Genomic DNA, 72,089 nt, shown 5'->3' on the forward strand with positions numbered 1-72,089 from the left:
AGTAATTTCTTCATTATAGATGCAATCTTCTTATTAGATGCCTTTCTACCTAGTAGGCTGACTAGGTTATCTCCTCATACATTCAAAATCTGTATGATGCTTGATCTATATTAGATTTCAACAATAAATCAATATAACTAATAGCTATGTCATCACTCAATTCATAATCTAGGGGCTCAAGAAATTTTTCCTTAGGTTCTACTATTTAAATATAGGTTAGGTTAGTGTCCACCATAAAACATATATCATTCTTAAATCTCTCAGCAATTACAAGGGTAATTTTGTGCCTCTATTTCATCTCATTCTAAAATTTTTTCATAATCAAATTTCTATTGTCTAATATTTTCTCTACAGGATTTCTTCTACACACATCTATTATCTTGTCCACAGTGCATCTTTCACTGCTCATAATATTAGTAATTGATAAAAATAGAAATCTCTTATGTACACGAAAGAAAATGTGATTAATTATAGATTGGAATTTGAATATACCATTCTTAGTTCTCTTAATTTTCTCCAAATTCTCAAGAAGTTGTATTCTTATAATCTCACTTAAATTCACTTATTCTTTCTCAACACATATCTTATAACCTGCATAAATGAAGACTACTAACAACTCAACACTTTTAAAACTTGCACAAATAGAATAATCAATGATTTTTCTCAAGAATCTCACATCATGTTTTTTGATGGTGTTGATCACCATTTCTTTACCACTATACACTGTCTTAGTATAACTTTCAACCTTTTTCTTAACTAGCTTCTCACCAATAGGTACACTGCCTTGTTTGCTAAGACTAGTGACCTCATGAATAAGGTCGATAGAGATGTCAACTACATTATCTCCCATCCAAATCTTTTTGTTATGAATTTTTCTTAATATGATCTATGTTCATTCTTTAGTATCAAGTTCATGGTAAAAATGATTTATGACTAAGTCTTTCAGATGCTCATATCCAAGATTAATAGACATATCATGATTGAAAACAATTTCCATATCTCTATTCATAAACTCACTTCCAATGGTTTCAAACTAACTACATAGGTAGCTTCCTACATCTTCCAAGAAAACTACATTTTCCAAAGTAATTGATAAGGTTGAATTAGGGTTTTTCTCTATGGGTTTCATAGGAACAACCTTTAATTTGGGTCTCTCAATATTCTCAACATTTTGAACAATTGACATATCCATGATTACACCAAAAATAAATTTAGCAAAGAATTTATGTTAGGAAAATGATAAAATACCTTTTTTAGAGTAAGATTTTGATCAAAATCAATTTTCCAAACTACTTCTAGGTGTTCTTAGCTTCTAAGATGATCGCAATGTAGAAATAGTCAAGTTTGTACTTTATTTATTCACCTAAAATTTGAATTGATTGCATACTTCGCCAAATCAAAAAGCTATTTATTTTTCTCTAAAATTGAATATCTTCTCAAGATCAATTGTTTGATCTTCTAATACTATTCGAGGTTCACCATATCTTTACTTCATCATGAAAATGCTCCACAAAACTTCACTCCATGAATTTTGTTTTAGAAACATAGATTTCATCTTCTGTCGTAGGGTAAACTTTCTTTGTTATAATAGTAGCTCTTATTTCCTTCCTAACTTGTTTCAATAAGCTCCAAATTGCAAGTGAGCTTAACTACAATCCAAACATATTACAATACATCTTCTCTCAACCTCACTACTCACAGCTTGATCTCTAAATGGAGTTTCTAATTTTGGTGTTGTGAACAAGCTTAATTCAACTTGGTTGAATCAAACTAGATTGTTGACTTCAATTTTCCTATCTCAGCATCATTTGACTTTTCCTCCAAAATATATAATCCCTTTACAAATGCCTCATTAAGTTATTCTTGAAGTTCACTAACTACATTTATTTATTTTTCATTGTCTTTCTTAGTTTTGTAGTTACTTTCATGATTCCTTTTGTTGTTTCTAAAGTTCCTTCCATTATTGCTTTTGTTTCTAAAGTTTCTTCAATGTTTCTAAATTTTTTGCATAACTAACTAATTGGGGTTATACTTTTAGGATTCTACTAATCAATAGGTGCTTGACAATTCTAGGCTATGTGTCCAAAGTTGTTACACTTATAACACACGATCTACTTTCTTTCTTCATAAGGTATAATTTCTCTTGATGTCCTTTCATTAGATCTTCTTCTATCTATAGGGTTAGTGATTCTAGACATTCTACTATTTCTTCTATCATTATCATACTTAGGTTTCCTACAATCAATTGCATTATGACCAATACCATGACAATTATAGTAGTAAAATTTTGTAACATTATTAAATGATTTATTTGTACAATCTCTTTTCATATGACCTATTTAATTACATGATAAAATTTACCTCTAAATTCATACCTAGTTACCTTAGGAGATTCCACTTTCTTAGGTTTATCCAATTTCTCAGTTTCCTTCTCTTGTCCAACTTCTTTGGATTTTTTAGAAGATTGACTAGATTCAACCTTATCATCAGATTTATCTTTATCTTTTGGATCTAATTTACTTTTAGGTTTATTTGTAGACATGTTAAATAAATAACCAAGACTAGTCTTATCATAAATAGGTCTTTATATTGGCATTGATTCATTAAAAATAATTTTTACTACTATAAAATTTTTTGAGTTGTTGCTTACATTGAGTTAGTTCACCTTTCACAATACTATTGTACTTATGAATTTTTTCATGATCTTCTTTCAATGTTTCAAATTTAGATGTCTTCTTTGCTAGACTCACTCTAAGATCTAAATTTTTACTAAGATCTAAATTTTTAGTCTTCAAATCAGATTCAACTTTTCTAGGATTATTCTTCAAACTCAACTTTAGATTGGTAATCTTAAATTCATGCTTCAAGATCATGTACTCTGTTTTCAATTTTGAATATCCATCGTCACCAGTTTCAAATTTAGTAGATTTGTGTTTGGATTTGAGATGTTCAATCTTGTCCTTCAATTTTCTAATGTATATTTTTTAGTCTTCGTATCTATCTTTCAACTTATCTCTTTCTTTAATAAGGAGATCAATTTGTTCAAGTTCCTCTTTAGGGTTCTTAATCAAGTTGTTAAGCCTCTTTTGAGTAACTACGCTCTAGTAACAATTGTTAGAAATATGGAATATTGAGAGGGGGTGAATCAGTATTCTACAAGCTTTTGTCACCAACTAGATATTATTAATTATTTTGAACCATGCATAAGAAAGTAAACAAGTACTGTTGAACAAAAATAATAACCATGCATAAAGAGAACTCATAACACCATATTTTGCTAACTAGGGAAACCCTGGCCAAGAGAAAACTCTGATGGGGATGATACCCACTAGATGATATACTAATATATGCGTTCCTTGTTAGAGGATGGACCCTATCAGGAGTCAATGAGAAAATTCAACATAAAGAGTCCCTATTGGGAGACTTTGCATCCTTGTCAGGAGTTGTGGTACAATGGATGCAAGATGAGCTCACTATCCAAACATGTACTCCTAATTAGAAGAAGATCTCACTACCCAAACAAGTAACTGAGCTTAAAGTTCCTCAAGTATTGATGTATAGATGCTATAACTTCTTCTGGACTGATCTCTAACCTCAACTCGATCTTGGATCACAAAATCAAGTTCTCAAAATCTTTGCATATATCGCTTTACAAAAAGTTTGCATATCATATTTTATATCACAAAAGCATACCACAAAAAACATACTAAATCTCGTAAGATGTCCTTCACATAAATACCATGCCTTTTCAAAAAAAATTTCTAATTTGGCTAAGACCATAATTTACTTTTCCAACTTAGAGTAAACATCTAGGATGTCAGCCCTAATTGATCAAGTAGTTAATTTGTAAACAAAATGATTCCTTTACCTTTAATTTTGTTGTTCTATTTCACTGGTAAATTGTGAATATATCTTTTATGTACTATCCATACTAATGTCTAAGGTTATACACATCATCATCAGCATGTATCTTATCTCCATCTAACTTTGCTAGTCATAATATAATGTCTAAAACATTTAACATATAAAATAATGTATTGTTGTAAACCAATTTCATACTTAGACAATTTTTTTAGTACCAAAAGCTAATAATATTTATTTCTAAGCTTTACTACAAGTATGTACATGATCTTTTTTCATTCATGACAAAAATTACTCTTGGAAATATTCATGACTATGCTAGGTTACTAAGAGGGGAGGGGTGAATCAGTAACCAAAAAAACTTTATCAATTACAGATCTTAATTGTAGTAATCCAATTACCATTTAGTTTATCATATCTAATATAATTGCATGCATGACAAACTAGAAACATAAAACATTCATAAAACTTGAACACAATGATTTGGTATCCTAGAAACCTTCCAAATAGAAAGTAAAACTAGGGTGGGGATGATACCCACAAAACTTCAATAGTGCAACATAAAGTTGGCCTATTAGGGCTTACATTGATCACTTTTGATTATCTACCCTATTAGGAGAAATTAGGACTATTAGGTCCACCTTGTTAGAGGTTTTACGAACACACAATGAAGTATGCCCTCTTTTTAAGAGATTTAAGAAAGACTGTTAAGTCTACCTTGTGAAAGGATTTTAACTGGTTCACTGGTTAGGATGAAATAGTAGATCTCTAACTTACAACTAGATTTCTGATAGAGATTTCTTGATTGTACTAATCACCTTTCTATGATGAATATGTCTCTACTACTCAGCTTTTGATATCGCCTTCACAATTCACTCTTTATCTACTGCTTAGCTTCAACTATTCACATTCATAGTTTTACACACTCCTTATCTTCCATATGGATGTGATACAATACATTACATATATATACCAATCCAAATTACATAGTTACAAAGTTGTCCATCATACAGGTTAACACATATATCACAAAGTAGGTCCAAATGAAGACACTGGAGTTCTGAAGGCTGACTTGGTGAAGTTTTGATACTCGGAGCCCACTATCATTACTTGGCATCATCATGCACTTAGTATATGTAGAAGCTTAGTCCATACTAATCACTTCAAAGTAGTTTTAAACTCATTCTGCACTGGTGACTCGGTAGATACTATGTAACTTGGCATAAACTGAGTCACTCGGTAAACACATAAGCTTGGTTTACACTAGCTTTGCATTACATGGACCATGAACTCAATAGAAACTGCAATGCTCAAGTTGAACTACTAGACTAAATCTTCTCGGTTTGAACTTTTGGGCTTCACACTAACTGAATACACTTGGTAACCACTAAAATGCTCGATAGCTACTGGAATTATTCCATAAAACTTGGTAGCAACTATAAAGCTCAGTGACTACTAAATTACATGGAAAACACTGTAGACTATTCAATGAGTTCGATAGCCATACAAAATTTTAATAAGTGTGTTTCACTAATAACAAACTTGATTGATATGACAACGATCTCCCCCTTTGGTATTAATGACCAAAACACTTATTAACCAAAATCTTATGTACATCACCATGTGATACTAGCTCAATAGTATATACTATTTTGAGATTTTTCAAAATTTATCTTTGTAAGGTATACTATACATAATCTATTATATACATTCTCCTTATAGCACGTTTCTTCCCCATACTATGTGTCTCTCCATATATAGCATACCATCTGTCTCAACAATAATCTCCCCCTTTTTGACAATAATGCTAAAGATTTATCCAGAACTTATCTACATGGAGACACCAAAATGAGATAAAAAAGTTAGAATGTACCTTAAGAATAAGTGCCAATGTTTTATCCCAATTTTCTTGCAAAATCTTGCATGTATGTAGAGCAATTTGTGCTTCTGCAGAGAGTTCTATCATGTGATCTGCAATAGAGAAGTTGTTGTCATGGATCAAGGTTTTTGAGTAAACAATATGTTTCTACATTGTATTTTTGATAGGAAGGATCATATTCTAAATATCAATCTGTGTTGACTAGATCCTTTCTTCTTCTCTTAAGAACACTACTTGCATGTCTGACAAAAATTTGATCTTCATGTGATGTGCAGAGTTTGAACTCTGGTCAAGTTGCAACTGTTGAGCATTGGCTTTCAAATCCTCATCAATTTTTGACAATTTTCCCTTTATTTCCTTTGTGAATTCAAAAACATCACATAACTTCCCAAAAAGTGATGTCACATTGGTGCAGGAGGTTTCAAGATTAATCAAAATTGATGAAAGCTCAGCTTGATGAATAGTAATTTGTTGAGCAATGTGCTCCAACAGTTTACTATCAAATTTCTTTTCAGCTTTCTCAATTAGCTTGTCTTGTCCACTAGTGTCCTCATTGAACTTTTGGACTGCTTTTGGTAATTGAAACGAAATAGGTTGAGAAGTATCAACCTCAATTCCTATAGCCTCAGACAAAATATTTTTAGCATCATCTATAATCTTATACTCTCTATCTCTTTCTTCTCTTAATTTTTGCTGCTTTGCCTTTTTCTGAAGAATTTCACCAAACTCATGCATTTGATCTATAAAAAGATTATGAATATCCAATTTGGGAATTTCTATTTCCTCATCTAAGTCTATGTCATCCTCTATGTCCTTTCCTTTATTCAAAAATTTTGTACTTGGTTGAGCCTTAGGTTCAACTGTCCTTGTACTTAATGTTTTTGTGTTTAGAATGGGAACAATAGTTGATATACTAGGACTTGTAGTGAAAATTGATATAGTACTAACCAATGGAATACTAAAAAGAATTCTTGTTGAATCCAAAACTGAAGAAGTCATAACTAAAGTATCCAAAACTGAAGTACTTACTACTAAAGAACTCAAAATTGTAGAAGATACTGTATTCATGACTGATCACATCAACTCAGTACCTAAAGAAGAGAGAGGTTGCAACTCGATAGATGAAGTGGAAGTCACTTCTATTAATGTTACATTGAGCTAAGTGGGGGCAAAGAGTGATTGGACATTTGAAGTGTCTGTGGTTGTCACAATCAAACTTGTTGAAGCTGTCTTTGAGCTTTATATAGCTATTGGTTTTCTTAGAGAGTGAGGAAGTGAGGCAATGACTGCTGCAACTATCTTAACTAGGTTAGTCTCCTCATCATCTTGCTTTTCTTCCTTGGTAGCTTCCTCCTCTTTATCTTCTTCATCTTCCTCATTGTCAAAATGTGTAGTCTCAATATAAGTTTCTTCTTCATCATTATCATTGTCATCATCATCATCTTTTATTTCCACTAGTTGTTCACTTGGCTTGTGAAGATGATAGAAAATTCTCCAAGTTTTTGTGGCATTCTTTACAACATATTCAATGTCTTTCATCAAAACCAAACAAGTATTGAATTTGAGAGTCATTTTTCTTTCATTATCCTTCAATGACTTGTTCACCTCAGCATCTGTCATGCTTGGTACCAATTGTCTCAATGTTTGTGCATATATATCCTTGATAGTTTGCTTGGTATTTTCCCAGCTTATCCTAATTTTATCTAATAAGACACTAGGAATCTGTGATTGATACAGGAGCATCTTGCATGGGAAAATTGAGGAAATAAATAAATAAATAAATAAAAAAAAAGGAGAAAAAGGAAAAAAGGAGGAATTTCTATTTTTGAGGTGCATAGGTGGCATAAAATAGAAAAGTAAAGAATAAAAAATAAATAAAAAATGGTTTTCATTCCATTTATTGAGGCGTGTGGGTAGAACTCTAGAAAGTTATGGATATTGTAGAAAGTTATGGATATTGTAGAAGGTTATGGATGTTGTAGAAGGTTGTGGATATTGTGTAGGTGGAATTCTAGAAGGTTGTGGATAAGTCATGCATTGGGTGGTAAGTGCCTATTTAAGCAAGGCATATGAGCATTTCTAATCAAGCTTGAGAAGGGGAAGCTTGAGAAGTAGAAGCTTTGGAAGGAAAAGCTTCAAGGTGTGAAAGTTGGAAGGTGTGAAGGCTTTAAGGTGTGAAAGAGGAGGAAGTGAAGAGTGAGTTTTCCTGAGTTTGTGGATAGAGCCAAATGTGAGGCAGTTTATAGTAAGATTATGATAGATTTGTGAGTGTGTAGATAGGGCACCGAATGTGAGGTAGTTTACATTTGGATCTTGGATAAAGTTGGAGAAGAGCTAGTGATTGCGGTTTAGAAACAAGGAGGTTACTTGGTGGCTTGCGAGCACAAGTTGAGATCTCAGAGGTTTCTACTAGAGTGTGGATCTAGACTGGCTTGGATTGGATCTTGAGGGATCTTGTAGAAATATTATTGTAATTAATATTAGATTTTCAAGTATAATAAAATTATTTGAAGCATTTTGTCATCTCTTGTCTTCATATTGTGGCATTTTTGGTTATGAGTTGGTAGGGTGGTGTGGCCCTTCATCAAGTGGTATTAGAGTGTACCTTCATCAAGTGGTATCAGAGCAGGAGTTCCTGAGTGTACAAGTAGATCACCAAATTGTGAGGCAGTTTGTACTAGGACCTTGGTTGGGTGAAGTTTATTAGAGTGGGAGTTCTTGAGCGTGTAAAAAAATTACCAAAGCTAAGGTAGTTTGCACTAGGACCTTGGGAGGACATGCAAATTGATCGATGGATGTAGAGATGGAAGACTGAACTTGTTGAGGCATGATCGTAGAGAGCTTGTGGATTGCCAATCCATTGTCCTAGACTTGTGATATGGTTCTTGATTATTTGTGCATGGTGGCAGGTTGTGATCTAACTTACAAACAATTTAAGGTTGTCACAAGGAGCATGGGAAGGATTTTTGGCAAAGGGTTTATGAAGATCTTGGAAGATGGCTCCAAGAGGATTGGACCCTAAGATGATTGTGAAAATCCATGATATAGTGGAGAGGAATTTTTCTAAGATGTTTTCTCAGTTGGATGTAGATTTGCTGATCAAGCTAAGAAGGTCAAGGTGGAAGAGGTTGGTTTTCCTAATCAGTTTGTGGAGCCTGATGAAGAACCTATAGAGCAAATAGAGGTTGTTGCTGAGGATATTCCTAACCTTGTTGATGTTGGGATGGAGATTGGTTTTCATGATCAATTGGCTGAGTCTGACATGGAGATTGTGGAGCACTTGGTCGTGGATGATCTAGTTGTTGTTGGAGGTGAGTTATGTATTGTAGGGCATCTTGTTGTGAGCAATGAGATTGTTGGTTTGGCATGTATTGATGGAGATCTACATGTTGGTGCTGATATGGAGTTTGTTGTTGCTAATGTAGAGTTTGTTGCTACTAGTGTGGATTCACTAGTTGCTGGTGTGGATGAGGGTTTGTTAATAAAGTGTTATGTTCAATTTTTTTGTCGGAGTGAGCATGTTGATTGGATGGTTGAGATTCTAGTGTTTGACATATGGATGCAGATGTAGAAGATTTGCATGTTGGTTTTATTGTCCCTGTTGAGGTGGAAGCCTTTGGTGAAGATGACGATGGTTGTAGATCTTTCTTTTTTGGCATCAAAGTGTGGGACACACTTTTCTATCTACTGGGGGAGTCTGATGTAGGAGCATCTTGCATGAGAAATTTATTTTTAAAATTAAAAAAAAAAAAAAAAAAAAATTGGAGATAGAAAATGACAAAAATTAGAGGAAAAAAATAAATAAATAAAAAGGGAAAAAAGGAGAAAAAGGAAAAAAGGAGGAATTTCTATTTTTGAGGTGCATAGGTGGCATAAAATAGAAAAGTAAAGAATTAAAATAAAATAAAAATGGTTTTCATTCCATTTATCAAGGTGTGTGGGTAGAATTTTAGAAATTTATGGATATTGTAGAAAGTTGTGGATATTGTAGAAGGTTATGGATGTTGTAGAAGGTTGTGGATAAGTCATGCATTGGGTGGTAAGTGCCTATTTAAGCAAGGCATATGAGCATTTCTAATCAAGCTTGAGAAGGGGAAGCTCGAGAAGTAGAAGCTTTGGAAGGAAAAGCTTCAAGGTGTGAAAGTTGGAAGGTGTGAAGGCTTTAAGGTGTGAAAGAGAAGGAGGAAGTGAAGAGTGAGTTTTCTTGAGTCTGTGGATAGAGCGCTGAATGTGAGGCAATTTACAGTAGGATTGCAGTAGAGTTGTGAGTGTATAGACAGAGCACCAAATGTGAGACAGTTTACACTTGGATCTTGGATAAAGTTGGAGAAGAACTAGTGACTGCGGGTTAGAAACAAGGAGGTTGCTTGGTGGCTTGAGAGCACAAGTTGAGATCTTATAGGTTTCTACTAGAGTGTGGATTTGGACTAGCTTGGATTGGATCTTGAGGGATCCTGTAGAAATGTTATTGTAACTTGTCTTCATATTGTGGTATTTTTGGTTATGAGTTGGTAGGGTGGTGTGGCCCTTCATCAAGAAGTATCAGAGTGTACCTTCATTAGTGATGCTAGATGATCAGGTGAGTACTTCCATTGGCCCATTTTATCCATGACCAGGTCTTCAATCTATTTCTACTCAGCCTATGTTCTGGTCTCATATTTGAGAGCTTTGAAGTTGGTTACACCAGCTCCTTCTCTCAATTCCTTCAATTTGTCCTCGAATGTGGGTGGAGGTTGGCTAAATATGATATCACCACCTTCTTTATCTACCTTCTTCTTTGTCCTTCTAGTGAAAACTACAGTGGATGACTTGGGTGGCTTGGTGATGATCACATTGCCTTTCTTGTTTACAAGTTCTTCTTCCTTTTCAGATTCCTCTTCATCCTTTACTTCTTCTACATCTTCTCCTTTGCCTTCAGTTAACATGAGAGGTGTGCTAGATTTTAGTTTAGCTATCCTCCTCTTTCCTTTGCTAACTACCTAAGGGAGCTTTATTTCAAGTTCTATCCTTGCCTTGGCTTCATCATAGGTTCCAAAGTATGGTTCCTTTGGATTAATAGGTTCATTAAGTAGAGATTCAATAATATCCTTTTCTTCATCAATATTCACCTCATAAGGAAGAGATTTTACCCACATAATTTTGGGCTTCACTGCCTAGATGTAAACTCTGTCACTATCTACCACAAAGCATGCATCATCTTTGTAATCCTCAACTAACTTCTTAGGTATCCAAAACCTATTATTCATTTTCTCTTTGAACACATTGAAGTAGTTGTCCATAATGCTAACATAGTTCTCTCCCATTTTTGCAATGTATTCATTTATCTGGTATAATACAAGCACATCTTTTCTCCATACTACCATGCCTTTAGAAGGAAAGAATTTCTAAACATAAAAGAAAAAACAAGTCAAAAGTGAACCAAATGTACAGGGGTTGTTCTTGGATGTCCTAATACTTTCCATATTTTTGTTGAATTGCTTCAACAATAGATCTGCCAAGTCATAAGATATATTGTTTTTCACCAATTTATAAGCTAAGTCCACAACTTCACATGATACACTATTAAGATGCCTCGAACTATATATCTTATGTGCTATAACATGAATCCAAAATTTTAGCTATGCATCTATCACACTACTAATTCTCATGCCTCTACCATCCCACTCTGCTAGGGTTTACTTTTCCAATTCAGCTCGACCTAGGGTTTTGGTTGTTTTGGCTTTGGTGAGCATGGGGAGGCTAGTGATGTGATGAATCATTTTCTTTGTAATCACAACAAGTTTCTCAAGCCATAGTTGACCATTATGCACTCAACTTAGAATGTATCTAATCCATTTAATTTGAAAACCTTGGGGCATGTGGGGAATATGTGTTAAACCTTTGTCTTCCAAATGCTTATGCTTACGTTTAAGAATTCCATTAACACACAATTCACCACGGGCATCATCCATTTCTAGGGTACCAATTTCTTTAATAGAACACTTGAAATGAGTATGAATATCATTAATAAGGAGTACCTTGGGAGGGATGTGTGATTGAGCTCCACTTGAGTCAAGGGTTTCTACAATCGCAGGCAAAATTTTGAAATTTGGCACTTTCCACTCAACTCCTCGAACCAACATCTCAGACCCTTTCTTCACTTTATTGCTGCTTGATGCCATTTTACTCGATAAACTATGGGAACCTTGATAACTTTTTGCAAATTTTCTTAAAGTCACTCAATCGCACTGTAAATCACTTCTTTGTAATAGCACTTAGATTTCACGGTGAGAAATGAATTTGATTTCATGCTTTTTGTTAAAACTTCACCATTAATGCTTTTTACAAAAGTAGCTGAGTTGAAATTGTGCTTGATAGGCTGTCATCCACTATTCTATTAATTACTTGGTGAAGGCTTCATGACTTAGTAACCATGTGTGTCTTGTTACTCCCGACCTTGCTTGGTAGAGTCCATGACCCAACCTTACTAGGTAGAGAAGATAACTCAACGATAACTGATGCCAATCTTCCTTAGTGATCCTTTTGTATCTTGAATACTGATTTGGATCTTTGTCAACTTTCAATTGGAACTGTTTGAATGTGATCTTGATAATGCAATTCTATTTGTCCTTTGGAAACTTAGTTGAAAATGGTGGAGTCACCCACTTCTTCAGTGATGTGACCATCATTACTTGAACTAGCATCCTTGATAGATTTAGGAATCCATTGTTGAAATGTCCCTTTTCTGATTTTATATGATTTCTCAAGCCTCTAATCAGATCTTTAAGATCAAACAACCAATATTTCAAAGATCCACCAATTTCTCAATAAACCCCAAATCGAGTATGCCGGAAATAGTGCCAAATACTTCACAGCTTCACATATTATTAATAAATCTGAAAGTGGACATTTTTTATAGAAATTTCAGCAGCATAAAATCCTACAAAATTACATTTCTAGATCTGTATAACATTTACACAACAGCTCCCAAACAGAGGATAAAAACAATGCTTATCGGGCTCCCGAAAACAACACAGAATAGCCCGAAAACACCACAAAAACACTAATAATCTATCACATAAGTATAATCATGAAAAAATAAATATATTCATCTCTATTTTAACATCTAACAGTCTGAAATAAAATAGCAACCCAAACTGATATGAAATAATCAACTGGAAACACCAAACTCTTACAAAAAATACACCCGAAAACTCACAAATCTGCACTGTTCAGCACAAAGGAAAACTCTGCATGAGCATGCACATGGAATGGATTCAAACTCCCATCCTTAGCCTTCTTAGAAACTTACAAACTCCCATTCTTGGGTCTCCTTCTCCATAGGTTTGGCAGCCTCTGAAGAACAACAAAGAAGTGAGCAAAAATCAAGTTCTGGAATCTGCCCAAAATGCCTCCAAACTCCTCAAAAGAGGGCATAACCCTAACTCACATCCAAGAGGGGTTAATAAAACATATTTTAATAATAATCTTCATTTATTATTCCATTAGCTTCCAAATATTATCCCCTTTTTCCAAAACTTCACCTTTTTGGGCCTGCCTGCCTTAGCAAAGATTATTATTTTTAATTATTTGAAAAGGGGACATGACAAGTCCTCCCCTTCCAAATATTGCTTATCCTCAAGAAATGGCTAAAAAATAAACCAATCAATCCACCTAGATCCCAAATGTAGTCATGAACTATACTATTTTCAATTAACACAAGCTCCTGCAATATCCTCTACAATATAACCATGAGGAATTTATAATCAAATGGGGTTGCAAGCTTTGGGTTTAACTGTGGAGGAAACTTCATAGTTAAGCGTGCTCAGGCTGGAGTAGTACTAGGATGGGTGACCTCCCAAGAAGTCCTGGTGCTTCACCCCTATGAGCATCACCTAGATCCAATGAGTGCTAAGTGTTCCATTTATTCTCATGAGAGATGGATTCATGTTGAATCACTACTCATGAAACATGGGTCATCGAGTTTGACTCAAAATCACACAGTTAAATCTTGATATTCACTTCACAATTTGACTAGCTATGGAAATCATGTCCTACTTATCAATCTATAATCAAACTAATAATTACAGCTCAACCAAACTCCAAAGTCACAACTTTCACAGTCAGAAACCCATGAGACACAAACTCTTAGAACATAAAAACCCAAGTAAAGTAGACAAATCAAACTACCAACATAGTAAATACCATCAACACATCCCACTAGCCTATACAAAATGTATAATCCAACTCTACAACAATGGTGAATGCTCCCAAATGAAATTGTACCAAGTGTGGAGAATCCACACACTGTACAACTCCTGCACTCAACACAACTCTACAAATAATTGGCCACTGTCTAATAACCATAACTCCCATGCACACCTGATGGTGAAAAGCCATCACAAGATAAATAAAAAGAAATGGAACCCAAACCAAATTTTCCATGAACAAGTGATACAACCCATTGTGACTGATCACGAGCTAAGTGAGGAGATGTCATAGCCAAAGGAGTAGAATCAATAACAACACCTGCTGAAGCATCACTCCAAAACTCCTGCTCTAAGTCATGTATTATCAAGCTATCAACTATAGAACCTATTGCCATGTCATGCCCATCACAACTCTCATCTCGAGGTGTCAAACTATCCTAGAACTGATGATAAGCACTAGGAACCAAAGTACATCTCTGTATCATCATCTCACCAACATGGTCATCAAAGGTAAATTGATGAGAATACCTCACAATGTAATATCAATAGAATGCGCCAATCTCAGTCAGTGGCTCAGACTACAATCTAGATGCAACTAACTGCAATCGATCACTAATCAAGTTGGAATTGACTACTACCTTTGAAGATATCACCAAGGGAGTAGTATTACTAGCAAGAACCATGCCAACTGTCAGCTCACCAACATCACACATGGTCTTTGATACAACATCTCTAGTCTCTGTGCCATTAGTACTAGAGGTCACCACCATGTCAGGCATACCACAACAATTTGCTGCAGCACCCAACTCAACTGAACTTGACTCTAGTGGGGATGAACTTGATATGCCAATGTTAGTATCAAGGATGGATGCATCCCCATCTCCACTATCTTTGACAATCTCGACCATGGACATCCTCAGATAACTAGACACCATAGCTTGTGAATGTATAGAATCGAGTAAAGACTATTGTTGCTCTAACTCCATGGTCACCTTAGTCAAATGAAATTGTGACTCCTTGAAAGCCAACTGTGTACTCTCAAGAATCTCAGAAGTCACCTCAAGTTTCTGAGTAAGCTCGTTTACCTCATTTTCCTTGGCCAACAATGCATTGTATGTTGTACTGGCCCACTCCATAAGATAATCTCTATCAGCTACCAACTGCATATAATCCTGTCTCAGAATCCGAATAGCCTCCCATAAAGATTGGAACTCTATCAAGGAAAGATAACTACCTTCCTGCTCATCACTAGTAGGAGAACCCCATCCATAAACTGCTAACAATTGATGAGCAGAATTGAAATGTTGGCAAGCAATAGTAATGTCTCACTCACTAACTCTCAACTGACTAGACACATGATGGCACTGGCTAGACTATATCCTACAAACCTCCTCTGATGCACTATCTAAAGGAATATCCTCAAGGTTACTGGTCTCTAGAGTATTACCATCCATATCATGCAAATCAACTCCAAAGCTCATATCAACATACGAAGTATCAAAAACTATAGCACTATTATCCAACTCCTCTATACCAAAAGAAACCACCAAGGAAACTAAGTCTTCAAAACTGCCCACTACATCCTCCTGGATGTCATCAATGCCAATATGATCCTAAGACTCATCTGTACACACTACCAAATATGAAAGATCATCAACACATTCTAGAAAAAATGGTCGACTGGATATATAAACAAAGCCCAATACTAGTGTATAAAAACTAATAACAACATCGGATAAGCTCCTGGCACAAGAAAAGACTACACCATGCAATCTACTAATCAAATCCATGATAGCACCCAAACAATCACTACTACCAAAAAGTGTTAAAGATTTCCAGTCAATTGAATCCCAAATGCCAATATAAAAATCTTGAGTCCCTATCCGTAAACTATAATCAACTGGTAACTCAAAAAAACTCCTCACCTGAGTAATATGACCAATACCAACTAATTCCACATACCTGTCTGACATTGTCCCTATATCCTTGATGTGAATGCAAAATGAACTTGCAACATTATCAATGTCCACATATGATCTACCATTCATAGAAAGCTAAGTATTAGGAGTGCAAGATGAAACTAAACTCAATTCTATGCCATGCTTATCCCCATGTCTCTCCCAGTCTTGTAATGCAAATGGAGTATTTACCAAAGAAGCTCGAGTGTCCTCAAGCTCGTGAGAAAGCCTGTCAACTTTCTCCTCCTTCCTCCTCGAGGCATCTGAATAGTCTCTAACAAGGCTAAGAAGATGGTCACGATCTGATAGAAGATGTAAATAACTCAACTTCATCATTTCCATTCCTTCCCTAATCGCTTGTAAGTCAACACAAGGAGACTTTGCCTGAACTCCCTTATGTCTACCCTATAACTGAATCATCTGAATGTGATCCTCTATCATATCCCACATCCTGTCATGATGAGATAATGAAGTCACAATACTATCTTTGTTCACCTTCAGTTGGCTAGAAAAATCATGTGAAGTACTACCTGCCTCAACCTCATGTAATGAAGCATCTAACTATGCCTGGTACTCTTTCTCAGCAAAGTCATGAATGCTCAATGTCTGCTCATCTCTACTAGGTATCTCACCATCATGCACAAAAAAATTCTCATAATCATCATCTAAACCCACTACCTCCTATGGTAGAGTAGAATTTGAGACCTCTGCCTGGCTGTAAGCTAGTTTCTCAAACTCCTCATGCAAGTTCTTGGTAATTGTGTCATCTGCCCTGTGAGAAAATCTACCAAATAGAAATCCAGTTAACTTATCCACCTTATCTGGGTCGAAAAACATGTCATTCATCATACGGTGGTGCTCAACCAACTATTCAGACATGTCATGGCTTATTTTCCTAAGTTTATCTCGAATGTCTAAATAACCATCCTTTCTACTATTTTGACTCTGAATATCAATTGTCCAAGATCGTGTCCTATGAGACTCTGTACTATACCTGTCCATTCTAGATAAAGTAGAGTGTAACCCTAGGTTATAACTTCTTCAAACACCAAGAACTAACATGCAACTGATTAGAAGTAGCATGCAACCATATATTTTGACATGCAGCTGATTAGAAGCAACATGCAACCACCAAATTCACCAAGAACTAACATGAAAATGATTAGAAGTAGCATGCAACCATAGATTTTGACATGCAGCTGATTAGAAGCAACATGCAACCACCAAATTCACCAAGAACTAACATGCAAATGATTAGAAGTAGCATGCAACCATAGATTTTGACATGCAAGATTTGGGTAGTTGTCAAAACTAACATGCAAACTTCTACAAACCCTCAGGCTGGCAAGATCATAGCTCTAATACCACTAAAATGTCTCTTTTCTAATTTTATATGATTTCTCAAGCCTCTAATCAAATCTTTAAGATCAAAAAACCAATATTTCAAAGATCCACCAATTTCTCAATAAACCCCAAATCGGGTATGTCGAAAATAGTGCCAAAAACTTCACAGCTTCACATATTATTAATAAATCTGAAAGTGGAAATTTTTTATAGAAATTTCAGCAGCATAATAGCCTAAAAAATGAAATTTCTAGATCTATATAACATTTACACAACAGCTCCCAAATAGAGGATAAAAACAATGCTCATCGGGCTCCCAAAAACAACACAGAATAGCTCAAAAACACCACAAAAACACTAATAATCTATCACATAAGTATAATCATGACCAAATAAATATATTCAGATCTATTTTAACATCTAAAAGTCTGAAATAAAATAGCAACCCAAACTGATATGAAATACTCAACTGGAAACACCAAAATCTTACAAAAAACACACCCGAAAACCCACAAATCTACACTGTTCAGCACAAAGGAAAACTCTGCATGAGAATGCACATGGAATGAATTCAAATGCATGTCCTTAGCCTTCCTAAAAACTTGCAAACTCCTATTCTTGGGTCTCCTTCTCCACAGGTTTGGCAGCCTCTGAAGAACAATAAAGAAATGAGCAAAAATCAAGTTCTGAAATCCACCCAAAGTGCCTCCAAACCCCTTAAAAGAGGGCATAACCCTAACTCACGTCAAAGAGGGGTTAATAAAACATATTTTAATAATAATCTTCATTTATTAGTCCATTAGCTTCCAAAGATTATCCCCTTTTTTCCAAAACTTCACCTTTTTGGGCTTGCCTGCCTTAGCAAAGATTATTATTTTTAATTATTTGAAAAGGGGACATGACAATTGTTGCCTCATCTGCTTTTGAATGTTATCTAGTTTTACCTTCTTTTCATCTTCAAATTTACCTATATTCATGTATTTTTTTCCTAGATGACCAAGTTTAGTACAAGTGAAACATCTTATGGCGGTGTCTCTTCTTCTCATGTGATGTTTAATACAATTCATGCCAATGTGTCCAAATTCTCCACAGTAATGACATCTACACCAAGTGTTTTAGTCCCAACTAAATATTTCTTTTAAAATTTTCTTTGTTGGATTGAATGACTGATTTATGCATTCTGATGCCTTGTGACCTTGTTTCTTGCACTTGTGATACCTCTCAAATTTTGGTTTCTCTTTGCATTCATTAGCTTTGTGACCATGCTGACTGCAATTGTAGCATTTTCCATTAAATTTTTCTTTAGCATTACTCAAACATTTGTTTGATGTATGACCTAACTTACCATAGTGATTGCAAGTAGGGTTTTTATTCTTTTGAGCACCTTGTGTTAGATTGTGGTGACTGATTAGGAAATTACTGAATATACTTCATAAATTCTTTGGGATTTGGTAGTGGCCAATGTTGTAGCCAACATGTTGTAACCCTAAAATGGCATAAAATACTTGTATAAAAGGGTTTAGATTTAGGTATTTTTAGTGCGATGTGATGCAAAATTGGTTCTTGTGGCAGCATTGAGCTGTAAGGGATTACAAATTGTAATGAGGTTGTAATCACTGGATTGTAATAAGACCAGACTTGTTGTTTGGTGGATGTAGCCTAGGGATTGGGTGGACCACATTAAATCTTGGTGCCTTGTGTTCTTTTTCATGTGTTCTATTATTTTCTATTACTGGTTATATTTGCATGTAATTGTTATTTATGTCTGTGGTTTAATCCTAACACATTGTTTACAAGATTCACCTTCTTCTTTGTATCCAATTCTTGCTTTTTCTTTTTGCCTATAGAAGTTTTTATCATTTAGTTGAACCATGTTTTCTTGAGATTTCATCATTCTTTTATTGATTTACTTCTTAGTGTTTAGGTCATTTCTCAATCTTTCACTAATTTTCTTTTCAAATCTTAGCTCATTTCTTATTCTTTCATTGATTTGTCTTTCTAAACTTAAATCATTCCTTAATATTTCATTGATCTATCTTTAACTCATATTTTCCTTATTTTCATTGGAGATTTGATCCATAAGATCTACATGCTGAAGGGATTGGTTTTGGATCTCATTATTCCTTCCATCCATTTCTTCTTTATTTTGTTCCTCTATTCTAAGATTTCATACAACCTTACTAACTAAATTTCTTGTTCTCTTTTCAGATTTCTTACTTCTTGTTGTAGAGAACCATTATTCTCTAGGAGTTATTTGATTGCATCATTTGCTTCATCTAAACTGCTTAAAGGGAAAAAGTCTTCAATTCTTTCTTCAATGTACTAATGTTCATTCACCTGATTTGCAAGTTCCTCCCTTCTTTTTAGAGATTGGGAAAGATGCTCCTTTGATTTCTTGAGTTGGGCAATGGCCATTTCTAGATCTAGCTTTTCATTATCAATGGTTTTGTAAAGTTTGAATATCTCCATTATCCTTGATCTTTGCTCAAGCTATCAAACTTTTTCCTAAGAACCACATAGCTCTGATACCAATTGTTGGAAATATTCAAGACTATGCTAGGTTACTAAGAGGGGAGGGGTGAATCAGTAACCAAATTTTTTTTTATCAATTATAGATCTTAATTGTAGTAATCCAATTACCATTTATTTCATCATATTTGATCTAATTGCATGCATAACAAACTAGAAACATATAACATTCATAACACTTGAACACAATGATTTGGTGACCCAAAAACTTTCCAAATAGAAAGTAAAACTAGGGTGGGGATGATACCCACAAAACTTCAATACTATAGCATAAAGTTGGCCTATTAAGGCTTACATTGATCACTTTTGATGCTCTACCCTATTAGGAGCAATTAGGATTGCAAGGTCCACCTTGTTAGAGGTTTTACAAACACACAATGAAGTATGCACTCTTTTTAAGAGATTTAAGAAAGACTATTAAGTCTACCTTGAGAAATGATTTTGACTGGTTCACCTGTTAGGATAAAATAATAGATCTATAACTTACAATTGTATTGCTGATAGAAATTTCTTGATTGTACTAATCACCTTTCTGTGATGAATATGTCTCTGTTGCTCCTCTTTTGATATGGCCTTCACAATTCACTCTTTATCTACTGCTTAGCTTCAACTATTCACATTCACATTTTTACACACTTCTTATCTTCCATATGGATGTGATATAATACATTGCATATATATACCAATCCAAATTACATAGTTACAAAGTCGGCCATCATATAGGTTAACACATATATCACAAAGTCGATCCAAATGAAGACACTCAGGTTCTGAAGACTGACTTGGTGAAGTTTTGATACTCGACACCCACTGTCATTACTTGACATCATCATGCACTCAGTAGATGTAGAAGCTCAGTCCATACTGATCACTTCAAAGTAGTCTTGAACTCAGTCTATACTAGTGACTTGGTAGATACTATGTAACTTGGCATAAACTAAATCACTTAGTAAACACATAAGCTCAGTTTAAACTAGCTTTGCATTACATGAACTATGAACTCGATAGAAAATGCAATGCTTGGTAACCACTAAAATACTCAGGTTGAACTGCTAGACTAAATCTGCTCGATTTAAACTACTAGGCTTCACACTAACTGAATACACTTGATAACCACTGAAATGCTTGGTATCTACTAGAATTAGTCTAGAAAACTCAATAGCAACTATAAAGCTCAGTGCCTACTGAATTAGATTGCAAACACTGTAGACTATTCAATGAGCTTGGTAGCCATACAAAATCTAAATAAGTGTGTGTCACTAATAACAAACTTGACTGATATGTCAACAATTGTATCACTACATATAGCCAATTGTGAACACTTAGGGGTCAAAGCACAAACTTGTGTCACCCTTTTGTGAAGGAAAAAGGTAAAAAAATTATAATTGTTCACCTTCAATGATATAAAATTGGTATTATTATTTAGAATTTGAAAATCAAGTAAACTAATGAAATGTGTAGAAATTGATCCAGTTTAGGATTATAATTTTTAACAATTATTTGGATTAAGAATTGATATATTTCATAATTTTTATAGATAATTTTTTAGTTGTTGAAAAAATGTTGAAAAATAGGGGTCTAGTTCCCACCACAAAACTATATGGAAATAAATTTATTTCCCTTTGATCTCAAACTATGTTATAGATAGCATATATATCTAGAACATTCAAAAATAAAAATTGTGTTTAGACTTACATTTTCACTTTTATAATCATTCAAAGTTCAACTCACTTGAAATTGATAGTTTTTATCTCGCATCACATTTTTCAAAACAAATCTATTCTATCTAGCATAAAAATTATACATTCTAAAAGAGGACTCTCTCTTCTCTAGAATGTCATATAAGTTTTAAATTTTTATGATATTATTTAGTATTTTTTTTCTTTCTCAAAATTGACATCTTTTCGAGTATTAAAATACATGCTTGTAGAATTTTTTTAATTATAATATACTATATCTAATTAAAACACTATACTCTCTATATGAGAATATTCTTGACTTTGGGCTCTATAAAATAATGTTTATAAGTTATTAAAAATATATCATAAAAAATTGTAAGAGTTATTGAAACCTTAGTTTTCTAAAATAGTTATATTTCTTTAGTAATTGGATATAAACTAGTATAAAACATTAATTTAATAGACATTCCCAATTGGAAAAGTGTGATGCCATATATAACTTAGCTAGAATAAATTTATCTAGATCATATCTTTGAACAAAATTGATTTTTAGATAGAAATACTCAAATTCAGTCATTTTGATTAGTCAGTCTGAAAGGTGCTTCATTAGTCCCTAGATTCACTTCTTCTAGATCTTTAGTGGTAGATTCTTTATTTTCAATCTTAGATCTGTCATGACTATCAAAAATAGTTTCCAAAACAACCAATCATTTTGGAATTTTGTTGGTTCTTAATTTCACCTCCTATCCAAAAATAGTTTTCTTACCATCAACATTCTCAACACAAGCTACACCATCAATTTCTTTCCCATATAATTGGTCTTCACAATTCAAAAATCTAATTATATCCTTATCTTCTTCAAAGACCTACCAATTCTAAATATTATCAGGGATAGATCTCTTATTCTATACTTCAACATTTGATACACCAGAAAATGAGATGTCATCTGGCTTAATAGCTACATTAGCTAATAATTCATCCTTCTTCTTTTTTTTATTAGATAAAAAAGTTTTATAGGGATCCTGAAACCCAAGTTTGAAACAAAACAAAAGGCTGAAAATAAGCAATTAAAGCCTAGCCAAAGGACAACGGCCAAACAAAAGGCGAGAACAACAAATCACCAAACAAAAGGTGACCAAAGTGGCAAAATAATATCCACCAACATAGGTTTTGACTAGGCTCTTGAAACCCAAAGACAATAAGGGGAAAAAGTCCCCAACCATGATACACAACAAAATACACTAGGCAAAAAGCTAGGGGACAAAAAAGAGCAACTAGCCAAAAAGACCAGTCATGCTTTGCCTTTAGATCCCTTCTTTTGAGAACGTAATGCCATATCAAAAGAGGCAGTGGATGGCTTGATATTTTTTCCTTTTACTACAATCCATCCATCCTCCACCAAACCAGCAGCCTTCTACCACCATAAATTAGCAACACCAGAGCCAGGCCTAGAAATCCCTGAGACTAGGGAAGAGGTTGCAACAGGAAAATTAGCAACCAGAGAAGAAGGCATAGGAGGGTCTGACCCTAATGAAGAAGAAGTGGAGGGCATGATCATATCTCCTTTTAATGAGGTCCTTCCAATCCCCACCAAACCAGCATCCATCTAGCTCTAAGAAGCAATAATGCCACAACCAGACCTAGAAACCCCTGAAGCCAGAGGAAAATCTGTAGCAGAGGAAGATATAGTAGAAACAAGATAAGGAACATCAACTTGAGAAGCATCCAAAGAGGTGGCAGCCCCCAAGACACCAGAAGATAAAACAACTACATCCACAGAAGGAGCCAAAGGAGGATCCTTCATCAAATCACTAGAAGACAGGGCAATAGAAACCAAAGACTGATTTTTTGCAACCAAAGGTGCCAAAGGATGATCCTTTACTGAAGGGCCAGGAATAGTAGAAGAATGCTCCACCAAAATATCTTGAAGAGAGTCAACATCACCTATAGAGAGGACCTTGTGGACCGTGTAGTGACCCTCTGAGGCCCCTTTCCACCAAGAAGGGGGCATCTTCAATCTAGATTTACCAGTGGAGCAACCAGAAGCTAGGTGACTATTCTTGCAGCACTTCCTACAATGGAAGGGGATACCCTCATAGCCAAGAAGGATATTCCACAATCCTAATGTAGAAGCCACTGTAATCATATATGGAAGTCCCTTGGAGACACCAATTTCAACTAGTATGCGAGCATACATTGTTCGAAAAACATTGGATGAAGCCTTATCAATCAAGCAAAAAGCACCAAGGGAACTCCCCACCTCCATCAAAATAGAATCTACCCAAAGGTGAAGGGGGAGATTCAACAACCTAACCCAGACAGGGAACATATTAAAAGATTCTATCAATGGGTTGAAATCTTTATGCCAAGGTTTTGCCATCAAGGGAAACTTTGATTCCCAATAGAAAACATGGTTAAGGATGGCATCTCTATCAGCAGTAGATTCAAATTTAACAATGAACAACCCCCCAAGCAAAGGGTAAATATGGGCTATCTCTAAAATTATGGAGTCCCAAAAATGTGAAATCCAGGCATGCAAATTCAACAAAGAAGGCCAAAAGCCCTTAAAATAAAAGATAGTAGCATTGGCTGAGAAGTCAGCCATACAGCTTAAGATCTCATCAATAATATCATATTTCAAATCTATCTTTAAAAGATTACATACCACAATTGGAGCCCCCAAATGCATGGTATCATGAAGCACTAGCTTATCAGCAAGTCCACCAAGACCAGCCTCAAAGGCAGCCACATCAACATAAGAAATGGCCAAACCACTCGCACTAGGCAAACAAACCCTAGAAGCTAAAGGGACCTCCATAAAGTTGTTCACAAGAAAAAAATTGAACCAAATCCAGTCATTGGAGAAAGAGTAGGACCCATGTTGGAGCCGAAGCTAAATCCAGGAATAAAAGTGAAGTTGAAGACAAATCTAGGCACAGAGGTAGGATTGAAGCCAGGGGCCAAAGCCAAAGCCTAAGCCAGGCTTAGGGAACCAGGTAGGAAAAAATCAAAAATTTGTAGAGCCAAACAATGACTCCATAGCTAAGAGTCCATGAAAGTCTAAACGTAAAGGCTATAAATGCCAAGAGCTGAAGCAGAAGCCAAAGCTAGGCGCAAGGAGCTAGGTGGGAAAAAAATTCAAAAAAAGTAGAGCTACCACATTTAAAAATTAAAATTTATTAACCTTGGTTGTAAGCACTACAAGCAAGAAGCCCCACTATTTCACCAAGGGTCAATGGAGAAACATTCTCAATTAAGATCCATAATAGAGAATGGACCTATAGGGACTTGAACCTTGGTTGTAGGCCCTACAGGCAAGAAGCCCCACCATTTCACCAAAGGGAGAAGCCCTTAAAAATTTATTAACCCTTGGTTGTAAGCACTACAGGCAAGAAGCCCCACTATTTCACCAAGGGTGAATGGAAAAACATTCTCAATTAAGATCTACAATAGAGAATGGCCCTATGGGGACTTGAACCTTGGTTGTAGGCACTACAGGCAAGAAGCCCCACCATTTCACCAAAGGAGCAAGCCCCCATTCTTTTTTTTGTTACTTCTATCTTTCCAAATTATTCCAAAAACATCAAAGCATTCAATCATATCCCAGACAACATTCCTGTATTGTTTCAATCTTTTATTCTCTAAAACATATATTCCTCTAACTTGAGAGATAATTAGTTTAGAGTCCCTAATAACATGAAATTTCTTAATTCCATGGCTTACTACAACTTTTAATCCTAATAAAAGTGTTTAATACTTAGCAATGTTATTGATACATACAAAATATAGAGTAAATGAATATCTAAATGTATTTCTCTCTGGAGATATGAATACTACCCCAACTCTTGATCCTTCCTTAGAATTTGCTCCATAAGAATACATATTCCACAAGTTCTTTGAATCAAAATAGAAAGTCACCTCTTATGTAATCAATGGTGGAGGTTTCTTAGTTTCTTGAATGACCAATTCAGCTCTAAATGCATTAATATTTGTATCCAAGAAACATGTAGAATATTTGTCAAAACTATCTCCAAAAACATAAATAACCCTTGGCTCTCTATAAATTTTGATAGCCTTGTCTCCTATATGAAAAGTGGCATATGATAGGTCACACTATAGGCTACCTTTCATTGCAACACTCCACTTTCTAGAGAGTAGCATTCCATAATGGGGAGGAATATCAATTACAAGGACTATTATAGTCATCTCAACCTCAAGATAGGAAACTGGTCTAAAATGCAATGCATTAATGGTACCTATGGTAGGAACTTCCCTTGAATCCATTTCTCTACACCTACCTTGTTTGGTGTCTACTTCTAAGCCAAGGTCTTCCATAACCTTGAAAGGTATTATGGTGTTTGATGCTCTTGAATCTATCATGCAATTTTTTAATGTTCTATCATTAATGACTAAATTGAGGAAGAAAGGGTTAAAGTCTTGTAAGTAAGATACAAATGAATTATCCAAATACATCTAGGGTATTTGGGACATAACTCCATTGTCTTCTACTAAAATTGATGTTTTTTGCATGACTATGGTCTTTTTCTCAACAATATTACCATATCCTATCCCACCCAACCAAGTAAGAGCTTTATTTTTATGTTCTTTTATTCTAAACATTTCAGATAGGGGCACTTTGACAATAATATGAGATAACATGGATATCATGTCAAAAGGATCATAAATAGTAGGCTTAATAGAAATACATGGAGTTGATAGTACTTTAGTAGTAGGCCCTACAATTTTCTTGTTGACATTAGGTCCTAATTTTATGTCTTGCAAACTAGCTTTGACTATTTCAACATTTTGAAATTGAACTTTCTTTTTAGGCTCCCACTTCTTGTTCTTATTGTCCTTGACTTTAACTGTCATAGTATTATCCTTCTTATTTTCATTAGTCACCTTATGAGTAATATCCTTGATGAAGATACTATATGGCTTACTACTGTCAATGTTGATAGTTCTATTTCTCAAATTATAATTACTATGCACTTGGGATATCATCTCTATTGTGATTCTGTTGATCTCTTCCTTGGATGGTTTTATCAGATTTATGTGATCCATTTCTAGTGATGTAGTGCATACCTTATCTTCATCATGATCTTCATTATCTAAAAATACTTTTTGATGCTATAATTGACAAGCATTTCTCTGATCTACAATATCATTTTTTGATTCTTCGAGATCAGATTCCTCACCATCATCACATAAGTTTATCATATTGAAACCTACATCCTTGTGACCTTTTTCATCCTCTCCCTCTTCACTATGTGCATGCTGATTTACAAAAAATGATTGAATTAATGAACAATAGTTAGGGGAATGATAAGACTAACATACAATACACCATGGTACATCATTTATCATATTCATAGAATTTCTTTGTAGAGGATCTAGTGTACCTTTTTCCTTAGTGTCTTGAGTAGGGTTGTGGATAAGTTTTCCATCTTTCTATTGAGTAGTATATGGATAATTTTTCATTCTAGGCTACCTATTGTAATGGTTTTTGAACTAGGGTTTATCACCATTATTTTTCTTATTTACATTTTTTGGTGTTGTATTCATATTCTTAAGAAGATTTAGAAGTTGACCCATTGTATCCTCCTCAAAATTCTTAGCTATAATAGGCTTATCACTTTCCTTCTTATTGTTCCTTGGATCAAATAATTCAGGGTCATTCCTAGCTTACCAGAGGCCTTTCTATTGTTCTCAATATTCACAACCATCTTGTAGGCATCTCTTAATGTCCTAGGATCTTTTTCCATGAGGGTATAGGCCATCTTACTATCAAATACATTAAAATATGAAGTAAGACAAGATCCTCTCCTAACCTCATCATTTGGAAAATCTTGTACATCCCTTTTTGAAATCTCATGTTGAAATCAAATGTGGACTCATTAGGGTTCTTCTTTATATTGTTGAAGTCATTTAACATGAAACCAACATTACTATTATCTCCATACTAAATTCTTTAAAATTTTCACTGAGTCACTCTATGAACTAATGATGTCATCTAGAAACCTTCTAAACCAATCCTTGGCATCCTCAATTAGTGAATGTACAAACAACTTCATGACCACATCTTCATGCTCCACTTCATAATCATTGAGCATTTCTACAAATAATCTTAGGTGTTCTTCACCAGTAATGACATTAGTTCCTAAAAAAATTAGAACCTTATCTATTAGATCATTGGAGATAGGATGTAGGAACCTAGTGATGCCTAAAAAGGACATCTACTTATACTTTTCCATGTATATGGGTCTTCTCTAAAAACCAACAGCATTTGATGTACTTTCTATAGCTGCTTGATTTTGAATGGGGATCTAAGACTACTTTATTTTCTAAATTGTAGGGATTTGAATACTTGTGGTAAAAGATGAGGCAAGGGTTGATTGAGAGACATTTTGGATTGGTATTATTGGTCCACAAGTAGGAATAGAAGGTGTGGCTTGTAAGGACATATTTGGCCATGAAGCTAAAGTAGAGTTAGTTTTAATAAACTATATCTTTCTTTTGGTTTCTACTTCTTTTGCTTCATTCTCAACCTTCTCAAACTCCTTAGCTAAATCTTTCCTCTCTTTCTTAGCCTTTTCTATACCTAAATCTAATTTAGACAGGCCAAGATTTGTAGACTTGTTAGGAATGATTTGAGGTTCATTTGTTTGGATCCTTGTAACCTTCTATTTTCCTTTATCATAAGTTTTCATAGTCAAATCTATAAGTTCTGGCTCAATATGTTTGTAGGATTGGACTTGGGCTAAGACATATCCTTTTTCCTTTAGGATATTTTCCTACTATTGGACTTTAGATCTTAAAAATTCAACATCTCTAAAACATCAAAATGTGTTTTGGAGGATCTTTCTTGCAATTTCTTGTTCTTCTCCTTCAAAGAAACCATTCTTCTAAGAAAATTTTCTCTTTCAATAAGATTATTTATGGTTATTTTCTCTTTCTCCTTTTCCAAATGAATGTGTTTGCTTTCTTCTTCATCAACCCTTCTTCTAAGGATTTCTACTTTGGTGAGAAAATCATCATGGTCTGTGATTGTAGCTTCAGACTCTATAAAATCATCCAAATCTATCATGTTTCTCTCAATGTAAGGGACTTTCTCAAGATGTTGGTTCATCACTTCTACAACACTCATTCTGAAAATAGTATCTTCTACAGATGATACCATTTTATCTTGGTAAAACCGCTCTTCATGATAAGGTGTTGCAAAAACATTACCCAAGAGCCTAATGGTTTCAGATTCAGAACTATGAGATGAAATCTCTTTCTCAGTTTAGGGTTGGTATTGTGGACTATCTCTAGGTTTCCATGTATGACTAGATTCCCCTTTCTTTTTAGGCTAATTTTTTCTACCACCCTTTGGTAAATCTATATATAGTGGGATTTATGGGTTTTCTTTTACATAAGCTCTTATATTATTCCTTTTATAAGTTAATATAAGTACTAGTAACAAAACCTAAGACTGAGTTGCCACCCACTAGGGGAAAATATCTTTTACTTGGCTAAAAGACAAGGAAATTTACGTGGGAAATTTTCTTGAAATAGATCTAACAAAAGGGACCCAACCCTAATTCATTTTATATTATATAATTTTAGGAAAACAATTCTATATGGCTAATAAGGCACTTTGCAAGACCATTCTACATCACACAACTTCTATGGTACTCAACTTTAATAAATTCTCAAGGTTTTTCACTCAAAAGAAACAAATATTCAAGCATGGTTTTATAGGATAACAAAATATGATGGCAAATATGGAATTACAATAAAGATTGTAGAAATTTAGAGTTCTTTTCTTTCATCAAATCTCCACTAAAGTCATCATTTTGTTGGAGTTTTAAAACTATCAGGCAACAAAAGACCTGATACCAGGTTTCAAAAGATAAAAATAGTCTAAGGGTTAGCTACTTCCTATGTTCAACTAAGAATTCTTCATATCTAGACCCAACATTAATAGAATCATAGGGATTCTCTACACTTTAGGCTTTCTAGGGACTAGGTTGGTGCATCTTAGGGATGGAATGACTAGACATTTGATACTTCTTTTACAATTCACTCACTAATAATATTTCTCTTCAAATCTATCCCCTATAGTAGAATGGTCATAATTCTTCTTAACTTTGCAAATAATTCTTGATTATAGCAGTTAACTATGACATATAGAGAGCTTATTGCAAATAAGTGATGACCAACGATTATTTCTTGACAGATAAAAGTAAAATTTGATTTGATTTATGTTTGTTCTCTATGCAACCACAAGATTTCTTCAATATGCATATGAACTGATGATTAGTGTCTTATCCATTGTTCACACAAAATCTACCCAACAAAACTTGACCTTTTTAATTATCTTACAATTAAATTATTACTAGTAAATCCTAAACCCCATTCTTATAAATATCCTTCTTAAATGACTAGAAATCCTATCAATTTATTGAAGCACTTACTTAATTTCTTGAATTAAAAGAAATAAAAAATTGATATAAAACCTATCCTAGTTGCATTAAATTACATGAACCTTTCTCATTCAATCCCAACATAACCAACACATAAAATTAGAGACAAAATTTGAAGAATAGATATTATAGAACATTCCTTTTGCATTAATTATCCTTGAAAATCATACAATACTAGTGTAATACTCAAGCATGACTCAAGATATGACAAAATTTCATTCAATGTTCAGCTGTGTTCTCAAATTTGCAAATGAACACATCACAAAAATTGACACAAAAGCTAATTGGACCGAATGCAAAATAGCATAACATTGAAAATTACAAAGATTTCGAACCTCCACTCCACATCTTGGAAATCCTTTTATAGGAAGGATTGAGAAAAGCTTCATATGGGAGGACACATGTCAAAATTCTAATGGAAAGCAAATACAAAGATATTTTACATTCAAACATTCTTTCTATTTGGATCAAAACTTTGGATGTAATTGCAAAACTAGCAAGTGGAACTTATAAGAAAGTGTCCTTTCAAAAAATTATGTTAGTCTTCATACTCATGTCTCTTTCCTTGTCTTTCTCTTGTCTCTTCTACCTCTAACTATATCCCTTCATTTCCTTGTTGCTATCAACTAATTGTATAGCCTTTATATCAGTAATGACTTCCCAGGTAGAAATGTCAGTATCCACATCTTGCCATGCGGCATCCCAGATGATATCTAATTCACCAATATTTTTGTTCCACTTAGTATCATTTATACCCTTTAACTCTCATGTGACTTTATTCATATCTGGTTCTATTTTGAATAGAAATTCAATCATATCATAGATAGCTATTACATCTGTCTTATTATTATAAAAAGCCATAAACCATGGATGTCTCAAAATATCCTCAAAAGAGGAGGATGAATCTTTCCATTCTTTGATTTCTCCATCAGTGTCTAGGATAGTGGGAATAAAATTTGGAATCAATGTAGAAATATTTTTCATCTTGCCCTATATTATTTTCATTTTTCTTGAGAAAAACACATGTAACTCCTTTACTTTACTAATTATTTTTCTTTATTTATAATCAATACCTTGGGTAACTCCTTTTGGGGTAATAGGGGAACCAAGTTATCAAATAATTGTGTATATGGTCCCCATGTTGTTAAAAAGGGGGTAGAAGAGCTATGCTTCTAAGCACTGGAACTCAACTCCTTGCAGTGAGATATAACTGTTATGCATATTTTGTGACACAATTTGTAAAGTACCTATCTTGTGCATCATCAAGCTTTGAATTTTCTTGATTTCCACCTCTTTGGAACCATCCCATTCATCAATGTCCATCTATTGGCTCCCTCGCACATTTTTATCATCAACTACTATTTGGGTTTCCTTGTCTTTAGCCACTGTGATGGGTCTTGACACATTTTTGAGGTTTCTTGCTTCTTCTTCTAGGGCAGCCACTCTCTATTCTAGGACATAATTTCTTTTCAATTCTTATTCATATTTTTTCCTAGCATCAATAGATATGTTGTATGTTTGAAATAGCTATTCTTCTAACATATCCATTTTTCTCTTCCATGTCAGTGATGTTGTATTATATAAATTATGAATCTAATCACTAGATATAGTAGTGACATTCCAAAATATCACATTGTGTTGAGGGGGTTCCTTTATTTCTATGAGAGTTTTCTTATTTCCCTTAGCAAAAAAACTCCATATATCCATGGTCTTGTTGTCAATACTAAAACCAGAGCCCTGCAACTCACAAGCAATATTGGTCTCTTCAAAAGAGACTAACTTATCTTGTTTCCTGATCTTATCTAACATAAAAGATGAGCTCAACTCCCATCTAGGAAAGAGAAGCATCCCAATTCTTGTTAAAAGCTCTGTAGCTTCTTCTTCTATAATTCTCTCACTACTAGGATCATATTCCTACAACCTTTGCACTAGCTCTATAGTTTTCTCAAGTGAGTCACCTAGTTGCAATTGTGAAGTAAGCTCATTCCTATTAACTTTTTATAAGAAAGACTTTAATTCATCCGATTTGATTAATTCATCATCCTTCATGAATTCTTTAGATTCAATAATCTGCTCATCTAGCATCTAAATTTCCAATTTAGTCTTATTTTGGATAATTTCATGCTCCCCAACTTGCTTTAACAAGAACTTATGTTTAATTGTATAAAAAAAAATTGATCCTTTTGGAAAAATTTGCAATTCCTTTCCTCTAACCTTGTCATGGATCTTAATCATTTTTTGTTTCTTCCTCCCCTCTTTCCATGAGGAACTCTTTGACTAGTTGTATTCAACCTCAATGGTTATAACATCCTCCTATTGAGTGATTTGAAGCTCTACCCTATCTCTGATCTCAGGAAGCACTTGTACCATTATCTATTCAAAATTATCTAGGCATCTATTATATCTAAGTAGGCTGCATCATGGTAAAGACCCTTAAATGATGGATAATTTACCTTCATGGCCTCTTCAATCTTCATTATCTTGTTCCATCTTTAGGTTCTATCCCTACACACCTCTGTTTCCAAATAGTTCATTTTGTAGTCCTCTTCCCAATTTTTTTTACTACTTGGGAGGGTATATTTTCTCATTTTTTCTAGAGCATGCCTCACCAAATCATTTGGATTATAGGTTCTAGTAGGGGCTAAGGGAAGCTCAAACTCTTCAATGCAATGATAAATATCCTCTATAGCATCCTTTCCTTTAAAAAGTTTCCTATCTTTGCATTCCTTGCTACAAAAGAGCCTCTCTTGATAGTAGGACCTAGATTCTCTTTATTCATCATTAACAATTGCCAAAAGAATTCTAGTTGGCCTAATCTCTCAAGGATATATTTTGGCAATATACGAGGGGGTTGTGGACACCCAAAAACCCTTATAATTAATTTTTTTAAAATAGAAACAAACTAACCCAATCATGAGTAAGTATCTTATCCCCATTTGGGCAAGTAAATGGTCTTATTAGCATCCTTGCACCTCTAAGTACTCTTTCAGTTATATCTACTAACATGTTTGTAATAGGAAAAACAAAGTCATTGTAAAAATTAGTAGCACTAGCATAGGAATAAAACATTTTCTAAAAGTAAGCCCACTTCTGCATAGGCAAGTTCTCTCCATCTTATTCAGTAGCTTCGATAAGGTCTACATTGATATGCCCTATATTCTTGTATAAGATGAGGTGCATCAGCAATGAGTAGTGGAAGAACCTAAAATTTCAAAGTTCTCCTTTCCAAGCTACCACAATCTCATCATGCATCCTATTGATGATGTATTCAAAATAAATCATACCCATCATTATGATTGGGATCCTAGATATCCAAAGAAATTATCTATATGTTTTTCCTGGGGCATTATTTCTACCATCAATTCCTATCACCTTGTTTATCCTAAAAATGGTGTATCTAAAATACTCGTAGAAAAATTCTAGTGGCATTAGGTCTCCTACCTTCTTTGGCATCTCAACCTTCTCCAACTTTGACTTAGGAATGTGCCTCTTCATGAATCTTCTAGTAAAGAAATTCTTAGAATTTTTAAAGTTTGAATTCATCTTTTCCATTTCAATTGCTTTTGTCATAGGCTCTCCTAGATCAAAAACCTCAATGAATGCCTCCCTATCCAATCTTCATAGGATACCCATGTCCTTCCTATGGGAAACTTTAGTTGTTGGATTGTAGGATTTTATCAATGCCTTTATCATATCAACATCCACTATTACATCTGACATTATCAACTTTTCCATATTCCTAACCCATGGGTTGCAAATTGGTGACTTTGCAAACCTATTTTTATGAAATATTAGAAAAGATCATTTCCATTTTTATCAATTATAATGGCATCTCTTCAAAAAGAATATGTATCTCTAAAAACATGCACACTCAAAGTGTAAACATGAGAATACCTTGGAAGAAACTATACCCATTCCTCTGCATGCATTTTTTCTCACTTTGGTTTTGCCTGTTCAGTAGCTTGTGAAGATTCTTCCACATCAATTTGAGCTATTATATTTTCCTCTTCCTATGCCATGATTTCTATTATCAGATTCCATACAAACAACTCTATGAATTTCAAGTTCTAAAAGCTCTAAAAATCTCTGTAAATACTAGAAATCTCTTAACTTTTAGCTTCTATCTATGGTTTGTGTGAAATATTGTAGCTCAAGAAACAATTATGTCAATCTTATTAATAGGGAAATAACAACAAAGAAGCATTTATATCTATTTATTTCAATGTGCATGAAAAATATCAATTTCTATAAAAGTACCAAAATCGTCTTGTACCTCTAGCTTTTCCTAATTCTTTGTGCACTTTTGATAGGGTATCTCTTTTAAGTCATAATGAGGCTCTTTAACGGTCATTTTTGCATCAAAATCTACCCTCATGACCCAGTGAATCCCTTTGTTTTCCATTTTAGAGTCATATTTTCCTTACCAGTTAAACACTGGTGATTGGAAAATCATAGCTTTACACCTTTTTTTGCTGCAACATGGTCTAATCACTACTTTTAGCAATTAACTATGTGTAGTGCTTCTTTTGTTTGTAGTCTATACCTTATATATTTTTTATTCAAGAGGTACTTGATACTCGTATATTATGTACCTTGAGATGACCTGAGGGTCACATGTTATACTTTGATTCAAGTATCATAAATGCTATACTGCTATGGTATTCAATTTATCATATTTGCATGTTTATGCAATTTTGAGATGATAGGAGGTCTATGATGATATCTGATTTTCTAGTATTTGGACTTATCTTTTGATTATGTTATGTGATGGATTCTATGCTATGGTTAATTACTTCATTCTTGTCTGTTTATACTTTATGAAAATGTGAGTGGTGTATATGGATTAATTAGATATAATTAAATAAATGGTTAAATTAGTTATTTAATGCATTTATTTCTTCAACTATGTTATTATACGCAATTGCACTTGATCATGTGTTTTAGTGTGTAGGATTTATATCCATGGTAGTCGCAAATGGAGTTAGTGATTTAGCTATTCATATTTTTCCAATATCATCCTTATATGGTCAACATATCCTTATTTAGTTGTTTAATTAAACCTTTTTGTGATTATTAAATCTAAACTCATCTGCATTATGTGATTAGACCAGTAAGTGTGTCTGTGCATTTAGAGGTTTGCATTGTCACAAAAGTTATTAAGTGCTTTTTTGTGATTTTGGGTTTTCAGGTTTTAAATCTTATTGAATTTAATTTCTAACAGCTTTGCCTTAGGTGAATTCTTGTTATGAGGAATAACATGTTTTCATTTGGGTAAATTTAGAGTCTAGCTAGTCTAACTAGCTATTTTCCCTAATCAACTATTCACTCGTAAAGTGAATAAGTATTGAAAAAGGGATTTGTTTCCTCACTTTTCAATTTTACAATTTATAAATTGTAGAGCTTTTTTGAAATCCTCCTTCTGAAGGATTGGATTTTTGCAAGACCAATCCTGTTGGATCTAGCTCGGGGAGACTTTTCTTTTCTATCACTTTTAACAGTATTAGTAGGGTATTTATTTTATCAGGCTGATTTTGGTTTCTGTCCCTTTTTTTTTCAAGTAGGGCTTTTCTATTTTCTTGTTCCTACTTCATTTTAGTTTTCATTTTTTGTAGCAGTTTGTTAGGAGGCTAAGAACTAGTGTTCCCCTTTGTTTTTATTTGTTGGTTTTGCCCCATTGGTTGGGTATGAACATTACCCTATTTTTGGGATGGGGGTTTGTGGTTTCCCACTATTATGCTGGTTTTGTTTGCATACGGTGTTCCAATGCCAATATTATTGAATTTTTGGGGTTTTTGTACCCAAAGGCCAAATGGGTTTTAATTTTGAAGTTTTCTAGTTTGTGGGATTTTTATCTCATTTTGCATGCCACCCTATTTTCTCAAGTTTTCTTTGCATGAGTTTGGTCGTGGGATTGGATCATTTTTTTAGATGTCAGTTAAACCATTGTTGCAATTTTAGGTTGCATTAGGATGTGTGCCACATCCGTCCTCCTGATTCTATTTTTGGTTGAGTGACTTTCTACTTTGTGTTCTCATCTAGTCCTTGTGCTATGATCTTCATGATGGTGGTGCACCACATGTGAGTATGTGCATGTATATTCATTAGGTGACTTGTGAGTCCCAATCTTCCATGGTACTTCTAGAAGTTATGATTATTGGGGTTGGGTCAGGAATTTGCATGCTTACAAGCACTCATCATTGGATGAGCATGGGTCAGGTAGGGTAGCATATGGAGGGGGCTTCTATCTCATAGCCTAGTGATCATGGCTCCATAGGTTGGAAGAGGGAGCTTTAATTAAGTGATAACTAAATAAAACACCAGATGGTAATAAAACTTAAGATAATAAAATGTGTGAGCACCCGATTAAGTTTGAGGACATAGTGCTAGAGCCTTTTGTTGAGGAGTTGAATTTGCATGATCTGACCTTGATCTTGTTGATGCCAAGTGAATATCCATGATGTCAGCCCCTACTTAGTAGCCCATTGAGTGTCTAACCAATACCCATAGTTTATGCATTGTCTATGTTCTTGGTTTCAGTCATCACACTGTCTAGCGTGAGTATTAGTCATGGATGTTGTGCTTTATGTGTGTTTGTGGTTGGATCATTATCTCCATCAACATGGATAGAGTGTGCCTATGGGTTACATATGGTTGGGAGGTGTAGCTACCTATACCACTACTAGGGAGTGGTGTACAAAGATGGCTTATTTTCCTAGTGCGACCGTTGCTAGATATTTTCACTCGGTACTTCAAGTTATAGAGTAGGCCTTCTTGTGATTTATGCTTTCATTAGAATGTGTGTATATCATGTCTAGATGATGTTAGTATTGATTCATTTTCTTATTATGATGTTTAGCATATGTAGATGATGAGTTGATTTGTAGGATTATCTTACCCTTTACTTATAGCATGTTAGATTTCCTTATGCTTCTGTTGTAGCACATTTTAGTAGTGACATCCTCATACAATAGTATTGGTGATTTGATTGGTAGCTAGGGATGTTACATGTGGGGGATGGCTAGGGCCCATGATGGTCTTATGATGCTATTATGGTTGGGAGGAATTGTGTACTTAGTTGGGTTTTTTTGTACATTGTGATGTTGTTTCAATTTATTGCAATGTTGTTTTAGTACACTACGATATTACCTTTTGTACTTTCCCTTCACTACTATGTTTACATGTTTAGGTTTAGATTCTAGCTTTCCATATTTCAATTATTGTTTGTGATGGGGACACAACCCAAGAAAAAAAATGGACACAATAGAAAGGTAAATTTATATTAACTGATAAAATAAGCTAGTACAAATAGTACAGGAAAATAAACTTTGAAACATGCCCTAAGGGCTTACAATAGCATAAATCTCGAGATAATTTCTCCTTTCAGTACCTCCTCTCAAACTCCACTCCGAACTGCCTTTTACAATGCCAAAAATCTCCTTAAATAGATCCCAGAGGGTTAAGGACTAGGAGTACATTCTAGAAAGTGCTAGTAGGCATCCACCGACCAAATAGAAGGTTCTAGAAACTATGTTAGAAGTCGGCGCAAATCTAGAAGAATCTAGAAATGGTAACCGAACTTCTGGGAGGCGTAACTTTTGAACCGTAGCTCTGATTGACGAACCGTTTACATTTTTGGAAAGCTCTTGAAGCACTCTATAACCTATTGACAAGCTTTGCTTGTCCCCCATTTTTTGGCCCTTTTTGAGGTCATTTAATGCCCCTAACCTGACTTTGAAGCTTTCTTAGGAGGTCTCCAAAACCTAAAAAACTGAAATAACTTTCAAACCATGGGGCCTTTTGAACTTATTCTTTTTCTGAAATGCTCTAAATCAAAATCACATTCATCTGGCCAATTCACACCTTCTAGTTTACCAAAATGATGGCCCAATTGCATGCTCCTATTTTTCAAGATTTTCAAACACACTAATAGTGGAACTGTGAGAGTTGGAACCTTTATTTGACCCAAATGGGTATCCAAAAATGAAAACACATGAAACAGAAACTAAGTCTAAGTACATTTTTTTGGGTGACACAGGATTGCCCTTATACCTCTGGATGCTCCTGCATCAGACACCCAGGGTAGATTGAAAAGTGACCCTGTCACTTTATGAATGGTAGAGGAAATCCCAAATGGGAAACCTCAGCTGCTGAAATTCAAGTTGAGTCCTCAATCGGTCATCCTTTCCATTTGACCAAATACTCTTCATACTGCCTATTTCTGGTACTCCTACCCACATGATGATCTAGAATGTCTTCTATCTCCTCCTTCTTAGAAGCAGGAATTGGACATGGCTCTAACACCAACTCCTCATCTGCACCATCATCATGACACTCTGTTAAATCCATAATGTTGAAAATGGGAGAAATGTGAATACCATCTGGCAGCTCCACTTCATATGCATTTCCTAAGTCATGTTTCTTCAAAATTTTGTAGGGGCCAAATTTCTTCATTTTCAGCTTGTTGTAAGTACCGGCTAGAAATCTTTCTTTTCGTAAGTGCACCATGACTAAATCTCCTACTTGGAATTCCTTATGTCTTCTCCTTTGATCAGCCCTAGCTTTATACTCTTGATTCATCTTGGTAATGTGTGCTTGAACCTCCTCATGTAGATGCTTGATATGTTCAGTAAATTCCTCAGCTTCAACACTTGTCCTCTCCTCTTGTTCTATCTTCCTCAGCTCTGGTGCAGTCCTTGGGCTACTCCCATATACAATTTGGAATGGTGATTTTCTAGTACTCCTATTTATAGAGTTATTATAAGCAAACTCTGCCTGTGGTAGAATCAAATCCCATCCCTTAGGCTTATCCCCAACTAAACATCTCAGCAAATTGCCCAAACTTCTGTTTACCACTTCTATTTGGCCATCAGTCTGTGGGTGATGCATGGAACTGAATTTTAGGTCTGTTCTCAACTTCTTCCACAATGTCCTCCAAAAATACCCCACAAATTTAGTATCTTTGTTAGAAACTATACTCCTTGGGAGACCATGTAGTCTCACCACCTCTCTGAAGAACAAGTCTGCAATATGGACAACATCATGAGTTTTATGGCATGGAATGAAATGTGCCATTTTGGAGAACCTATCAACTACCACAAATACTGAGTCATTACCCCTTTGTGTCCTCGGCAATCCAAGAAAAAAATCCATACTTATGTCCTCCCATGGCTTTGATGGAACAAGCAATGGCTGATATAGGCTAGTATTGTGACTAAGCTCCTTGGCAACTTGACAAACCTGGAAACTCTGTACAAACTTCTTCACATCCTGTGAAATTTGAGGCCAAAAATAATGTTCTCTAAGAATGGCAATGGTCTTATCTCGACCAAAATGTCCTGCCATCCCTCCACTGTGTTTCTCCTTAATCAGATTTTCGCTCATGGAACTCCTTGGAATGCACAATTGACTACCCTTGAACAACATGCCATCCTGAATCAAATAGTCTAACCACTTGGATCTATCTATAGCAACAGGTTCTTTACAAGCTTTCCAAGCTTTGGCAAAATCAGGATCCTTGGGGTACAAATTCTTGAGTTCATCAAACCCAACTACTTCAACCTGCATTACTGTAAGCAACAATTGTCTCCTACTTAGTGCATCTGCAACCCTGTTAGATTTTCCACTTCTATGCTTCAACACAAATGTATAGCTCTGCAAGAACTCTACCCACTTCATATGCCTCTGATTCAATTTACCTTAGCTATTTAGGTACTGTAATGCTTGACGATCAGAATACAAAACAAATTCCTTTGGCAATAAATAATGCCTCCATTTCTTTAAGGCCTGAACTATTGCATAGAACTCTTGATCATAAACAGAATACTTCTTCTTTGCATCATTCAATTTTTCACTAAAATATGCAATAGGCTTACCTTCTTGGCTTAATACAGGCCCAATAGTGCTACCACTAGCATCAGAATCCACCTGGAAAACCTTTCTAAAATCTGGAAGTGCCAATATAGGTTGTTCTGTCACCTTCTTCTTTAGCAATTCAAAACTTCTCACAGCTACTGCAGTCCATTTGAACTCTTTTCTATCCCCTCTTATTGTATCAGTTAGGGGTGCACATATGCCACTAAAATTCTTAATAAACTTCTTGTAGAAACTAACCAGACCATGAAATGATCTTACCTCAGTAGCAGACCTTGGAGTAGGCCATTCCAAGATGGCTTCTACCTTCTCCGGATCCATTTTGAGACCTTTGGGTAATATAGAAAACCCCAAATAGACTAACTCCCTTTTTGCAAAGATACACTTCTTCAAATTAATTAACAGTTTCTCTTCTAGGCTTAACCTTTCAAGGACACTACGAATATGCAGTAAATGTTCTTCCAAAGTCTTGCTGAAAATTAAAATATCATCCAAATAGACAATAACAAATTTTCCCAAGAACTTCTTAAGAACCTCATTCATGAGCCGCATGAAGGTGCTTGGGGCGTTTATCAATCCAAAGGGCATGACTAACCACTCATAAAGACCCTCCTTGGTCTTGAAGGCTATTTTCCACTCATCTCCTTCTCGAATCCGTATCTGATGATAACCACTCTTCAGATCTATCTTTGTGAAGTGCTAAGCTCCACTCAAGCAGTCCATAAGATCATCCATCCTTGGCAAAAGAAACTGGTACTTGATGGTTATCCTATTTATAGCTTGAGAATCTGTACACATCCTCCACTCTCCATCCTTCTTTGGTGTGAGTACTACAGGTACTACACATGGACTCAGGCTCTCCTAAATCAAGCCCTCCCTCAATAGTTCTTGAACTTGTCTATTTAGCTCCTCTATTTTAGTAGGAGTCATCCTGTGAGCAGCCTTGTTAGGAAAACTAGCCTTATTGGTGGCAATCTGTCTAGAACATTATCAGTGATAATATCTTGAAACTCCCCTAGTAAATCTAAAACTTCGAGTGGTATTTCACTACTACCTTCTTTATCTTTCCTAGGAATCAAAGAATAGCACATATGCTGATGTTTCATGCCATCTAAAAACTTCCTTTCATCAACAAGACAAATCCTAGCACTGCTACATACCTTTTCACCTTCCTTTTTCATGGGCTTCAATTTGTGGTGAACTCCATCCTTTGTCAAAGAGTATGTGTTTGCATGTCCATCATGTACTGCATGTCTATCAAACTACCATGGTCTACCCAACAATAGATGGCAAACATCCATCGAAATAACATCATAGAGAACTTAATCATGGTAATTCCCAATTTTGAATTTTACTAAACATTGTTCACTTACCAGGACCTTATGATCATCTTTTACCCAAGCAATCTGATAGGGCTGGGGATGTTTCTCCCTCTTGAGCTTCAACTTAAAGACCATCTCTTCTGATACCAAGTTATCAGTGCTACCACCATCAATGATCACATCACAACATTTATCCTCACACTTGCATCTAGTATGGAACAAACTCCTCCATTGTCCTAGTTCAATCTCACCACTTAGTAGGACTCTTTCATTTACCAAGGTCTCTCCTCTTTCTACATCATCTGAATGTGATGATTGTGCATCCTCATCCACATGAGAAACCCTAGATTGGCCCTTAGCTCTCCTATCTTTCCTTCCTTGTTGTTGAGGGCATTCAAAGGAATGATGACCTTCTTCATTGCAATGGAAATAGGTACCATGAAAGCCTCCTCTTCCTTGTCCACGTCCTCTACCTCTTCCTCTCTAATTTCCAAAGTCTTGGTCACGGGAGCGGTTGAAACCCTCATTCCTTTGGTTCCTGCTAGTACCCTCATCTTCATTTTTCTTTTGGGTTTCATTGTGGCCTCTAGATGATCTACTACTTCCCCTTCCTCCTTGACCACGCCCTCTTTGTCTTCCTTCAAACCTTTTATTCAGCTTCTCTTCAACTCATATGGAAAACTGGTATGCCTCTTCAACGCTGGTCATTCTTACTAGACTTAATTCCTCCTGGATGCTAGGTCACAACCCACTGATATAATGAGAAACCTTCTCCTTATTTGCTTCTGCATGCCCCACTCTAATCAAGAGTCAATAAAATTCCTCTGTATATTCTTGGACTGATCTTCCTGCTTGCTTTAACCCATGCATCTTCTTAAACAAATCAAGCTCGTAGTCCATAGGAATGAACTGCTTCTTCAATTTGTCCACCATGCAATCCCATCTTGTGATCTTCTCCTTTCCTCTTCTATTTCTTTCCAATTGAACCTCTTGCCACCAGATTTTGGCATGGCCTTTCAGTTTGGCCTTTGCAAACTTAACCCTATCTAGGTCCCTGATATCCTCATACTCAAAGTATTATTCTAGTTCATTGATCCAATCAATCAACTCATCTGGTTTCAGATTTCCTGAAAATACAACCACTTCAATTGTAGGTCTTTTCCCAAACTTAGTAATGGCCCTAAAAAGCCTTTCCTCTGCATGATTTAGAACTTCCCCATCAAATACCTCTTCTAGTCCCATTACTTCTTCTTCATTGTCATCCTCACTGTTGTCACCTGCGGCAATATTTTCTCCTCTACGAAGTTCCTCTTGCAATGCCTGTACCTACCTCTAGAGGGCTCTAACCTCCTTAGGATTAATAGCTTTGGCCCTTCCACCATGCTCTCTTCGTGGAGGCATCTTCTAACTCAAACCCACAACCACACAATCCTAGTGCAAACTACTTCACAGTCGGCGCTCTGTCTACACACTTAGGAAAACCAGATCTGATACCACTTGATGGGGACACAACCCAAGAACAAAAATGGACATAACAGAAAGGGAAATTTATATTAACTGAGAAAATAAGCTAGTATAGATAGTATAGGAAAATAAACTTCCAAACATGCCCTAAGGGCTTATAATAGCATAAATCTGGAGATAATTTCTCCTTTTAGTACCTCCTCTCAAACTCCACTCTGAACTGCCTTTTACAATGCTAGAAATCTCCTTAAATAGATCCTGGAGGGTTAAGGACTAGGAGTACATTCTAGAAAGTTCTAGTAGGCATCCACTGACCAAATAGAAGGTTCTAGAAATTGCATTAGAAGTCGACGCAAATCTAGAAGAATCCAGAAATGGTAACTGAACTTTCGGGAGGCGTAACTTTTGAACTGTAGCTCTGATTGACGAACTGTTTACATTTTCAGAAAGCTCTCAAAGTGCTCTATAGCCCTATGGACCAGCTTTGCTCATCCCCCATTTTTTTGCCCTTTTTGAGGTCATTTAATGCCCCTAACCTGACTTTGAAGCATTCTTAGGAAGTCTCCAAAACCTGAAAAATTGTAATAACTTTCAAATCGTGGGGCCTTTTGACCTGATTCTTTTTCTAGAATGCTCTAAATCATGATTACATTCATCTGGCAAATTCATGCCTTCTAGTTTACCAAAATGATGGCCCAATTACATGCTCCTATTTTTTGAGATTTTCAAACACACTGATAGTGGAACTGTGAGAGTTGGAACCTTTATTTGACCCAAATGGGTATCCAAAAATGAAAACACATGAAATAGAAACTAAGTCTAAGTACATTTTTTTGGGTGATACAGGATTGCCCTTATACCTCTGGATGCTCTTGCATTAGTTTGAGTGTCCTTGTCTCAAGATGTGGATCTAATACTCCCCTGTGTGGAGGAACTTTGTTACTTATCTTTTTACCTTTTTATTTTCTAGCTTGTTTTCTTGGGATCTCATGCAAAATCATATTTTCTCATGTGGTGTGTTTGGTTTCCTCACATGGCCTTGGGCACTTTCTTGCATGAAAACCAACACCAATTTTGGTTGTCTTGGTTGTTTGGCCAAGTACCTTCTCATGTCATTTGGTGCACATCCTTGTGCGGAAGGTATTTCCTCACATGGTATGCTATACATCTTCATGTGAGAATCTATCTGTTGTTGGTCCTCAAGTAAAAAATATGAGGCATCTCTGCTAGTTTTTAGGGATCAATTTTTGGTGATTCTAGTACCCTTTGGGTTTACATAATTTCTCACACCTTGATAGATCTTAGAATCTCTGTGTTATTGTCATCTTGGTTTTACATTTCCTATTGTGTGCATGTCAATTTAGGTAGCAACATTTGGAGATTTATTAGTTTTTGGGATGGTGGTTAAGAATACCATTGCAATCTATGTGATTTGTGTATGATGTTTTCATGTGCACTCATACTTTTTTAAAAGAAAAAAAAATTATCTTGGCTTGTATTTCATCCTTGTTCCAAGGATTTTTGGGTGGGGCATTACACTACGTGACTAAGCACCTTAAACATTTGACATGTCTTTATCTTTAATTTCATAGTTGATTCATTTTTTTAGCATCTATACTTACTGCTTGTGACCATCCAAATTCCCCTAGCGGTCACTAAGTCGCAACTTTGCACACCTTTCAAGATTTTAAGTTTTCACTCCTTCAACCATGCAATCAAAACACTATATATAGTTTGTGATGAAAATCCCTCTATATTTACCTTCAAGGAATCTTAGTTCAACTAAAGGGATTCAGAATAGGTAGGTACACCCTCAAGGAACAAAGAACATCTCAAATATTACAGAAAGAACCCTAACATTATACACCAATAAAGACAACATCTTCATTCACACAATCCGATTTCTAAGTTTGATTACATTATTTATAACATTCATTCCTGAATTTTTCTTGCCAAACCCTTTTGATAAATTGTTCCAAATTAGGAATAATAAAACATATTAAAAAATTATACCCATCTAATAAACCAATTACCAATTATGGTCTTTGTATCAAGACCCATTTTCTCTGTCATAAACCAAAAGTAAAAACAGTAACCTTGTATAGGGCATTAAATATATTTCACAAAAAAAAAATTCAAATAACACAAAACCAATTCCATAGTATCCAATTGTGAGTATAGATTCCAAATATTTATTCCATTTATTTTTCTCATTCATAAATCATTGTATAAGATCAAATCTTTGTCTACAACACCATTGAAGGCATTTAAAAGCTAGTTTTCACTCAAATCATCATAACTTTCACAAATCTAAATAAAAATGATTCAAACCAATTGGAAAAGAAAGATAGTTCACATATCCTTCCAATGAATATTGTTAGAGGTCCTAAATCTCCAAAATTTATCCATACCACATGCTACAACATGACTATATTCAGGAAATCTCAAATTTGCAAATACCTATTTTCACCAAAATCATCATAACTTATTCATTTCTTCATAAATTAGAACCAAACAAAAATCATGAGAAGGAGGATTAATCTTCCTACATATCCATTACTATATTACATGGTTTCCAAGCTGTACATGGCTGTACAAGGCCTGGAAACAACACTAAAACTAAAATACCAATCAAAACAACAACAATAGAATGCACCAAAAATGTATTGCTCTTCTCCAAAATTGATTTGGTTCAAACATAAAATGGTATTTATATCCATTTAAAATTTATAAACCTTCCTAACTACACCCAAGACCAACCATATACCTTTTTACATCATTTTTGTATTATTAGCAACTTTCTCAATGTTGCATTTTACAACTTTTTATGCAACTTTTACATTTTTTACAAAATGGCTTCATACCCTTTCAAACTTGACCCAAATACAATATAAATGACTCAAATGGATTTAAATATCTAAAATAAAGAATCTTAACTTTCTCATGTTCTTGTACTTTAGGTGCTCCTGCACCATACTACCAACCTTGAAAAGTTTCCAAGTCTCTTGGAAACATGGAACCAATAACCTGCAAGAAAAAAATTAGACCAAAAATCTTCACCTTCACCTTTTCCTCTTCATGCCTTTTCTCTCATCAACTTACCCTTCAAGGACATAGGATTGTACTCAAAATCACTTTCTAAAATACTCCTATCAGTGGAGCATCAATGGTTGTAATAAAAAGGTTCCATAAATTCCACCATTCCTCTTGTTGCTACACAACTACCAGTCTATTGCCATCTTACCCATCCGAGATCATGGAATTTACACTACCACCCTCTCTTAGTGTTTTCTCCCTTTACACCTTCTACCTAACTTTATCTTGATGGAGATAATATCAAGACCCCTTCTTAGCTCTCCAACACACACTTTCTTATTACAGTTTTGATGGATAAGAACCCTACAACCAAAAATCATCAACAAAACAAATACCAAATCTCTAAGGTCTTGGTGTGGATTGCCTCCCTTGGTGCTCCACCCACACACTTAAGATCTTGAAGCTCTGATACCAATCTAATTCAAATCCCTTTGTATTTACCTTCAAGGAATCTTAGTTCAACTCAAGGGATTCACAATAGTTTGGTACACCCTCAAGGAACCAAGAACATATCAAAGATTACAACAAGAACCCTAACATTATACACCAATAAAGACAACATGTTCATTCACAATCAAATTTCTAGGTCTGATTACATTATTTATAACTTTCATTCCTAAACATTTCTTGCCAAACCCTTTGTAATAATTGTTCCAAATTAGGAATAATAAAACATAGTCAAAGATGATACCCATCTAGTAAACCAATTACAAGTTATGGTCTTTGCATCAAGACCTATTTTCTCTATCATAAACTAGAAGTAAAAACAATAACCCTATCTAGGGCATCAAATATATTTTTAAAAAATAAATTTAAATAACACCAAACTTATTCCATAGTATCCATTTGTGACTCTAGATTCCAAATCTATAATCCATTTATTTTTCCCATTCATAAATCATTATATAGGATCAAATCTTTGTCTACAACACCATTGAAGGCATTTAAAAGCTAGTTTTCACTCAAATCTTCATAACTTTCAAAAATCTAAATGAAAATGATTCAAACCAATTGGAAATAAAATATAGTTCACATATCTTTCTAATTAATATTATTAGAGGTCTTGAGTCTCCAAAATTTTTCCATACCACATGCTGCAACATGAATGTATTTAGGAAATCTCAAATCTGCAAATAACCATTTGCACCAAAATCATCATAAGTTATTCATTTCTTGATAAATTAGAATAGAAAAAAAGTATCAGAAGGAGGATTCATCATTCTATCTATCTATTACTATATTACATGGTTTTTTGAGTGTATATGGTTGTACAAGGCCTAGAAACAATACTAAAACTAAAATACCAATCAAAACAACAACAATAGAATAAACAAAAAATGTATCAAAGTATTTTCTCTTCTCAAAAATTAATTTAGCTCAATCATACAATGGTATTTATATCCATTTGATAGTTATAAACCTTCCTAACTACCCCCAACACCAACCATATACCTTTTTACATCATTTTTGTATTACTAGCAACCTTCTCAATGTTACATTTTACCACTTTTTATGCAAATTTTACATTTTTGACAAAATGGCTTCATATCCTTTACAACTTGACTCAAATACAATATAAATGACTCAAATGGATTTAAATATCTAAAATAAGGAATCTTAACTTTCTCATGTTCTTGTACTTTAGGTTCTCTTACACCATACTCCCAACCTTAAAAAGTTTTTGAATCTCTTGGAAACATGGAACCAATAACCTGCAAGAAAAAAATTAGACCAAAAATCTTCACCTTCACCTTTGCCTCTTCATGCCTTTTCTCTCATCAACTTACCCTTCAAGGACATAGGACTGTCCTTAAAATCACTTTCTAAAATACTACTATCAGTGGAGCATCAATGGTTGTAATACAAAGGTTCCATAAATCCACCATTCCTCTTTCTTCTACACAGCTATCGATCTATTGCCATCTTACCCATCCAAGATACTAGAAGATGCACTACCACCCTCTCTTAGTGGTTTCTCCCTTTACACCTTCTACCCAGATTTATCTTGATGGAGACAATATCAAGACCCCTTCTTAGGTCTTCCACAAACACTTTTTTATTACAGATTTGATGGATAAGAACACTACAACAAAAAATCATCCACAAAACATATACCAAATATCTAAGGTCCTAGTGTGGATTGCCTCCCTCGACACTCTACCCATACACTCAATATTTTCAAGCTCTGATACCAATTTGATGTAGAGCCCTCTAAATTTACCTTCAAATAATCTTAGTTCAACTCAAGAGATTCACAATAGCATGGTACACCCTCAGGGAAACAAGAACATCTCAAAGATTACAACAAGAACCCAAACATTATACACCAATATAGACAACAACTTCATTCACATAATCAGATTTCCAAGTCTAATTACATTATTTATAACTTTCATTCCTAAAATTGTCTTGCCAAACCCTTTGGAATAATTTTTCCAAATTAGGAATAATAAAAAATATTCAAATATGATACCCATACAATAAACCAATTAGAAGTTATGGTCTTTGTATCAAGACCCATTTTCTCTGTCATAAACCAGAAGTAAAAATAGTAACCCTATCTAGGGCATCAAATATATTTCACAAAAAAAATTAAAATCACACCAAACCAATTACATTGTATCAACTTGTGAGTCTAGATTACAACTTTTTAATCCATTTATTTTTCCCATACATAAATCATTGTATAAGATCAAATATTTGTCTGCAACACCATTGAAGGCATTTAAAAGCCAACTTTCACTCAAATCTTCATAACTTTCACAAATATAAATCAAAATAATTCAAACCAATTGGAAATTAAATATAGTTCACATATATTAATATAAATTTTATTAAATTTCCTGAGTCTAAATTTTTTTTCCATACCACATGCTTCAACATGACTGTATTCAGGATATCTCAAATCTGGAAATACCCATTTTCACCAAAATCATCATAACTTATTCATTTATTCATAAATTAGAACCAAAAAAAATGAATGAGAAGGAGGATTCATCATTCTATCTATTCATTACTATATTACATGTTTTCTAGGCTGTACATGGCCTTACGAGGCCTAGAAACAACACTAAAACTAAAATACCAATCAAAACAAAAACAATAGAATGCACCAACAATGTATCAAAGTATTTTCTCTTCTCAAAAATTGATTTAGTTCAACCATACAATGGTATTTATATCCATTTGATAGTTATAAACCTTCGTAAATACTCCCAAGACCAACCATATACCTTTTTACATCATTTTTGTATTATTAGCAACTTTCTCAATGTTGCATTTTACAACTTTTTATGCAACTTTTACATTTTTGACAAAATGGCTTCATACCCTTTACAAATTGACCCAAATACAATATAAATGACTCAAATGGATTTAAATATTTAAAATAAAGAATCTTAACTTTCTCATGTTCTTTTACTTTAGGTGCTCCTACACCATACTCCCAACCTTGAAAAGTTTCCAAGTCTCTTGGAAACATGGAACCAAAAACCTGCAAGAAAAAAATTAGACCAAAAATCTTCACCTTCACCTTTTATTCTTCATGCCTTTTCTCTCATCAACTTACCCTTCAAGGACATAGGATTATCCTCAAAATAAATTTCTAAAATACTCCTATCAATGGAGCATCAATGGTTCTAATACAAAGGTTCCACAAATCCACCATTCCTCTTCCTGCTACACAACTACCAACCTATTGCCATCTTACCCATCCAAGATCCTGGAAGATGCACTACCACACTCTCTTAGTGGTTTCTCCCTTTACACCTTATACCCAAATTTATCTTGATGGATACAATATCATGACCCCTTCTTAGGTCTTCCTCGCACACTTTCTTATTACAACTTTGATGGATAAGAACCCTACAACCAAAACTCATCAACAAAACAAATACCAAATATCTAAGGTCCTCATGTGGATTGCCTCCTTTGGTTCTCTACCCACACACTCAATATTTTCAAGCTAGAAATCTTAGTTCAACTCAATGTATTCAAAATAGGCTAGTACACCCTCAAGGAACCAAGAACATCTCAAAGATTACAACAAGAACCCTAGCATTATACACAAATACAGACAACATCTTCATTCACATAATTAGATGTTCAAGTCTGATTACATTATTTATAATTGTCATTCTTGAACTTTTATTGCCAAACCCTTTGTAATAATTATTCCAAATTAGTAATAATAAAACATATTCAAATATGATACCCATACAATAAACCAATTACAAGTTATGATCTTTGTATCAAGACCCATTTTCTCTATAATAAACCAGAAGTAAAAACAGTAACCCTATCTAGGGCATCAAATATATTTCACAAAATAAATTCAAATAACACCAAAATAATTCCATAGTATCCATTTGTGAGTCTAGATTCCAAATCTATAAGTCGTTTATTTTTCCCATTCATAAATCATTGTATAAGATCAAATGTTTGTTTGTAACATAATTGAAGGCATTTAAAAGCCAGTTTTCTCTCAAATCTTAATAAATTTCACAAATCTAAATGAAAATGACTCAAAACAATTGGAAATGAAATATAGTTCACATATCTTTATAATTAATATAATTAGAGGTCCTGAGTCTCCAAAAATTTTCCATTCCACATGCTGCAACATGACTATATTCAGGAAATCTCAAATCTACAAATACCCATTTCACCAAAATCATCATAACTTATTCATTTCTTCATAAATTAGATTTTAAAAAAAAGAATGAGAAGGAGGATTAATCATTATATCTATCTATTACTATATTATATGGTTTCCAAGCTGTACATGGCCATACAAGGCCTGGAAACAAAACTCAAACTAAAATACCAATCAAAACAACAACAATAGAATGCACCAAAAATGTATCAAAGTGTTTTCTCTTCTCCAAAATTGATTTGGTTTGACCAAAAAATGGTATTTATATCCATTTTATAGTTATAAACCTTCCTAACTACCCCCAAGACTAACCATATACCTTTTTACATATTTTTGTATTATTAGCAACTTTCTCAATGTTGCATTTTACAACTTTTTATGCAACTTTTACATTTTTGACAAAATGGCTTCATACCCTTTACAACTTGACCCAAATAAAATATAAATGACTCAAATGGATTTAAATATCTAAAATAAGGAATCTTAACTTTCTCATGTTCTTGTACTTTAGGTGTTCCTACACCATACTCCCAACCTTGAAAAGTTTCCAAGTCTCTTGGAAACATGGAACCAATAACCTACAAGAAAAAAATTAGACCAAAAATCTTCACCTTCACCTTTGTGTCTTCATGTCTTTTCTCTCATGAACTTACCCTTCAAGGATATAAGACTATCCTCAAAATCACTTTCTAAAATACTCCTATCAGTGGAGCATTAATGGTTGTAATATAAAAGTTGCATAAATCCACCATTCCTCTTGCTACTACACAACTACCAATCTATTTCCATCTTACCCATCCAAGATCCTAGAAGATGCACTACCACCCTCTCTTAATGGTTTCTCCCTTTACACCCTCTACCCAGCTTTATCTTGATGGAGACGATATCAAGACCCCTTCTTAGGTCTTCCACACATACTTTCTTATTACGGATTTGACGGATAAGAACCCTACAACCAAAACTCATCAACAAAAAAATACCAAATCTATAAGGTCCTGGTGTGGATTGCCTTCCTCGACACTCTACCCACAAACTCAAGATCTTCAAGCTCTAATACCAATCTGATGTAGAGACCTCTATGTTTACCTACAAGGAATCTTAGTTCAACTCAAGGGATTCATAATAGGCTGGTACACCCTCAAGGAACCAAGAACATCTCAAAAATTATAACAAGAACCCTAACATTATACACCAATAAAGACAACATCTTCATTCACACAATCTGTGTTCTAAGTCTGATTACATTATTTATAACTTTCATTTCTAAACTTTTCTTGTCAAACCCTTTGGAGGAATTGTTCCAAATTATAAATAATAAATAAAATTAAAATATTATAAACATAAAATAAACCAATTACAAGTTATGGTCTTTGTATCAAAACCCATTTTCTCTGTCATAAACCAGAAGTAAAAATAGTAACCCTGTCCAGGGCATCAAATATATTTCACAAAAAAAATTCAAATAACACAAAACCAATTCCATAGTATCTATTTTTTAGTCTATATTATAAATGTATAATCCATTTATTTTTTCCATTCATAAATCATTGTATAAGATCAAATCTTTTTCTGTAACACCATTGAAGGCATTTAAAAGCTAGTTTTCACTCAAATATTCATAACTTTCACAAATCTAAATGAAAATGATTCAAAAAAATTATAAATTAAATACAGTTCACATATATTTCTAATGAATATTATTAGAGGTTCTGAGTCTCCAAAATTTGTCCATATCACATGCTGCAACATGACTGTATTCAGGAAATCTCAAATCTGCAAATACCCATTTTCACCAAAATCATCATAACTTAATCATTTCTTCATAAATTAGAACCAAGAAAAAAGAATGAGAAGGAGGATTCATCATACTATCTATCCATTACTATATTACATGGTTTCCAAGCTGTACATGGTTATACAAGGCCTGGAAACAACACTAAAACTAAAACACCAATCAAAACAACAACAATAGAATGCACAAAAAATGTATCAAAGTATTTCCTCTTCTCCAAAATTGATTTGGTTTGACCATACAATGGTATTTATATCCATTTGATAGTTATAAACCTTCCTAACTACCCCCAAGGCCAACCATATACCTTTTTACATTATTTTTGTATTATTAGCAACTTTCTCAATGTTGCATTTTACAACTTTTTATGAAACTTTTACATTTTTGACAAAATGGATTCATACCCTTTACAACTTGACCCAAATACAATATAAATGACTCAAATGGATTTAAATATCTAAAATAAGGAATCTTAAATTTCTCATATTCTTGTACTTTAGGTGCTCCTGCACCAGTTTGACCTTAAGACTTCATTGGGTCACAACTTTGTTTATTTGACAACAATTTTGCTTTACAACTGTGTGAGAAAATCATGTTTATGCTCTTTTCATCCAGTTGCCACTTTGTGGTTTTATCCTTACTCACATTTCTTTAACACCATGATTGCATGATCTACCATATTCTACTTTGATCTTAATTTGTTCTTCTAGTCATAGTTCAAACATTCCTTTCGATACTTAATTGTATGACCCTACGAATAAGCATTTTAACCTGTTTCACCATGTCATGTCTTATTTCTAGCACTTTCCTCTTATCAATATGATAGTTTGATTACGTGTTTTTGTCTAATCTTACTGCATCACTATGTAGCTGACTTAATTATTCTTATCCTCTTTGATAGTGTTACTGAGCGATCAAACATTTCATTCACTTTGCAATAGTGATCACTAGGTTGTGAATTATCCCTTTTACTACTTATATAACATCATGATTGCACAATTTAACACTTCCCTGAACTTTTCTATTAGTCGCAATCTTAGAACTGAATATCTATTTTAACCACATGACCAAGTGAACATTTTGGGTTCATAGCTACCTTTCACCTAGTCACATTCCATTCTGCATAACATGACTTAACTATCTCAACCATGCGATTGGGAATAATTTCAAGTATTTTAACTTGGTCACTCCTTTGTAGTCAAATCTTCTAACTATTTAGTCATCCTTATGACCATGTAATTAAGGGTTCTTTGTGAGCTTCTAACAATTTTATGAAGTTGCGGTTATCCTTCAAGCTTTATCTTTTGAGACCTCGACCATGTGAACATAAGTATTCTCCCAGTCACTATTATAATTCTTTACATTTTTCTTATTTAGATGACTACAAGACTAAGCCTTGATTGACCATTTCTCTTAGTCAAGGTATAAAAGGCAACTGGGAATTTGATTGCTCTGACTAGGTAATCAAAGGAACCTCACTGCTTTGTTAGGTCACACCTTAATAGGCCACTATCTTATGATGAGCTTTGAATGTGTGATCAACCTTGATTTCTAGGTCACACACTTAAAAACCTTCATGATCTTACATTAAATTGTCAAAGTATTAAGACAAAAAAAGAACCCTTTGAAACATTTGAAAACTTAAAAAGCTCAAAATGGGCAAAGACTTGAAACAAGGGTTTTTTGCTGGGGCAAACAATTTTATGAAACTTCAAGGAAACCTTAAGTGCCAAGAAATGGCTAATTTTATTAGATTTAAGGTTTTTACTAGAGGATTAATGACAAATCATAAAAAAATCCTAGTATCTTATTATATTTCGACACATTTTCACATTAGAATTTAGGCAAAGAGAAAATGAGGGTCAACATATTCTAGATAAGACCATTGAGAACCAAGTACTTGATCTAAGGATGGCCATGAATCAAATTAATTAACTAAATAACAATATGAGGTCATTGTTGAATAGGAGGAAGGAAATCACACAACATTCCAATGAGACAACTTATTAGGAACAATTTATCAAAGAGTTATCTAATGGATATATTTCTGATGAAACTAACATTGGTATTGTTGATCCATTAGAGAAAAACCATTGGCTTATTGAGTAGGTCAAATCCCTGAAAAGGGAACAAGAAGTGCAAACTAAAATAATGTGTGAAGTGATAGAACAAAAGAAAAAAATTAAGGATGAGAAATGAATGATGGAAGAAGATAAGAGACAAATTAGTACAAGAATGGATGCCGAGGCTAAGGAGATTTTAAAGTTGACACAAAATCACTTTCATATGACATACTGACTACTCATTGCAAATCATGAAATTGGCAGAAAGATGGAAGAAAATTTTGAGTAGGACTAAAAATGAAAGATTGAAATGTGAACTAAAGTCTAAGAAAGATTTGATAGAGAGGATGAACAAATCACAATAAAGTGACTAAGACACACATCTGGCTTATTGAAAATTATTCTATCAAGAAAGGAGAATCATAAAATCAAGTTGAAAAAAGGAATATCAACATCAATCTAAAATCCAAGAAGCCAACATGCTACTACTATGGAAAGCCTAGACATGCAACTAATGTATGTGTTGGACTAACAACTGACATTTCCCTTCAAGATTCATAGTGTGGATTTTCCTCCCTCTATGTTCTATTAGTTGTGTGGTTCTATTAGACATTAACAAGTCGATCTTTTAGCACAACAAAAACATGACTTCTTTCAAGTTTCTAACAAATGGTACTGGAGCTTGGTCATATGTTTGAGTCTCCTAGGGTAATATTGAGGGGGGGATTGTTGGTCTAATAGTGAACATTTCCATTTGAGATTTAGGACATGGATTAACCTCCTCTTGTGTTCTATAAATCATGTGGTTGTATTAGACATTAACAGTTTGATATTTTAGCGCAATGGAAAACGTGACTACTTTCAAGTTTGTAATAGTATGCCAAGATAAAAAATAGTAAGCCCAATGTTACTCCTAAATTTAATGGATATCGTATTTGAATTACAAATGGAAAGAGTAAACTTCTAAGAGGGGGGGTAAATCAATAGTTTAACCTTGGACCCATAAAACTTTCACCATTCATTCATCACATGCATTAACAAGTAAGCTGAAATAACGTGTAAAGAATATGCCTCTAAAACATATAACCATGTAAGAATTCACACAAATAACACTAGATATGATTACCCAGAAACCCTCCAAGTGAGAAGGTAAAACTGGGGTGGGGATGATACCCACAAATATTCACTACTATAGTAATAAAGTGTATCTAATGAAGGTTACAATGTTTTAACAATGAAACATGATCTACCCTATTAAAGGCTTACAAAGACTATTAAGTCTCACCTTGTTAGAGGATTTCAACACCCTATTAGAAGTGTGCCTTGTTAGAGGACTTTAACTTACAACTAAGTAAGCATCCTATTAAAGGATTTCATATAGCCTGTTAGGACTACTATCCTTAAGATATTTAACTAAAATCACCTGTTAAAATGTCTCAACATAGATCTTGTGATTGGAACATGCTTGCCCAATAATAGATCACCTCTACACAATATCTTATTTATCCTTCACAATCAGATGTCTCAATGTTATATCCTTTTCTCTATCCTATGTTCTTCTCTAACTAATTCTTCAATTCACTCTTTCATCATAACTTCTAAGTCACCTTGAATGCTCTACATGCAAACTATCTTGTTCCCTCCTTCAATTCCTTCTACATTTACTCTCCTCTATCATAAAGACTTTAGGGCTTCATCCTCCTTAAGAAGACTTAGGTGGCTTAGGGTTAGGTATCAATCTATGGTTGAGATTCATCCATTTTTCCACTTAATCCTTCCCATTTTTTGATTGGCTACATGTAATTGCATACAAAATTCAAATAGAGATTCGTTCTTATCTCCAAAATATCAAAATATAATCTTAAGTTAGCTCAAAAATGGTTTACATGGTTGTTTGTGCCATTACAAATAAATATGTCAAAATTGTGTCACTCGGCATATGAAGTCTCTAATGCTCGACATGCACTATTCTGTATACTATGACTCGACACCTAAATTACTCAACATCTACTATTTACTCATCTCTTAAATCACTTGGCATGATCTATCTACTTAGCACTTGAGTGACTTGGCACATGAGTGACTTGACACTCATTGGAACTTAGCATGGTCTAATATTTACATGTTGCACTTAGTATTTATTACTTGTTTGACATGAACTAAGTAAATGGCTTATGTGTGTTAACACTCACTTGTCAAAACCAATCTGAGATCAACAATCTCCCCCTTTGACATGAGTGTCAAAAACACTTAAATATACAATGTTATCCTTAATTTCTCGAGCATAACATATCCATGACTTGACTTATATACAAAAATTCAAAATTTCAAAATTTTGTACCAACTTTTATACTTGAAAATTTGATAACTCCCTCTTAGTTAATATGTTTATATTGTATCTAAAATTATGTGCTCCTCTCTGAGTAAATGTATCTTTCCTAATACACTTTAACTTCAATATGTTTTGATACCAATACTCTTTCATCTAATATGCTCTCTCTTAGCTAATATCTGCCCATTTTTGTTTCTTTTTCTCAAAAATGTATATCACCCAAATGATATAACTCTACTCTGTTATATTTTTTGCTACTATGCTCCCCCTTTCTTATTTTTCTCCCTTTTGTTCATACTCCCTCATATTGTATGTCTCCCATATTATATCTTCCCCTTTTTGACACTTATGTCGAATGGGTTATACACCTTTGGTATGTTTGTCCAAAAAGGATTTATGGACATCCATTATTATCCTTAGAGCTGCATCCTAGTTATCACATGCAACATCCAATAACTTAATTTGGATTGCAAGCTTAGAAGCAAGGTGTACTAGACCATCTAAAGTAGAAATATTGGGGTATTTCTTCAATAGAGTTTCAACATAGCCTAGATCCTTGTGCATTATCTCCATATGTGGGGTGAGGGTAGCTTGAATGCTTGTCATTTTGGCTCTAATATTAGCCTCATTTTCTATTAAGACAACTAACTAACTTTGTGTCTGAAGCAATGTTCTGAAATGCTTCTCACTCTTAGCTATATTTGTAGGTAAGCTTGCACCTAATGTAGATATTTTCCTCTCCAGACTCAGAATGTGACTTCCAGTCTCTTGGGTGAAGAGTGTAGGATTACATAGTTTTTTGTACATTGAGAATATATTCTCAAGTACCTTCTTCACATCCTCAACCTTTTTTGCCAATGCAACTTGTTGTAGTGCTATCTCACTAGATATTTTCTCATTTACCTTGCCTTGAAACTTCTTTTTAGACCATTCTAATAGTTTTGCATTTGTATCAAGGTCTTCATTAGTGACCTTTTCCACTATATCTATTAGTTGTTCTATTAGTGGCTTGGTCACTTTAGGAGTTGGTAGACTAAATGCATCTAAAAAGATATCTTTTATATCTTGAAGTGCTTGCTTCAACTTATTTTCTCTCCTAAGCATTTCTTGATGTTTTTTCATTTCTAAGGCTTGCTATAAAATGTCTATTTGTTCCAATGTCATAGTATCATAATCATACTTTGGAATCACAATGTCTTCATCAAGGCTTATGTCTCCATAATGTATTAATTTTTCTAACTTTGATGAGCTTGGACTTGAAATTGGGATCTATAATGGGGTAGCATCTATGCTCGACCTTTGAAGAGTTTGAGTAGGAGTGGCAAATGATGGTAAGGCTATCAGTGCTTGGATGGCCACTTGTTCCTTCACCTTTGCTTCTATCTCTTCATGCTTACCCTAGTCTATTACTATGACTTGGCTGGCACCTTGTTCTTGTGCTATAGGTATAGATGAATCTATTTGTCCTTTTTCCTTTTGTTGTCCTGTAGTTGTGTCCTGCTCTTCTACTTTCTTCTCAATTGTATCAACCTTAGTAGATGTATCTATTGTCATTTGGATTAAAGGTTGTACAAGAATAATGGAACAGATGATTTAAGGTGGTTCTCATGGATTCACCTTTTCCCTAATAACATTAGTTACTACTTTTTGTAGTTATTCTACACTAACCAAAATAGGATTACCACATAATTTGGCTTGTAATGTAGATTGATCCAATATCTTCTTTAAATATTTTGCAACAAGACGATTGATGTTTTGAACTAATGGGTCAAAGACATCCTTAATAGTTATAGTTTCAATGGTTTTGATTGTGTCATGGGGAGGACTAACACTCGACACTTGTGTGTCCTGCATACTCTATTCATCTTGCTACTGCTCAACTATTGCCTTGTCATCATCTTACTTTTTTATCTCTCCTCCAACTGTATTGTCTTTATCATCATCTTCTTTATCTTCATCTTCCTTTTCATCATCTTTATTATCATTTTTACCCTCTGAAGGGTCAGCTTCTCCTTTCTTAATAGTGGTCAACCCATAAATGAGTTTCCATAAATGTGTTGGTTTCTTGACAACATCTTCAATATTATTTTGGAGAATGTTGAAGCCTCTCTATTTAGGTGTGAACCTAACCACATATTTATTGATAGCCTTAGCAATTTGTCCTTTTTTCAACTCTAGCATTACTTGGGCTAATTTAGTTTCCCTGATTTATCTTTCCACATTTAGATAATGATGCCATGTTTGCTCAACAATATCATATAGGCTTTTAGGTATTGAGTTGGCAAATTCTAGTGGAGTGTTCTTAAACTTTGACATCATGGAATATAATGCCTCTTCTACTTCATTTTTCTCTTCTTCCCTAATTTATCAAAATTAATATGCATAAAACTAGATAAATCAACATTACTCTTGACATTTTCACATAAGTTCTCAAGATCTGCAAGAGGATTGTGACTTACCACCTTGAATTGGCTATTATCATCTGATTCTATCTTCTCTTCATTAGAATCTAGTTGAGCCACATACTTCCTTCTCTATCATTTCTATTCCTATTCTCCTTGCTCTATATTCTTGGTCTTTTCTTTGGCCTTTTGGGTAGTTGCATTTGTGGAGGCCCTTATAGTAGGTATAGTAGGCTTTGACTAACTAGGTTTTACAATTTTCTTTGCCTTTGTCTTTCTCTTCTTAGTCTTGGTAATAGTAGGTGCTTCCTTAGCTTCTTCTCCCATGCCTTGAGTCAAAGCTAGAGGTTCTTGAGCTTGTGCTTGTTCTTCCTCTTCATCTTCTTCATCTTCTTCATCTTCCTCCTCTATACCTTCTCCAAACTTTTCTTTTAGCTTCTTATCCAACTTATCCTTCTTCTTGATTGTCAAGGCAATTTTTAGTTCCATGAAAATCTTTGATTTCACCATATCATAATTTCCAAAAAAATTAGCAATCTTATCTACTTCCTTGGCAAGTAGGGTTGTTATGGTTTTTGAGGCTTCATCTACATTTACCTCATAACCTAAGGATCTTGACCATCTTACCCTTGGTGTGGTAGGTTGCACAAATGTGTAGTCGGCATCAACAAGAAAACATACATAATTATAATGTTTCTCAACTAAGGAAACTGGAATCCTGAGTGTCTACTTCATTGACTTCTTAAAATCTTCAAAGTAACTAGTCATTAAGGTTTCAAAGTTTTCTCCTAGTTGCTCAATGTATTCTCCAATCTATGTTACCACTGATGTGTTGGTCTTCCATCCTACTATTCAAAATGAGGGAAATGTGTTCTATACATAAAAGAATATAGAAACTAGTATAGAACCAAACTTGCATTGTGTACTCTTAGTTTTCCTTATTACTCCAAGGTCCTCCATAAGTTTTTGTAGTTGAAGTTCTACTAGATCATATGTATGATCTTTCTTGACAATTTTATAACCAATATCCATAGCTATGCAAGGTACACTATTCAATCTACTAGATCAATAGAATTTATGTGAGATTACCCTTACTAAAAAGTTTAATAATGGATCAGTGATGGTATCTATAGTCATACCTCTTTTATTCTAGACTACTCCAATATTCTTCTCAATCACTTCCTTGGAATCACTCCTAAGTGTCTTTGGCCGATCTAGGGTTGGGTAGCTAGTAACCCTATGAATTATTCTCTTAGTTATTTTGATTGGTCCTCCTTCTAGCCACAAGGAACCATCATGAATTCACCTTAGCACAATTCTTATCCACTCAGTCTTAAATACATTTAGAAAATCTAAGGCTCATGTCAAACCCTTTTTCTCAACAATTTTGTATTCCCCTTTCAAAACACTATTTTCACACAATCTATTATACACACCTCTTATCTTGATTTCACCAATTCTTCCTATCTTGCAACTGTAGCATTCCCTCACATCTTGCACCATTAACACATTTAGCGAGATCATAGACAATGCGCTAGAAGGGTCTTGTTTATAGGCGATGTTAGGAATGACTTTAAATACAGGTTGCTTAACTTCAAAATTGACTAGCTGAACATTTATAACTTCTTTCCCTTTAACATTTTTTGAACTTTATGCCATTGTGACAAGCTAGGGTTTAAGAAAAATTAAACTACATATCTCAACTTCTGATAAATACCTTGGAAATCTGTCAAAACTAGTGATGAATCTCTACACAAGTCTTCTATAATCACTTTTGATAATTTTTAGGTCACTTCTAGCTCTTCTCAATCTTTCTCAATTTTGAAATAATGAAAAATGAGCTCAAATCGATCATATACCCTTTGAAAACTTTGCATTTAATGCTAAGTGCTTACACATCTGTAAGATCAACAATAACCAATTCTGAGTTCATTCAAAATCCATTGATATTTTCACCACTCAGAAGCTACTACAAGCTTGACATCCACTAACTAGTTTTACAACTTAGCATCAACTAACATTCCACTCAACACATATAGGAAACTTTTTATACTTGGCAACAACATGAAAAATTTAAAGATTTGTCTTGAATTTTTACTTATGCTACTATATTGTTTTTAGTACTATCTTCTTTTGGAACTAATGCATGCTATAACCTTTAAATGTAAGTCCCACATACCTCTTGTTTGCCTAGTTTGATGAGGTGTGATCACTTGACCCATTGGGTGAAGTGATCTCTTCTCCATTTGATGTGTTGCAAACACCTTTCTTCTTCCATGTCTTGTTCATCTCATCTTTGATGTGTTCAATAGCTACCTTCCCTTTACCTTTATCAAATTCACAACTTGGTGCCTTTGACCTAGTTAGACAATATTTACTAATGTGACCAGTCTTGAAATAGCTAAAACATGTAGTTTAACTCAACCATCTATTGTAATTGCCACTAAAGTGTGTCCTAATACAATTCTCAGGAACATGTGCATATTCTTGATAATAATGATAGCTATATCTTGTATTATAATCCCAATTGTAAGAGTTCCCATTGCTTCTTACCTTTGTTGGCTTATTTGATGACCACATGGATTTGGATCTGCATTCAAAAGCTCTATGTCCATACTTTTGAAAATTGTAGCAATATCCTTCAAATCTTTGTGTATGCATGGTCCTAGTTCTACATTCACATGCTTGATGACCTTGCTTGTTGCACTTATGAAAATGAGTCATGTTCTTAGGCTTGACATTCTGATTTGTATTCTTTCTCCTGCATAAATTAGTAGTATGTCCTTTCTTACCACAAGTATGAAAAGAGGGTTTGGAGTTCTTATCTTTGATGTTCTTTTCTTTTGCGACTTTGGATGATTCTCCTTCTTCAGTGCTTGTGTAGCTTGATCTTGATGTATCATTATTGGATCTAGGGGATCTCAATAATTGCTCAAAGTATTTGATGGCTTCATTTGGCTTGTTGAAATTTTCAAAAAATTCATTTTCTCTCTTTAGGTCACTCTGCAATTGTTCATTCTACAAATTCAATGTAGTTATCTCAATGTCCTTGACATTCAATTCATAGTCAAAATTCATCATTTGACTTAGAGTATCCAATTGCATGTTGGAAATCTTGGCTAGCTCTATTGACTTCTCTTTTAGTCTATTGGTGAGAATTTTATTGTTTTCTTCAATCATGGCCTTGTCTTCCATAGATTTTTTTTTGTTCAGTCACCTCACATAGCAGTATAGCTTGTGATTCTTGCTCTAGCTTGAGATTTTTGATTTCCTGGGCTTGGACTCTATTCTTTTCCATTAGATTTGCATCTGGTACATCAAATTCATTGGAGTCACCGTCTGCAAATAGCTTGGTAGTGTCTATTTCTTTGTATGATGTTTCATTTTCCACAATAGCAATCTCTTTCCTTCTCTTCAATGATTTATTTAGTTCCTCCCTTGCCACATTCAAATGATGTAGTATGAGATATATTTCAATCTCCTAGTTTTCAATAGTCTTTCCCAACTTATAGGCTTCCATTTCAAGATCTTTCCTCAAAGCTGCAAAGCTTCTCTTTTAGAGAACTAAGCTTTGATAGCAATTGTTGGAATTACAAGTGGAAAGAGTAAACTTCTTAGGGGGGTGGGGGGTGAGGGGCTGGTGAACCAGTAGTATAAACTTGGACCCATAAAAATTTCACCATTCATTCATCGCATATTAACAAGTAAGCTAAAATAGCATGTAAAGCATATGCCTCTAAAACATATAACCATGTTAATATTCAAACACATAACACTAGATACGATTACCTTTAAACCCTCCAATTGAGAAGGTAAAACTGGGGTGAGGATGACACCCACAAATCTTCACTATTATAGTAATAAAGTGTATCCAATGAAGGTTACAATGTTTTGACCACAAAACATGATCTACCTTGTGAAAGGTCTACCCTGTTAGAGGTTTACAAAGACTATTAGGTCTCACCTTGTTAGAGGGTTTCAACACCTTGTTAGAAGTCTACCTTGTTAGAGAACTTCAACTTACAACTAAGTAAGAACCCTATTAAAGGATTTCATACAACCTATTAAGACTACTCTGCTTAAGATCTTTAACTAAAATCACCTATTAAAATGTCTGAGCATAGATCCTATGATTGGCACTTGATTGCCTATTAATAAATCCCTTCTATACAATATCTTATTGATCCTTCATGATCATATGTCTCAATGATGTATCCTTTGCTCTATCCTCTATTCTTCTCTAACTAATTCTTCAATTCACTCTTTCATCATAACTTCTAAGTCACTTTGAATTCTCTGCATGCAAACTATCTTGTTCACTCCTTCAAATCCTTTTACATTCACTCTCCTCTATCATAAAGAGTTTAGGACTTTTTCCTCCTTAAGAAGACTTAGGTGGCTTAGGGTTAGGTATGAATCTATAGCTAAGATTAATCCATTTTGCCACTTAATCCTTCCTATTTTTTGATTGGCTACATGTAATTACATAGGGAATCCAAATAGAGATTCATCCTTAGCTCCAAAATATCAAAATATAATCTTAAGTTAGCTCAAAAATGGTTTACATAGTTGTTTGTGCCATTACAAAAAAAATGTCAAAATTGTGTCACTCAGCATATGAAGTCTCTAATGCTCGGCATGCACTATTCTATATACTATGACTTGGAACCTAAATTACTCAGTGTCCACTATTTACTTGGCTCTTGAATCACTTGGCATGGTCTATCTGCTCAACACTTGAGTGACTCAGCACTGATTTCAACTCAGAATGGTCTAATATTTACATGTTGTGCTCGACATGTATTACTAGTTTGGCTTGAACTAAGTAAATGTCTTAAGTGTGTTGACACTCATTTGTCAAAGCCAATCTAAGATAAACATATTGTTTTACTTGTAATAAAAATGGACATTAAGCATCTAAGTGTAGAACCAAGTTTATCCAAACACCTAAGAAGTGCATGTATTTAATGGTTACTATTATACTTGCAAGGTTATTTAATGGTTGGACACAATTTAGAAGATTGTATATTAATGATGAAGACCAATTGGAAACCAAAAAACAAAGGTATTAAAATTAATTAAGATTATAACACATGGTACTCATTTACCACATCTGGTAAGTGCAGTCATATTTGTACAAACTGTATGAGATTATATTTTGGAGGAAGATCTGGTAATTGGAGAAATACTGGCATGGCATGTTATAATTTTCACAAGGTCAATCATCTAAGAAGGAACTATAGGAAGCAAGATTCAACACCTAATGATGAAAATTCTAAAGGTAAAGGAAAGGTAAAAGTGGATGAAATTTGTGAATAGATGAATAAGAAATGGATAAGAGAGATAGAAGAGAATGACACATCAAGTGGTACAGTTGGTGACATGTCATCCAATGGACCAGGTGAAACTTGTAATACCCCTCATTTTTTATCATTATAGACCTAGTTGTTAAACTTATATATAACTCTTCTATATATGTGTTAGCCCATAATTGATATTCTAAGTACAATACTTTGATATGTTGAGTATTGATAATGTCAGGATGTAAAAATTTCCTACTTGCAAATAGGATGCTTTAATTTATCTTAGTTAGTTAATGAAATTACTTTTATGATGATGTCATAGGATATTTCTTAGAAAGCTTTTTATTTTATCCTCATGGTGATGACATGTTCATGTTATAATATGATGTTATTTATACTTAGGAACTACTATTATACTTACCCCATACTTGCATGTGTATGGTGTGCTTGTTAATTTTATATTTATGTTTGATGTGTCTAATATAGCTGAGGTAGGAAGTCATAATCACCTACTAGTTAGGATCTAAACAATGTAAAACTCCCTACCATCATCTTAGATATATATGCACATTCACATGCTCATCTTTTATACAGATTTGTAGGTACTAGGCATCAACTTCCTTGAATTTTCAGGATGAGTGTGCCCTATCTCAATTGTTAGAATATTTAGAATAACTAATAATGGTGGTGTGAATAATTTATCCAAGGTCTTAATGTACCAAATGAACAAACAGCCACTTAAGAAACTTCAAATCTTATTATTCCATAGCTTGATCTCTACAATCAACTTTTAGTAACATCAACTAGTTTTCCACCTTCCTAAATATAATAAACTTACAAAATGCAAACATTAATAAGTAAAAGACCATAAATAACATCCACACAAGTTTGATATTGGGATTTAACATGGAAACCCAATTTTGGAAAAATCCCTAGTAACATGTCACCAATTTTTCACCCTTCTGAGGTGAGCTTTGTTAGGAACCAACCTTGTTAAAGGTTACAAAACACATTTTTAAATATGACCTTGTTAAAAGATTTAATCACCCTTTTAGGAGTGGCTTTGTTAGAATTATTTAGTGTTGAATACAATTGGTTAATTATGCATTATCTTTGATGTTACACAACATATCATATCTTTTCAAATCATTGTATGTCAAGCTCACTCAAGAGATGAAGAAAAATTCTTATATCTATCGAGCATTCCAAAGATTGCCAAGTTTAGACATATTCACTAAGCCATTACCTAAAGGTGCATTATTTTAATCTAAAAATTATATTTCTTAGTCTACACTAGAAGCAGAATATGTGGCAGTAGTAGTTAATTGCTCCAATATTGTTTGGTTCAAACAATTGTTGGTAGGTATTAAGGTAGAGATCAAGGATCTAGTGGTTATCTTCTATGATAACACTAGTGCAATTAATATATCAAATAATCCTTTGATGCATACCAAGACCAAACACATTGCTATAAAATATCATTTTTAGAGAGAATTGGTGCAAGATAAAGAGGTAAGATTAGAATATGTGAATACTAAAGAACAAATTGCACACATATTTACTAAGATATTACCTAAAGATGCATCTTTGTATCTAAGAGGTAAGTTACAGGTTATTCCCCTATCTAAATCTCACTAAATGAAGTTTAGTGATGCATCAACTAGAGAATGTTGAAGATCAGTTAGTTGATGCCATAATGAAAGGGAAAAATGCATATCAATCAGTACATAAGGTAGATTAATATTCACTGCATATAGTCTTTGGAGTAAGATGTCAAAGAGGGAGAAGTTTGTGTGTTTCATATAACATAATATTTTTTGAAGATGTCAAAGAGGGAGAATGAACTTGGTCTACTATCAAAGAGGGAGAGTTTCCTATCAGAAGAAGATGTTGAAGATAGAGTTTGTTGACAGAGGGAGAAACTAAACATAGAGGGAGTTCAAATTGATAAAGGGAGTTCTCATTGATGAGAATCAAAATGAAACTAAGGATATTTTCCTTACTATTTTTTTTACTCTAAAAATTTCATTGTATTATGACATTTTGTGTTTCCATCAATGCCAAAGAGGGAGATTGTTGAATACAATTCATTAATTATGTATTGTATTTGATGTTACACAACATATCATATCTTTTCCAATCAGTGTATGCTGAGTTCTCAAGAAATGAAGATAGTTTCCCGTGTCTACCAAGCTTTCTAGTATTTTCCAAGTTTAGAAGTTTTTGACTACCAAGTTCACTTGGGCATGAAAGAGAAGTCCTCAAAAGTTGAGTGTTAACCAATCTCACTTGATTGATGATAGAAAATTTGGATGGAACTAGTGTTAACTAAACCTAATCAGTTACCAAAGAAATTTTGTAAAGATATCTAGTGTTAATCGAGTTCACTTGGTTAACATAGAAAAAATATTTTTGAGTTAGTATCTACTAAGCAGGGTTGGCTAACAAAGGATTTTCTTGTTTTGGCATATTAAGTTTAATAGATTTGTTTGTTTGTTCTAACTAACTAAGGTAATGAATGTTAATTATTCTAAGATGTATTCAAGCTGACTCAACAATGCATAAGGTATAAGTACAAGTTCAAGTTAATGATTGAATGTGTGAAAGTGAATGGAAGAATAGATGATGCTTAGAGGAAGTGAATTAGAATGATAAGAAGAATGTTCTTGTGGAGTTGCAAAGATACATTCAATCAGGAAGGATCAAATATACAAGTTAGAATTAGGATCTATAATTAACAATTTAATTACATCATAAATCAGTTCATCTCATTGTTACTTTCTAACCATTGTAGCAGTGATCTAAATCTCTTAACAGAGTTGGCTTAACAACTATTTGTAAATCCTGTAACAAGGTGGCATTTCTAGATTTAAGTGTCTAAAGACCCCTAGCAAGGCTAGTCCTAAAAAGGTGATTAAATCCTCTAATAGGGTTACACCTAAAAATGTGTTTTGTAATATTTGACAGGGTTGGCTCCTAATAGGGCTCACTTTAGAAGAGTGAAAATCAGTAACTAGTTGTAATTGGTGGTTTTTCTCAAATTGGATTTCCATGTTAAATCTTGGTGTCACTTGTGTTCATGCTATTTCTTTTATATGTATGAAGCTAAGTTAAGTAAAGTTAATCAAAGATAATATCTTAAGATTTTCATGTTAAGCATTTACCAAGTTACAGTTATTATTTCAATGGTTACCGAGTCAAAACATATTATTAGTATTAACTGAGTGCATGTATGTTTGTCGAGCATCAATATTTTTAATAAAGTTTATGTTTTGCATTGACATCTAATGGATCTAGAATTTATTTTAGTGGTAACTAATTCAACCCTCCCCTGTTAGTTTTTGATTAGATAAATAGGTTTTATAGGGACCCTAAAACCCAAGAGTTAAAACATAAACAAGGCTGATAAGAAGCTTTAAAGCCCAACCAAAAAAAACAAGTCTAAAGGCTTATAATAAGAACTAGGCCTAGCTGAATCCACAAAGGCCAAAGGAAAGGCAAAATAGTTATATTAAAAAATAAAACACACAAAAGCTAGGACAAAAAGCCAGACAAAAAGGAATAGCTAGAACCAAAGAAAAGAGCTAATCCTCATTCATTCTTTCGAGCTCCTGCATGACCTAGGCAACCTCATAGGCCATTTGGTTCTCCTTGGCCTCCTACTAATTGGTCCTATGTACATCCTGGTCTAGACTAGTGTAAGTGATACCCATGGTAGTTTCATCTTCAGATCTATCTTTTCCCCTATCTTTTCCTTCCTCATCACCCTACATACCTCTATCTTTAAGCCAATTAGTTAATGACAAAACGTTGTCATTAATCAAGTTGAGCAATGAGATCATCTAGCTCAATAGATTGTGATTGTAATTTTCTAGGTTGTGGATCCTCCTTTCTGCCAGGAAAATTCTATCATCCTAGTCAGTCCCCTTCTCAAGACCTATTCAATTCTTGGCTCCTTCCATTTGACCCACCTTCTCCTTGACCTCCTCCAACTCATGAAAAAACCACTTCAATGACCTGAAATTGTCAATCATTCTATTGCAGGCATTGTTCAAAAAGTTTAGCCCAATTTCCCTAGCGTTATCAGAGATTTCCATAATTGTAGGGTTAATTAGCTCTTCAAATCATGGATCATCTTGATTGTCCACCAGAATCTAGGGATTCATCACTTCTTTGAAAATACCCATTTTTGTTGTCCTCACATTAAAATTCCTCTAGGATTTCCTCCTATCTTTGGCCAACACTTCCCCTCCCCCCCCCCATCTCCAATACTATCCTTTATCTACTCATCTGGATGGGCTTGAGGATGGATAGGGGAGAGAGGAAATGAAGATATATCCAATTTCCACTACAACCTTTCATCCTCCATTCTTGCCTGCTTGCATTTCTTCCCACCCTGGTTTTCCTTTTTTCCTCTTGCTTCTCCTTATCCTCATCTTTAGTCTCCTTGTCCTCCTCTTCATCACTATAGTCCTTCTCCTCATTCCCAAGCATCTTTTGACCATGACCTTTAGGGATTTTTCTACTAGGGTTAATGGAAGATGATGACTTCTTATCGTGAGGCATAACATTTTTACCAGAGAAAGTTAATTACCCTTCCTTAGAGCTAATGCTTTGAATTTCATCTGAGTTAGAAGAGTAGCTTGAGCTTCCATTTTCCTCTTTCCTAGCCTTTGAGGGGATGTTACTTATCCTCTGAGCCTTAAAGTATTCATAGATAAGCAATAACAACCCCTCATGCAGAGCGGGGTTAGCAGTGGACTTCTTTTTGAAGCTAGACACTGCCTTGCTCATGGAAGTCAAAAAATAGAAAGGGAAATAAACTTTACTATCATGCCAAAAATGATTCAAAAGAACAAAATGGTGGGTGTGAAAATGATCAAACCTAGGGTCAAGAGTAATGTACTCGATGATGGTGAGTAAAACATACCTCCATAGTTTCATTATGGAATTCAGATTATAGAACATATCAGTCTTTTTTAGGGCATTCAACTCCTTATTGTTGTCCACAAAGTCCTTCACTACATTGGTTGAGAGCTTTCTGTCTCTAAAGAACTTAAAACTCTCCATCAGAATCTCAGTAACAGTCAAAATCACCTCCTCTGTTATTAGAAATGAAACCCCATTCACCTTGACTCTACCATCCTTCCATGAGCTAACCATGTTGTCTATCACATTTTGATCAAAACCATGCAGCTTCATGATATATCTTGTAATCCCGCCCTATTCCAACTTCTCCCACACTTTGTCCCTACTTCTCCATTTTTCCATCTTGCCCACCGGTTCTTTTCTGCACCTTTCACCCACCATTTCAGCACTTTGCACTCCCACAATTCTCATAAGCACAACCCTCTGTAACTTCACCACCTGATGGAAATCTCTATGTTTAAGAAAATAGCCAAAGAAATTAACCTTACCATTGCATAGGTTTCCTATGCAAAAGATGACCCATAAAGCATGCTGAATAAACTGTAATAAATTCCACCTCTTGCACTTTCCAATGTAGCCTTTATGAATCATACCCTTTCCCCAAAAGCCTTCCCTAGTCATAATTGCAAATTGATCTCCTTCGTACACCCTTGGATCTTATCTAGCTTGATTAGGCTCTTAACATTGACAAAAAAACTCTTTCCTGATTGCCAGGTCATCTTTTGGTCAGATTCAACTCCTTTATTTGTGAACCAATCTACCACTGAGTTTGCTTCCTAGAAAATGTGAGTGATATGGACTCTATTAAATTTAGCAAGAGTCTCATGTGTCTCTTCAATTATATTTTCAATCATCCACAAATAATGAGAGTTTCCATTTATACATTTAATAATGTTATTTGAGTCCCCTTCAAGCCAGAGATTGGTAACTCCAATTTCAAAATCTAGTTTCACCACATGGCACGCTGCACTTGCTTCCGCAAAGTGATTAGTATGGAAGCCCAGTGGGAGAGAGAAGGCCACTACTCCCTCCCCAAATTCATTCCTTATTATGCCTCCAAATCTTGAGGAGCCAGGGTTTCCCTTGGAGGCCCCTTCAAAATTGTCTTTATGCCATCCTTCTAGGGGGAGAAGCCACTTGGCTTCCTGTCTTTTTAACATTCTTTCTTTTTCCTTCTCAATTTTTCTACCACCTGCTTCGATATCTCCCCCGTTCCTTACTAGGTAGTTTTCCTTTATATTTTTATAAATCTTCTTCCTAAGCACTATGACTAGCTCCTTTCTATCTCTAAAGATTCTATTGTTGCTCTCCTTCCATATGCTCCAATAGTAGTGAGGTAAGATCTAGGTACTTAATTCCTACAAGATAGATAGATTGAATTTTTTTTTCCATTGGCTGAAAAAATTTAGGAGATTATCTAGCATGCACCAGCTAATCCCTAAGCCTTGGGTAAGGAAAACCCAAACCTCCCTTGAGTAGGAACAATAAATGAACAAGTGGTTGCCTATTTCTAGCTGGTTCTTACATAAAATACATCTGCTTGGAAAAATTTTTCCTCTTTTTATAAGGTTATCTTGAGTGAGGATTTTATTCTGTAGGGCTAGCAAATAAAATATATTGATTTTTGGTGTGAGGCTAGGGAGCCAAGCTCTTGACCATGGAGGCTTCTCTTTTAAGCTCCAAAGAGCCATATGACTTGAAGCAATGGAGTTGTTTTCATTGGAGTTGTCCCCCTAAATCATTTCATCCCTCTTGTTGTTGAGAGCCATAGAATTTAACATTAACATGATTGGTTTTAGATCATGAGAGATTATAGATAGATCTATCCAACCCTAGTCATTCCTATAGTTGCTAACTTTGAGCCCAAAATGTTGAATACATTGATTCATCCAAACTTCATAGACAAGATTGTTCATAAGGGGACCCTCAATAAGTCATCTATCAAACCAAAACTGGATATCCTCCCCATTCCCCAATTTCCAAGAGAGTTTTGCCTTAGTGAGGTCCCTGGCTTTCAGAAAACCATTCTAGATAGTAGATCCTCTAGGAATATCCTCACTAAAAAGGGTGAACTAAATTGAAAGTCTCTTAATATACTTGTTAACCAAAATGTCTCTCCATTTCCCAGTGCTATTGAAGATATGCCATAATTTCTTTGCCAAAAGAGCCTTATTTAGATGTGTAATCTTCCTTATGCCAAGACCTCCATAGTTCTTAGTGAGAAAGACTTTGTCCCAAGCAAATAGAGGATATCTTTTTTTCCCTTCAACTCCAGTCCATAAGAAATTCCTCTGTATTTTCTCCATCCTCATAGCAAATTTGACTGGAATCACAAAAAGGCTCAAAGCATACACTAGCAAGTTCTGAAGGGTGGATTTAACTAGTTGGCATTTTTGTGCTTGACTAAGAGTAGCACCTTTCTAGCCAACTAACTTTTTCTTGAACCTATCCATAATATTGTTCCAGAAGGAGTCAGGAGGAATCGGTCCCAAAGGAAGCCCAAGGTAAGTAGAGGGAAACTTTCTCACTCCACAACCCAAAATCCTCGAAATTTTTCTCTATCTATCCTCTAGGGTATTAATGAAATATAAAGAGCTCTTATCCTAGTTAATAAGTTGACCCGACCCTCTGGAGTAGATATGCAAGATATCCTTCATAGCTTTTGCCTCCTCCACAGAAGCCTCCCCCCCCCCCATGATAGTATCATCCACAAAATGCTAATGCGAGAAAGGATCACTTTTAGAGGAAGGTTTTATCCCTTTGATTCTACCTTCCTTCTTCTTTCTCTCAATAAGCCTTCCTATAAATTTAGCTAGGATAATTAAGAGAATAGGTGAGAGAGGATCCCCCTGACAAAGACCTCTTGAGGGTTTGAAAATTTTTGAAGGAGCTCCATTAACCAACATAGCTAGAGAGGAAGTAGAGACAAGCTGAGATATCAACTTACAAAATTTT

Source organism: Cupressus sempervirens, chromosome 10, assembly GCF_028749045.1.
Source record: "Cupressus sempervirens isolate cs-2001-9-10 chromosome 10, ASM2874904v1, whole genome shotgun sequence".
In the NCBI taxonomy this organism is placed as follows: domain Eukaryota; kingdom Viridiplantae; phylum Streptophyta; class Pinopsida; order Cupressales; family Cupressaceae; genus Cupressus; species Cupressus sempervirens.